This window comes from Neolamprologus brichardi, chromosome 3 (assembly GCF_056152115.1).
Source record: "Neolamprologus brichardi isolate AB-2024 chromosome 3, ASM5615211v1, whole genome shotgun sequence".
NCBI classification, from domain to species: Eukaryota; Metazoa; Chordata; class Actinopteri; order Cichliformes; family Cichlidae; genus Neolamprologus; species Neolamprologus brichardi.
In genome coordinates, this window is record NC_142106.1 from 8,383,954 (window position 1) to 8,452,432 (window position 68,479).

Sequence of the window (68,479 nt, forward strand, 5' to 3'; positions counted from 1 at the left end):
TTTAGAATATTTAACAGGAGCAAGTTTCATTTTTCCCTGGTTTTACTACCACACTGTTCACCAAAATGCAGAAGGGTCACCTCTTCACCCTCACATGGAAGATGTAATCTGATTGGCATGGTGGTATATTTGAAGCAGGTCCCTTGTGTAGCGCTGGAACCCAGTCACAATGTGTTTCATCCATTTCATAGGCTGGTTTGCTGCAATAATGCCAAATAATTAGCAACTCTATAAATAGAGATTGACAGACCACATGACTTTCACGCATTGCATGCCGGGAACCAGTGGCAAAAAATCCAAGTACTGCATCAAATGCAAGCATTTGCAGCACCGCAAAATGTTCATTCTCCCGTTCCAATACCTTCTTGGTTTTTCTTTGCCCCCCAAAAAAGTAATGTACAAAACGAAGGAGAACAATACCGGTCCGTACAAAGACAGACTCAACGAAAAGGCAAAGAAAAGATACGAGGAAACAATCAAAGGAGTGAAAGGGTTAGACCCACACAGAGCACACAGAGTGGCCAAAAAACATTAGCGTATTATTTATGACATTTAATGGAGTTCGAAGTTAGCAGAAAGGTAACTCGCTAGCTTCTATCTAAATACAATATAGCATGTCCTGACTGCGGGTTTTGGAAACAAATTAAAACATACAGCTCTGTTATCACTTCCAACATAAATGAAGACAAAAAACTAAACAGCAGTGACGTTTGTAGGTTACTGAAGTTTGGCTAGCTGGTATATAGTGGTGTGCTACGTGACCACTAGCGACACAGTTCTGTTAGCATAATATAAACAAGCTAACTTTTTTTCCACTCGATAAAAGTTAACGTGAGTGTTCTCGGTGGTCAGGAACAAATGTAATCGCATGGCAGGATGCTGTAAAAGGACTAAACTTCAGCCAGGAGAACAACTGAGATAATCCATCCACAATACAAGGTTAGTCATTCATATACTGCGGCATGGGCTAGGCTGTAGTTACATCGTAAGGTTTTAAAAACTGAGCTTAAATAAATGATTAGCGGTAATAAAAGCTGAGTGAGGTCAACAGTGATCACTGACTGTTTTGTGAGCTTTTTGAGATTAAATAGAAGAAAATACATAACATTAAACATGTTAACAACACAAAAACCATATTAAACGCAGACTACTTTAGGCCCGGAAGTAGGATTTGTCACGTCATCACTTAACGACCAGATAGAAGGTAGTTCTGCAAAATCCCTCAGTAGGATTTTTGTTCTAATTTGCTATGACCTCAGAGCGAATCGAAAATAAAACTAATAGGCTATAAGAGTGATATGAACATATTTAGAACTTACCGGAATGAAAATGTCTGTAGTACACCAACAGATATTTGGAGATGGAAGAGAACTGGTTATCAGCTCGTCTCACAGCTGCTATCCAGGCTAGACGCAGTAACATCCGATACACGAGCTGCCTCGTGTTGCTTCCAGGTTGGGAAAGAATGAAAAGATAAACCCTTTTCAAGCATATTCTCTTGCCGGTCGGACAATCAAGCATCGCAGCCGACCACACAGCAAGAACAAACCATAGCTGGTGTTATCCATGTGCTTTCGACCCTCTGTCGCTTGAGCTTTGCCCCGGAAAATGGCGCATCAGGCCAAAATCCTTTCCATGCCCACCCCCCCGTGACATCACACTCCCTTCTCAGCAAGCTTCCACTACTCTCACTAGTGATGGGTCGGTCGCGAACGAAATGGCTCTTAGAGCCGGGTCTTTGACATGAACGACGCGAGCCGGCTCCTTATCGCGAGCCATGTTTTTTTTTTCTCTCACCCTCTCTCTCGCACTTTTTTCCGCTTCACTCAGCATGCGAGCCTTGTGCTTTACGCTGGGAAGAGGGGGGAGGGGTGGTAGCAGTAGCACAGGAACAGAGCAGGAGGGAGAGAGAAAGAAAGAGAGCCAGGGACAACAACGTCACATTAGAAAGGTATAGTAATCATCCACAACTATTTTCAGTTGCAGATGATAAAGGATTCAGAATAGTTTATTCATGCAGGTCCATATGACAGAGAATATGCATGTTCTTTTTGTTTTCATATTATAATTTATATTTAATTGTGTTGTGGTTTGCAGTGTTTTGTGTTGTTTCACTTTAAATTTGTAAAAGGAAAAAGTTTAAATGTGAATAGTTGATTTTTGTATTATATGATTTATTTATTACATTTTATGTGGAGTGAATAAATAAAAGTATATTTATGGTGGCCCCTACAGACAAAGCACATACAAACCCTGAAGCATGTACAAACTCCGAAGCACGTACAAACTCCGAAGCACGTACAAACGCCGAAGCACGTTCAAACTCCAAAACACGTAAAGAAAACCTAAAAACTCCAAAACACGTACAAACTCCAAATCACGTAAAAACTCCAAAACACGTACAAAACACAACAGAAGTACTCCAGGATGCTAGGGGCAGTGTTGAACTTTTGTTACCTAGTGGCTACACAAGCCAGCAAGTACCGACAACCGGATTTGGTGTGTGGTAATAACAGGTAAATGAACTTTTTTTAAAAAATTATTTGACTATATATGAATACTTGTGTATAAATACACAAACAATACACATATGCTTTCATGCTTTCAATTGTGTAATTTAAGTGATCTAGGTAGCTCGGTTTTGGAAGTTCAGTCATGCTAGCTGTGTTTTGGAGTTTGTACGTGTTTTGTCTCTAGAGGCCACCGCATATATTTATATATAAACATATATAAATAAAACCACTTTTTTACATAAGTAATTCCTTTTGTGCATAATTTTATATTATTGTTAATAATAAATTAATTAAAGCAACAAAAAAACCTGAAGAGCCGGTTCTTAGCCAAAAGAACCGGCTCTTTTTAGTGAGCCGAACCAAAAGAGCCGGTTCTCTAAAAAGAGCCGGAAATCCCATCACTAACTCTCACCCTGGGGTTGCGCTCCCCCACGCTTGTACCTGGCTTCATGTCCTGGTGGTGGGGGTTGGTTGTTCTCCTGCCCTGCACCCCATCCTTTTGTTCATATTCCAAGACTACTTTTCTTTATGTATTCTTTCCCCCTAGCAACCGCCATATTATGATGTTGCAAGCAATCACAAACTCTACAGTCTGTCTAACTCCAATGTATACCAAGCAATCTATTATTCTCAACATAGCAAAACTCAGCATAAATTGAACCTGCATTAAAGTTAGCTCGATGCTTACCTTTAGACGAGCCCACAAACCGAGAGAAACTCCGTGATGAAGCTGGAAGTCTTTCCAAACACAGGAAACAGATCAGGGAGCAGAGACCCACGTGGTTCACGCTGATCTCAGCTACGATCCAGGAGACAAGGGTGTGCAGATCGATGCAGATATCGATCCAAACGTTGGTAGTGGTATATGTTCCTGTAAGTTTACTACTTTACTCCCGTTTCATGAAAAAGCAGCTCTCTCTGCTCGACTCCTCTCCTCCCCTGCACACACACTTTGCTCCTCCCCCTTTACCCGGCTCCGCGGTGATTTGTTGCTGTGCGGTCACGTGACTCAACAGCACAAGGTAACCCCGCGGAGTGTTATTTCAAAAGTAGCGCCAATCTCCTTTTGTTAAACTCTTTTCCTTGGCCTCGATGAAAACGTCATCGTGGGGAGGACAACTGCTGAGAAGTCAGGAAAACAGAGGAGCTGTGCTGACAATTGGAACAGCCTTACACTCGTCTCTCTGTAACAACGTGACACCGGATGTCCGCCTGTTGAAACTACATTGTGCTGAAGATGGACTACAAAACAAACATCTTATTTCGTCACAATGTGTTCTAACCCTGTTGTTTTATGGAGGTCATATAAACGAGAACAGTCTGTTAAAAATATTGCTTCATTATTAAGTTTGAATTTTAAAGAAGAAGGAACAGTTAGGGTCAGATTTACTAACATCTGCAGCAGCTCAAACACGTCTTTTGATGTTAAAGAGCTGCTAGATTTACTGAAGAGACTGTCCTAAAACTCTCCAGTCAGTCCTCAAGCTGTGTTTTGAGGTGAGCCCTGCTTATTTTTCCTCCATAATACAGTTTATATGAAGCTGAAATGAATTACGCTTCTTATTTTTTAAGAGTGCACACAGCTAACTCTCTCTGCTGAATATGTAAAAAATAAAAGTGTTACTGTGTTACATGCCTGACTGTTGCTCATGGTCTGATGGGAAATAATGTTTTCTGTTCTTTAGCACATCGAAGAGTCAGCTGTTCACAGCTGCTCTCAAGCAGATTTTTACTGAACTGGAGTGGCTTCTTCATAGAGAGATTAAAGCACACTGTTAGTAGATCATCCTGCAATTGTGACATCACAATAATTGGCCTCACTTTACAAATCTGTCACTTCTATAACATATGAAATTAAATACATAATACAATAAGTACTTTGTGAAGGACTTTGCTGACATCTTGGCTGAATACATGCCAAAATATGATTGTGTTCTTATCGTGTTAATATTCATGTGTGTTGTCCTGATATGCCCATGGCAAAGGGCTTTTAAAGCCTTATTGATTCTTTTAATGTGGTGCAATGTGTGACCTGTCCCACACATGAATGTGGACACACACTTGATCTTGTTTTATCTCATGTTTTGTTGTGTTTTTTGTTTTGTTTTTTAATGAAGAGATTTGTGATGCTGTGTTTTCTGACCACAGTCCTGTGATGTTTGAAGTTCCTCTTGCCTGTACCTCAGTTAAACCTCACGCTGCTGCTCGGCGCTGTCGAGTTTTTATCTCCTCCCTTGCTGAGCAGTTTTCAACAGTTTTAACCAGAACTGTAAAATCCCAGATTTTTAATGCAGCCAGACCACAGAACTGAGCTCATGGTTTTATTCCACCTGCCAGACTGCTTTGGACTGCTTTGCACATGGCTCCATTAAAATCCAGGCATTCTAAAACTAAATCTGAGCCCTGGCTGAACGACACGACCCGAGCTGTCAGACACGAGTGCCGTCGAGCTGAGCACACGTGGAAAAAGGACAATTTACAAGTGTCATTACAGATGCTAAAGGACTGTTAGCGTCAATATAAAAAAAATCCACTTACCTGAAATTATTCTGTGAAACTGTAACAACATGCATGTTTTATTTAAAACTATTAACTCTGTTCTCAGTGCACCACATACTGACTCTATCAAGCCCTTCTCTGCAGCCTGAGAAAGTTTTTTTCAATTCAATTCAATGATAAAAAGACTGAGGTGATGATTTTTGGTAGCCCCACTGAGACCCCAAATGTATATTTAGATTCGTTGGCTCGGTATGTTAAGCCAACTGTCACAAACCTGCTGGTCAAAGTGGACTGTGATCTGAAGCTTGACAGTTAGATTAAGGCAGTGGTAAAATCAAGCATCTTTCAGCTGAGGCAGCTGGCTAAAATGAAGCCAATTCTTTCACAGAGGCACTTTGAGACAGTTATCTAGCACTCGATTGGATTACTGTAATGCACTTTATATATGGGTCAGTGCTTCATACATCTACAGAAGATTCACCTGCTGCACATTTCTTTTAGGATTCCTTTTAAAATTCTTTTATTTGCGTTTAAAGCCCTCCATGGCCTCGTCCAATCTTATCTCTCTGAGCTGCTACTGCCGTATACACCCACCTGCTCTCTTAAGTCAGCTGATCAGCTTTTCCTGAATGTACCCAGGACTGAGCATAAACTTAGAGGAGATCGTGCTTTTGCTCAGCCCTAGGGAGTAGCCTAAGCCCGGCAGGAGTGGATATTGCTGTGGGTAATGAGAAAAGATGACATTATATGCCACGGTAAATGCACTGCCTAATTGTTACCTCTCCCCATTGCCTTCAGTGGCAGGCAGCAGGAAACAGATCAGGAGGCAGAGATGATCTTTAAGTTTAACATTACTCACAATATTGCCAAAGAGTGATAAGGAATTTAAGCACAAGCACGTTTCAGTAACTTATCTTTCTTGTAGATCTGTGCTCCAAATAAAGAACTTTGTCCTGACAAGATTATTGGTTAAAATAATCAATCAACATGTGAACATTAGCTGATGCTGCTGAAGCGAAGCAGAGCAAAGTTACAGGGGTTTTATTAGAGACACAGCTAAGCGTTTTGAAATTTCGCATAATTTTAAAAAGTTTGAATTTGTTCAGTAGCCTATTGAACAGCAAAAATGAGACTTTCTTTTCAGAATTAGGTAAAAGGAAAAGGACAGCGCTGTAAACAACAGTAGATTTGTGCGTAATAAACAAGTGAATAATGCAGAAAACAGATTTTTTTGACGGGAAACTGTGCGTGGGGGATGCATGGGGGAAGCTCTGTGCCAATTTTATCAACAACTACAGATTTTATCCTTTTCTGGATGCAATACCTTGGCCTCCAGTAACACTATATGGAATCTTAGAGTCATTTTGACCAGGATTTCTCCTTTAATGGAAATATTAAGCAAATATTTATGACTGCTTTCTTCCATTGCTGCAATATCTTTAAAATCAGAAATATCCTGTCCCAGAGTGATGCTGAAAAACTCGTTCATGCATTTATTTCTTCTTGTCGGGAATATTGTAATTCATTATTATCAGGATGTTCTTCTTTGCGTTGGGACACAGGCAGGATGGGATGGCTGCTGTTTTATCTATGTGTGGATGCACATGCCCAGCTCCCAAATTGTACCCAAATACTGTACGTCCCTCCATCCAACCACACACTTTTGGGACTGTGACCACCCACTGCACATGCTCCACCGAGGTATCACTGTGAATGACAACATCATCCAGGTAGCAAACAGCATATGCAGTGTGAGGACGCCGCTATCGCTACAGGAGGTGCTGAAAAATGCCCGAGGCTACAAACAAGCCTAACAGAAGTGTGACGAATGGTACGAACCATACAGAGTAGAGAAGGCTGGTTTTGTCTTTGGCCTCTGCAGACAAGGGAATCTGCCAGTAGGCGTTAGTTAAATCCAGCATCATAAAAACAAGCAGCGCTTATACAGTCAGGTCAACCTGGGGCATGGGATAAGCGTCAAACCATGAGACCTTCACTTTGTGACAATCATCACAGAACCGTATAAAACCCTGCGCTCACTTCTTAATTACCTGGAAGCACCTTAAAGACAACCGGCCCCTCTCAACAGCTGGGACAAATCATCTGGCAAACAGATAAGCATAGGAGACCAAACACTGAGGAACAAATCCTCATTTCATCCTGAGATAACAGCATTTTCACCATTTCAGCCAATTCCTTTTGCACAATTTGTCTCTTGTGCTTAGGCAACCTGTAGGGCCATGAACACACTTTCCAGGCTGCGTTTCAAATTGGTGCTGCATAAGAGTCTTGCAGATGGTCGGGGGGAGAACACATCTGCAAACTACTGTTGCAATGCAGGAACATCTGCTTTATTGGAATGTGTGAAATGCTAATCACAATGCATCTTAAACACACTCTGTGAAAACTTCATGCCCACATCTTGTTTTTAAGAAAAATCAAACATCTTTTCCTTAAGATCATTTCAGAGTTTTTAATGAGCTGCATGAACCGTGCCGAGAGCAGCCAAGTCTCCTCCTCTGATAAACCTCCACATGTACCACTAAAAACATTTAAATTAGTTTGAATCGGAAATCATGGGTCAAACTACTTGCTGTGAGACCATTTCTTTATTTTTCACACCAAACTGTTTAAAAAGATAAACTTTACACAGAGTTCATCAAATATAACTAACGCTTTAACATTATCAGGATTTCATAATACAGACTTCAAATCAAAAGGAAAACAGCTGCAGAACATGTGGATCAAAATGAATTCATTAAAAAATAATGTGTGGACTTCAAGGATACAGTAAATACACTGAAGTGAAAGGAGGAGCCAAAAATAGATGTTTAATAGGATTTGAATTAACTAAAATTAGTCACCTGTGATCTTTAAAATGGTTCTGATGTGTGTTGCTGTTTTTAACTTTCATCAGTTCTTTGCTGCCACTGTGAATATTGTGTTCTTTCCCTAATTAAATAAAGGTTACACAGCCTCACTGCTCCATCTTCTGGTAGAAAAAAAAAAAAAAAAAAAAAGGTATTACATGGAAGTGCAGCCCAAAACCAGTTCAGCTTGAGTTTCTTTTTTCTGGACATAAAGTCACAGCAGGTATTGTTTCAAAGCTGGTGGACAGATTTAGTTCATTTTGGAAGTTTTAAGAGCAACTGCTGTGTAATTATTTGCGGTTTTGGGAGAAAAGGATTTAAGAGAAGATTTTACCACAGCAAAAGTTTAAATATGAATGAAGGATTGAAATTTAACTGAGGTGAAACATGCAATGAATACATAAAAAATAAGTTAATTTTGGAAAAGCTAAAAAAGTTCAAATAAAACAAATGATTTACATATCCATATGTGATTTTTGATAGAATACCAGTTTGGTTAAAAAAAAAGAAAGAAAAGACATTCCTATAACTTTAATAGTACAACTACTAAACACTACTGTGTCCTAAGGGAACAAAGAATAAAATGTAACAGAGATAACATTTTAGAGAATTAAAATCCCTCAAAGGAAAAAACATAAACTTGATATACATATCTATACATGCAGCTTCCTAAATGTAACATTCAGGATTATTCACTGCAGGTCCAGATATCAGAGCTACCTCATCAGATCCAAGTGTGACATCAGCTGACACTCTTTACAGGAGATTCCATCTGAACTCTGTGGAGCCTGATCTCAAGGTTTTTAAGTCTGACCCTGAAACCAGAAGAGGATCTTTCTCTCTCTTCAGATTCATTGTGATCCAGTGATTTCAGTCCTGCATGATCAGGCTGATGTTTGCACAGAGCAGATAATGAAGTGAATGTTTTTGCACATTGGTAACAGTGAAACAGTTTATTTACAGCGTGGGATTGTTTGTGTTCGGAGTATGAACTGACATTCCTGAAGCTCGTGTCACACTGGTCACAGCTGAAGTTCACTTCCATGTGCGTACGTTCATATTTGTTACGATGACCTGATTGTGAGAAGCTTTTTTCACAGTGTCTGCACTTGTATGGTGTCTCTCCTGTGTGGATTTGCTTATGCTTTTTCTTTAAGCTCACGTGCAGTGGTGAAGGATGACCCACACTAGTCACAGATGTGCTTTTTCACCCCACTGTGGTAGAGTTCATGTATTTTTAATGTACTTGGTGTGTGGAAGCCTCTCCCACATTCTTTGCAGTAGTTCATTTCGTCTCCAGTGTGTCTACGTTGATGTGATTTTAGGTCCCGTTGATGATTGGAAGTTTTTCTACAAAGGTCACAGAGAAACTCTTTCCCACCACCACAGTGACGACAGGGTTGAGAAATGGATCTATCTGCGTCGCTCTGCTTTTTTATTTTTATCCTGAATGTCGCCTGAAACAAAGAGCATCTCTGCCAACGTCCAATTACGTTTTACTGTTTACATTATAACACTCAGCTTACTGGGCGAAAACGACAACAGTTCATTCAGTATAACTCCATAAGTTTACTGATGAGACTTGTTCCAAACAATCAGGTTAAAGGATAAAAGGATAAATACATACTTCACAGTAACTGCACTTGTAGAGATTTAAAAATCTTCTCATACAAATCACTTTTGTAAGGTCTCTCCTCACTGTGGCTAAACATGTGTTGTTGTAACTGTGCATCTGTTGTAAACAGTTTCCCACACTGATCACAGCAGTAAACACCATTTCCAGTGTGAATCCGTAGGTGAATATTTCGGTCGTGTTTTTCACTGAAACTTTTTCCACAAAAGTTGCAGCTGTATGCCTTAATTCCAGAGTGGGTAACTAGATGCCTCTGTAAGTTTCGACTTTGAGCAAAAGCTTTACCACACAAGTCACAGTAGTGTGCTTTAACTACACTGTGGATGAGTTGGTGTTTTTTTAAGCCCTCACGATACGTAAAAGACTTTCCACACAAGTCACAGCTGTAAGGTTTAACTCCACTGTGGATGAGTTGGTGTGTTTTTAAGTTTTCAGCCTGGGTAAAAGATTTCCCACAGTCATCACAACTGTAAGGTTTAACTCCACTGTGGATGCGTTGGTGTTTTTTTAAACCTCCAGACTCGGTAAAAGACTTTCCACACAAGTCACAGCTGTAAGGTTTAACTCCACTGTGGACGAGTTGGTGTTTTTTAAAGCCCTCACGATATGTAAAAGACTTTCCACACAAGTCACAGCTGTAAGGTTTAAATCCACTGTGGATGAGTTGGTGTTTTTTTAAGTGTCCAGCCTCGGTAAAATACTTTCCACACAAGTCACAGCTGTAAGGTTTAAATCCACTGTGGATGAGTTGGTGTCTTTTTAAGTGTCCAGCCTGGGTAAAAGACTTTCCACACAAGTCACAGCTGTAAGGTTTAAATCCACTGTGGATGAGTTGGTGTGTTTTTAAGCTTTGAGCATGGGTAAAAGACTTTCCACACAACTCACAGCTGTACGGTTTAACTCCACTGTGGATGACTTGGTGTTTTTTTAAACCTCCAGCCAGGGTAAAATACTTTCCACACAAGTCGCAGCTGTAAGGTTTAACTCCACTGTGGATGAGTTGGTGTGTTTTTAAGCTTCCAGCCTGGGTAAAAGAATTTCCACACAAATCACAGCTGTACGCTTTAACTCCACTGTGGACGAGTTGGTGTCTTTTCAAGCCTCCACCCCGGGTAAAATCCTTCCCACACTCATCACAGCTGTAGGTTTTCTCTCCCTTTCTTCTGTGAGGTTTATCGGCGTCCTGAGAGCGCTGACTTCTCGCTCCATGTTGGTCCTGCAGTGACAGAGATACAAACAGAAATAGTGAGTGAAATGCAGTCGTGGAACAAACTGTAACTCCCTCTATTAGTGGAATCAAACATGTCAACAAACACATTGTAGGTGTGTTTCCATCACCTTCTGGTCATAGTATCACATTTCAATGATGTGCTACAATGACAGTCGTAATGAAAAATACATATTGAAGAAATATTGATAAGTGGAGAAAATATTTTACTCATAAAAAATTGTGAGTTCAATTTTTGATATTGTTGTTTCAATGTGTGCCGATAAAAAATTATGTGTGTATCTTCTTGTAACATCTGAGTTTTTTGTTGTGAATGTAGATTCTGTGTATATGGAGGAGGGATGGAAAAGATAAAGCTGCTGTTAACATCTTTTTAAAAACCAACAAGCTGTGTACACAGTTTCAATAACAGTGTAACTCTGATGTTTTTCTCACCTTTTGTGTTGAAGTCATTTTTTCCTCAGTCCAAATGGCTGAAATTGTTCCTCTGTTGCTCCACCAGACTCTTCTCCTGTTACTCAGCTGGGACACAAAAAGTATATGTATTTTATCCCTGATAAAAAAAAAAGCAGAGCAAATAAACATGACTAAACTCCTCAGTGACAACAATACCTATGAAACTTCAATGTGGAAACCGAGAAGCAGCTACAACAAGAAAGTCATCAGCTATTCACAAGAACCTGAAAGGGAAAAAGCCACTGACCCCCCTGCATATCACTGCCTTTACCCAGTGGATGCTACACCCTGTATATATGGACCTCTATAGATCCACAAGTCCGGCTCACACTCAATGGTAGCAGTACCACCTGAAGCACCTCATTAGATTCCACCTACTCCACCCAGACAACCCATATGGAAAGGATATATATAAATCTTATAAAGTTTGTATCTGTCTTGTGTGAAACTTGTATGAAAAGCATACAAGAGTGAAAACAGATATAAGATCCCTTGAAAAATTATATAATGAATCAAATAATTTTTATAATTTTTTACTATTTCTTTTCCATATGGGAAGGTAAAGGGTGGTTGTATGTAGGGATGGGTATCGTTTAGGTTTTATCCGATACCAGTACCAAACTGGTACTTTTGAAACGGTGCCAGTGCTTAAACGGTGCTCAAACTGGTGCTTAAAGAATGGAGAACACAAAATTGGTCCAAAAACCTCTCATGTTCAGCTGTTTTTTTTGTAAAAAGATAACAATGTTAGCCTTTTCTGCAGCTATAGGGCATATATGGTATCACTCTTGGCTGGAAGCAGTGCTTAAACAATGGAAAAAACACAAACTTTGTCCAAAAAACTAAACTTTGTTTAGCCGTTTTCCATTTTTTCTTTGGTCATTTTAGCCTTTTTGGCCAGGGTGAAGGGAGTATCTGCCATCATACAAGGAGAAAGCCGCATGTGACGGTGTTTGCTAGTTCACCTTACATGCATTAATGTAATAACGTGGTTAGCCTACTCAACGTAAATTACACACGAACAACATTAAGCTACATATATTGTTACAAATATATGTAAGAATTGAGCCAAATTTAGTAATGCCAACAAAATGAAATAGCAATATTTGTATCTTATATATGATACATCTATATATACACTGTCAAAGATACTTGTCTTTGAGTGAAGATTTAAGGTGATAGGACATAAACAAATGCAACTTGAATCTTTACTGAAGCTCAGTGTTTGACACAGAGTTCAAGTTCAATGCTGTAATAACTAATAATGATTAATATAATAATAACTGTAATATTGGCAGTATAATATTTACATTACCAACATGAGATGACTTTAGTCTCATGAGCAACATTAGCTAATTGTTATTTACTAGCCAATCTTAAAATGACTGTTCAGTACAGAAATGAAGCCCAACAGTCATGTTTTTAGAGTCCCGCGGTCTCAGCCTCAGATACTCAACAAATCAAACAAAGCTCATATACAAATAAACAGATGAACAAAAACATTTTCTCTTTCATTTCAAACAATGCTGTATGAAATGTTTCCAGCGGTTAGTATCATGGTTGCTAGGCAACCTGAGCAGCGCCATGGAAGCCAGACCATCCCATTACACAAGCATCTCACTTCCGGTCTTCGAGAACGATTCCCGCGTGGCCCGCATCCTCCAAGGCTGCAGACCCTGAATTGGAATACAGCCTATAAAGGTGTGTGTATGAGAAGTACTCCTCAGAACCACTTGGTGTTTGCTGTGACTGCATGTAGTGGGATCAGTGGTAATAAAGCTTTGATGAAAAATACTTCAGCCTCATCTGACCCTTCTTCTCCAGCTAGGATATCAAAAGAATCGGTGAAGTCAAGAGAAAGTGAACCTCAACAGCGCCTAGCCACACGAGAAGTCCGATCACTTTCTCTCTAAGCTTCTTAGACTCAGAACAAAAGTTGTCCGGCTTTGTGTGTCTGGCAAAATGCTTTTTACAAATCCTGCTGGAATAGGTCTGGTTACAGCCGCAGTCAAAGCATGATGGAAATAATTGAACAAGCAAGCAAATGTAGCCCTTTGGCACCCTTCACAGTAGGCTTCCACTACTCTCTCTATAGGGCTTTGGAGTTGACGTCACGGAACGCTGGGAACGCTGCGCCATCTTCCGGGGAAATGAATCAAAACAAACACACTGTGTTGTAACGACGACTACAAGAAAGATGCTTAAAAGTAGCTCAAAAGAGAATAGACTGTATAGAGACTGATTGCGTTGAGAGGCGAAGCAGCAGCACTTGCAGAAAATAGCGTGCATTGGAAATATGGACCCGCATGAAATACAGCCATGACGTAGAATCCCTGAAGACCTACCGCTATTGACGTAGCGTGACATTTTTTCGTACCTTGTCAGTGGAGTCAGCGAGTACAAGTCGTTAGTGCTGGGCGATATGACGATATATATCGTGTGGACGATAGAAAAGTGTCTATCGTGCCATTTGTCTTCTATTGTTTCTAACCCAAATTTTATAAATTATTACATAAAATATATAATTAACCCTTTACAACTGGTCGGAGAAGGCACTCCGTTTTACCTAAGTATTTTTAAATCCCTGTAGAACTGGAACCAAAAATGATTATTTTTGCATGTGAAACCGGAGGAGTTGTACTTGCATCTTATGCCATTAGCTTGTCCTAGGTCACAGTTTCCTTCCACATATAGCTTTGCAAAAATTGCATAAGAAGCACTTGCAGCAACAAAAAGATAATATTCCAGAAACACGCTTTGCTGATGTTCATAACACTTCCTACGTTGGCATATACGTCAGCGCGAATTATTGCATGTCCGCCATTACCTGCCCGAAACCGGAAGTGACGTCATTTTTGTGGGCCTTATAAGCCTATGTTGATGTTTATAAAAGTCATGTTTAACTTTATGCTTTTCTGTATTGTTTCTGGGATGCTTAGAACTCAAATTACACTGTTGGAAATATTATAATGCATCAAAATAAACTATTTTCACTTTTTCTGTAGTATATAAAAATTAGCGTATCTCAAAAATAAAACTATGAAGACACAAAATAAATTTCTCGTGGTTGGAAACTTTTCTATTTACAGTTTGGAAGATACACCTCTTAATTTTTTTTAACTAAAATATATGTAAAAAACAAAACAAAAAGATTTTCAATTCTTTTGTAGTTTTTTGCATTACAAGTTTTCCAATTTATGTAGTTACTATGGACCTAATGGATACATATGCATACTTATTATTAAAATTTGGGCTATAACGGATGTATTAATATATGGAAACTTGAAATGCTCCCACAAATGGCACTACTACAGTTAAAGAAATTGCAATAATTTATTCATATTTATTATAAATAATTCTAATTACACATCTTGCTTCCATGTTTGTATCCTGTGTCACTAAAAATACATTTTATTTTAGTTTTATACATTGATTAATGACCTGTAGAATCTCCTTATCATATTAAGTGATTCATAATTGTCACTTCATTTAAAAGTGATGACATCCTTGCATTACATACTTTAGGATCATTTTTTGCAGGCGGGTTTCTGAGAGAGAGCATGCAGATTTAGAATATAACATCCAGCGTTCTATAGATGGGTGCATAAAAAAAAGAAAAATTACATGTATGTGCTACCTTTCTAAACACATTGTTACATTTATGATAAAGTAGATAAAACATATTTGTGTCAGCCTTGGTTCATTAGTTTTTGTCTTTAGATTAACTTTGTCTGTGTGTGTTTCAAGTCCTGCACTCTCAAAGACTGAATGAACCAGCATTGCAGCCATGGGTCACTGAGCAACACAGGGAAGATTGAAGCCACCCACTGCACCTGTAAGGCTGGAGTCGTGGAGACCTGCACCCAAGTCACTGCTCTTCTGTTTAATGTAGAATATGACCAAGATACAACCAGAGGTTGGCCATGAGATGGACTTCTCCTCTTCAGCTGCCCAAAAAAAGGCTCTTGATCAAAACATAAACAGACCATCCGTATTGAAAGGTAAAACTAGCCGTCCTCAAAAAAGAAAAATCCTACCTGCTACTGTGGAGGAGCTGTCACCGCTATAGGGCATTGGAGCGTGATGTCACGGGGGTGGGCGTGGAAAGGATCTTGGCCTGATGCGCCATTTTCCGGGTCCAAACAAAGTGCAAGCGAAAAAGGAGCGAAGGCACACACAACAGCCATGGTTCGTATTTGCTGTGTGGTGTCACCGCTATAGGGCATTGGAGCGTGATGTCACGGGGGTGGGCGTGGAAAGGATCTTGGCCTGATGCGCCATTTTCCGGGTCCAAACAAAGTGCAAGCGAAAAAGGAGCGAAGGCACACACAACAGCCATGGTTCGTATTTGCTGTGTGGTCGGCTGTGGAATAAGCTTAAAAAGGGTTTGTCTTTTTATTCTTTCCTAACCTGGAAGCATCATGAGGGAACTTATATGGCGGACCTTACAAAACGAAGGCGTCCAGCCTGGATAGCAGCCATGAGACGGCTTGATATCCAGTTTGCTTCCATCTCCAGATATCTGTTGGTGTGCTCCAGACATTTTCACCCCGGTAAGTTCTGTATGTTCATATCACTCTTTATAGCTTAATAATATTATCGTTGGGGCTCTTGGAGGTTATAGAAATATGCGAACAAACATAGAATTGAGTGACTGTGGAGACATATGTGCTATGTAACGATTTGCTAACTCTTTCGCACAACTGTAGGGAAGCCTGCCTATGAAATGAATCAAAAAAATCCAGACTGGTTACCAACGTTACCAACGAGGGTTGGGGTTAACAAGATACGTGAAGATATCGGGGTAGGACAGTGGCGGTAAGTTGTCTGGGTCTTTACTCCACTGCCGTATTTCATAGTCCACACCAGAGGCGGAGGCAGACATTTGAAACACCCGGGGCTTAGCGCTAAAGGGTAGTATGCATGTGGGATTTTTTTTTTTTATTTTTTTTTTTTTTTTTGGGGGGGGGGGGGGGGGGCGGGGTTAGAAATTACTGAAAGATTAATTGGAGCATAGCTGAGCCACTGTGTGAGAGCTGAGCAGCAAAAGGAAATTAAGTGATGGTAGAAATGACTGAAAGATTAATAGGCTTTGTTATGAATTTTGTTCAAAAAAGAATGACTTCATATAGGAAAGAAAATATATATCACATATGCAGGACACCTTAAACTAGTTTTTTAATTAAGCAGCAAGGCAGAACAAAGTCGGCAGAACAAAGTCGGCCTGTATCAAGACACGCGGACTAAACCCCAATTTAACCAAACCCAGAACTGATCTGCAATTAAAACAGGACTACAACAGTTCAAAATCAGGACTACTTAGGACATGGCTATTCAACTAAGAAGTTAGTTGGGCCAGATTTTCAAACCGAGGAATTTATCTGGGCCAGATATTTTTTTGCAGCCAGTAAGCAGCAGATCATGATAAATTTCAAACCCACACAACTGTATTGAAAAACAAGTAATTTTTTTTATTCCTTTTTCCCCTGTAAATCTGGTGACCTCTCACAAATGCACACCAAAAGGTCCATTTAAAAAAGGGGAACTATAACTAAACTATTTTTTTTTGCACATTTGAAATAATAATAATAAAAAACATTTTGAACCCATCTCCTGCTAAAGACATTACATCAGTTTTCCTCAGGTCATCTAACAGCATTTCAAACTCGTCTGACGCCAGAACTTCAACTCTACGAACTGTCTGACAGGGGTACGTTTTTAATAGCAGATGTCACACTTACTTTAATTTTTTCGTCACTTATCACCGCATCCACCACGGCCAGCATGCAGTATTTCACTGTTTCAGAATCTGTGGAAGGCCTTTTCTTCTTCGCCAAGAAGCAAACACGAAGGAAAGCTGCTGCAACTCTCTTTTGGACTGTACAGGACCCTCACCATGGTAGTACAACTCCGGTTGTAAGATTATTAAACTCGCAGTTAAACTGTACTTTTGCAGCCCTCTCCTGAGATTGCTCTGGAAAGTTTGTGTAGAAAGTCTGGTGTTTGTCATTGTGGTGCCTTCGCAAGTACAGCAACACACTCACTGCAAATTAAACACATTGGTTTGGCATTTGGATTTGGCGGTAAAATGAATAAGTATTTGTCAGTCCAGGCAGGGTTAAACCGAAGTTTTCATTGTCAATTTTGCGCTTTTGGACTGAGAAAGACGTGCTGTTGTCGCATCATATATTACGATGATTGTTTAATATGTTTACATCACGGAGCATTGTGGGTTAAATATTGCTAGGCTACTAGGAGTGTTGCATTCACAGTCTACACTACGCTGTAGGAATTTTTAATTTTTTTAAATTAATTAATGAATTAATTTTTTGCGTTTTCTCTGTGTTTCTGCTAGGACCAGAGGCAGGGCCACTCACAGGTTGCTTCTAGGCCGCATTTGGCCCGCGGGCCGCCATTTGAATAGGCTTGACTTAGGATTTAACCAAGACAGAACCAGAATCAGAACTAGATGATATTAGCAAAAAAAATCATCATAGACCTGCACTACACTTATTTTTTTAATGCTAACAAAAGTACAATATTTAGATTGAGAAAAGTTTATATAATTATTTAGCCTTGTTGTGCAAACAAGCCTGCATAACTTAATAAATATATAACTCAAATATACAGTTGAAACCTGATATTTACATACTCTTCAGATAAAAACACTTTTTAATTGTAACATCAAATCAGACTAAATATTTATTTTTTTTAGATTGATAAATATAAAAAACATATTCTTTTCCTGGTGTTTTGGTTGACATCTCTTGATTTTCCAATTTCAAAGAAAAAGGCTCTGTGTTTTGCCTTACATACATCCACAGCTGTGCCACCAATTTACTCACATGGATTCTACTAACCTATCAGAAGCTTCTTAAGATCAGAATGGAAACGTCTGCAGTTTTCTTATTAATTAACAATAAACTTAGTGTATATGTACTACTAAATTTGATGAAAGTGATAAAAAGTAGAAGCTCTGTCTCTCTTTATTCTGACATTTAACTCATTCACAAGATATTTCAGTATTTATTTATCCAAAACAAAACAAGTTTACTCTAAATTGATGTTGTACAGTAAAAAAATGTTCTTGTATTTTCCATAAAGTGTATGTAAATATCTGGTTTCAACTGTGAATATACTGCTGTGTATTGAAGTTCCTCTTGTTTTGCATAGATATACTGAACCACATACAAAGCATAATATATAAAATAACATCTACCTGAGTTTTTTCTTTGAAAGAAGCTCCTTATGTCCACTCTTGTATATCAGTGCATTACTGAAACCGATTTATTTAGCCGTGGAGGGTAACAACTGAAAATAATAATAAATAAACACACATGTAAGCTAAGACTCTCTAAAAAAACAGCATTGTTGTTGATCGGCTTTTAATTTCGCCATTTGTTGATTCACTTGAAGAGCAAGTAACGTAATATGGGTCAAGTGATCAGTTTGACATCAATCTTTCGTGATACATCGTCATATTTAAATTTTTTGCACAGTACGAATGATTTGCTTTGGTACCTGGATGAACTTCAGTTCTCCTCTGTCTGCCTGGCTCCGTTTCTCCAACAGCGCACTGGCAGGCAGTAGCTGCCCCGCCCCGCTTAGTGCCTGACCTCGGATCATACCAATATTAGGGGGATTTACGCACAGTCGTAAATTCCCACAGTGTGCACTACGTGCTTCGGATATTGTGTGTAGCTTTTTGTTTTATACAGTTGTAAGCCAGGCATCTAACTATGAAAAAATTTACACTCCAAAAGACCCCGGGCTTCTGGCTCAGTAAGCCACGCCCCCCCACGCCCCCCCCGCCACTGGTCCAGACAAATTCTTTTTACACATACAGATCCTGATTTACAAGTACAAAATATTTATGACCACGTTTTGAGCCCATACTTGAGCTTTGCCCCGGAAAATGGCGAATCAGGCCAAAATCCTTTCCACGCCCACCCCTGTGACATCACGCTCCAAAGCCCTTTGGCCCCCTTCTCAGCAAGCTTCCACTACTCTCACCCTGGGGTTGCGCTCCCCCAGGCTTGTACCTGTGGCTCCATGTCCTGGGGGTGGGGGTTGGTTGTTCTCCTGCCCTGCACCCCATCCTTTTGTTCATATTCCAAGACTATTTTTCTTTATGTATTCTTTCCCCCCAGCAACCGCCATATTATGATGTTGCAAGCAATCACAAACTCTACAGTCTGTCTAACTCCAATGTCTACCAAGCAATCTATTATTCCGAACAGAGCTAAACTCAGCATAAACTGAACCCACATTAAAGTTAGCTCGATGCTTACCTTTAGACGAGCCCACAAACCGAGAGAAACTCCGTGATGAAGCTGGAAGTCTTAAGAAACAGATCAGGGAGCAGAGACCCACGTGGTTCACGCTGATCTCAGCTACAATCCAGGAGACAAGGGTGTGCAGATCGATGCAGATATCGATCCAAACGTTGGTAGTGGTATATGTTCCTGTAAGTTTACTACTTTACTCCCGTTTCATGAAAAAGCAGCTCTCTCTGCTCGACACCTCTCCTCCCCTGCACACACACTTTGCTCCTCCCCCTTTACCCGGCTCCGTTGTGATTTGTTGCTGTGCGGTCACGTGACTCACCTGCACAACGTAACCCAGTGGAGTGTTATTTCAAAAGTAGCGCCAATCTCCTTTTGTTAAACTCTTTTCCTTGGCTTCGATGAAAACGTCATCGTGGGGAGGACAACTGCTGAGAAGTCAGGAAAACAGAGGAGCTGTGCTGACAATTGGAACAGCCTTACACTCGTCTCTCTGTAACAACGTGACACCGGATGTCCGCCTGTTGAAACTACATTGTGCTGAAGATGGACTACAAAACAAACATCTTATTTCGTCACAATGTGTTCTAACCCTGTTGTTTTATGGAGGTCATATAAACGAGAACAGTCTGTTAAAAATATTGCTTCATTATTAAGTTTGAATTTTAAAGAAGAAGGAACAGTTAGGGTCAGATTTACTAACATCTGCAGCAGCTCAAACACGTCTTTTGATGTTAAAGAGCTGCTAGATTTACTGAAGAGACTGTCCTAAAACTCTCCAGTCAGTCCTCAAGCTGTGTTTTGAGGTGAGCCCCACTTATTTTTCCTCCATAATACAGTTTATATGAAGCTGAAATGAATTACGCTTCTTATTTTTTAATAGTGCACACAGCTAACTCTCTCTGCTGAATATGTAAAAAATAAAAGTGTTACTGTGTTACATGCCTGACTGTTGCTCATGGTCTGATGGGAAATAATGTTTTCTGTTCTTTAGCACATCGAAGAGTCAGCTGTTCACAGCTGCTCTCAAGCAGATTTTTACTGAACTGAAGTGGCTTCTTCATAGAGAGATTAAAGCACACTGTTAGTAGATCATCCTGCAATTGTGACATCACAATAATTTGCCTCGCTTTATAAATCTGTCACTTCTATAACATATGAAATTAAATACATAATACAATAAGTACTTTGTGAAGGACTTTGCTGACATCTTGGCTGAATACATGCCAAAATATGATTGTGTTCTTATCGTGTTAATATTCATGTGTGTTGTCCTGATATGCCCATGGCAAAGGGCTTTTAAAGCCTTATTGATTCTTTTAATGTGGTGCAATGTGTGACCTGTCCCACACATGAATGTGGACACACACTTGATCTTGTTTTATCTCATGTTTTGTTATGTTTTTTGTTTTGTTTTTTAATGAAGAGATTTGTGATGCTGTGTTTTCTGACCACAATCCTGTGATGTTTGAAGTTCCTCTTGCCTGTACCTCAGTTAAACCTCACGCTGCTGCTCGGCGCTGTCGAGTTTTTAACTCCTCCCTTCCTGAGCAGTTTTCAACAGTTTTAACCAGAACTGTAAAATCCCAGATTTTTAATGCAGCCAGACCACAGAACTGAGCTCATGGTTTTAATCCACCTGCCAGACATCTTTGGACTGCTTTGCACATGGCTCCATTAAAATCCAGGCATTCTAAAACTAAATCTGAGCCCTGGCTGAACGACACGACCGAGCTGTCAGACACGAGTGCCGTCGAGCTGAGCACACGTGGAAAAAGGACAATTTACAAGTGACATTACAGATGCTGACACGACCCGAGCTGAGCACACGTGGAAAAAGGACAATTTACAAGTGACATTACAGATGCTAAATGTTAAATGACTGTTAGCTGCTAAATACTAAATGACTGTTAGCGTCAATATAAAAAAAAAATCCACTTATCTGACATTATTCTGTGAAACTGTAACAACTTGCATGTTTTATTTAAAACTATTAACTCTGTTCTCAGTGCACCACATACTGACTCTATCAAGCCCTTCTCTGCAGCCTGAGAAAGTTTTTTTCACTTTAAAAATTTACAAATTACAAATGATGCTGTCTCTCTTGAACTCTCATAAGAGGTGTTACCTACAGTTGGACCTTTGGTTCTCAAGCTGGTAAACTATAGTTTGATGTCAGATGTAGCCCCCCAAATTTTTTACATACTGTAGTCAAGCAGGTTTAAAAAAACCTGTTCTTGATCCTACGATTCCTACGAAATTACAGGCCTTTCTTCTAACTACCGTTTCTTTCCAAAATTCTTGAAAAGACAGTTGACAGTCAATGAATGACCTTCCTGAAATAGCAAAATATTTTACACGTTTTCCAATCTGGTTTTAAACTCTCTCATAGCACTGAATCAGCCCGTTTAAAAGTTTTTAATGACATATTTTTAGCTACTGATGCTGGGAACTGTGTTGTTCTTGTGCTTTTAGATTTGACAGTTGCATTTGATACCGTGGATCATGCATTTTACTCTGTCATTTGGAGCACTGGGTGGGCACAGCACTTGAGTGGTTCAGGTCCTACTTGGCGGGGCAAACATTTTGTGTCAGTCTCTGTGACCATGTGTTGTCCTCCACTCCTCTCTTGTGTGGTGTTCCACAGAGCTCAGTTCTAGGCCCCCTCCTCTTTTCTTTGTATCTGCTCTCTCTTGGATCTATACTGAGAAAACACAGCATTGCTTGACAGTTAGCTTAAGGCAGTGGTAAAATCAAGCATCTTTCAGCTGAGGCAGCTGGCTAAAATGAAGCCAATTCTTTCACAGAGGCACTTTTAGAAGGTTATCTAGCACTCGATTGGATTACTGTAATGCACTTTATATATGGGTCAGTGCTTCATACATCTACAGAAGATTCAAAATGCTGCACCTCCAAAGTTTGAGCACATTTCCCCTATTTTAGTTTCACTTCACCTGCTGCACATTTCTTTTTGGATTCCTTTTAAAATTCTTTTTTAGACATAAGTTGTAAGAGCCGCCATTTTCTTTGTGAGTATTTATTACACGGCGTGCTGCGGGAAAAAGCCTGTTCTAACGTTTGAGTCTAAGGTTTATTTTTTAGCACCTGGCGGCTCTTTTTTAATTCTCATCCAATTTGCTCTTTCACGTGATTCCGTTTATTTTGAAAAGTCTCAACAGGATCTTGAGCTTTATTCTGAAAGGTTTAAGTGAAACAAACGGACACACGCTGCTGTTACCGTCGTTGTTGCTACACACAATGCATAAAAAGAGGCGCTTGTCCGTCCGTAGTGTGGTTATATAAAATATAAGAGAAAGAGATAACTTTAAGAAATTAATATAGCCACTACAGTGACCATCAAAACGATTAAAAAATATTGCCGTTAACAGTTTATTTTGCGCCACCACGAAACAAACGATAGCGTAAAATGAAACGATAGATGTTTTTATATCGTCATCCGATATATATCGTTATATTGAACAGCCCTAGCCTAGGCTGTACCCCACCTCTTGCCCTATGACACCTGGGATAAGCTCCAACACCCCCCGCGACCCTGGGAAGGATAAGTGGAGGCTCCTCTCTGTTATGGATCTCTGTGACTATAATAAAATTCCCTCCATGCATTACTGAACTGCACTGAAGTAAAACTTCATCCTAAGGACTGCAATACACCAAAGGACATGACTAATAAACACTGATTACACTCTGTTCTTCTTGCAGCAATAATTTTTTTCTGCAGGTAACAATTTCCCATGTTAACTACAGTTGCAATTGAGCAGTAAGACTGTATTTGTCTCTATTCAAATGATGATTCAGTGAATTTGAATTGTCCTGCATCCAGAGGATCTGTGCCTAGTTCTCCAAAATGTTTGGAACAACTTACCAGCAGACTTCCTTCAAAAACTGTGTGCAAGTGCACCTAGAAGAATTCATACTGATTCGAAGGGTGTTCACACCAAGTATTTATTTGATTTCTCTTTTGTTCATTCACTGCATTTTGTTAATTGATGAAAATATGGTGACTTTTAGATAGCAGGGCTCAAATTAGAACACCAACCAGTCAAGTTTTTAGGTTATTGTTACACCCCAGTCTAGGGAGTGTCGGGTGAGAAGGGGGTGTTTTATTTTTATTTTAGCATCAGCATCAATATTATATCAGAATCATTTAACAAGCATTGCATTAAACATTGATTGAAGCTATTGACATTACATTAACATTTGTATTACAGTGATTGCTATAACCTGGTGTTAATCTTCTACTTACAGGTGTCAGAATAATCATATTATCTCTCATTGCAGGTGTAAACATGATCACCTTATACACATTGCAGTTTGTTGCTCATTATAGAGTTGTGCCCGAGTTAATAAAGGTCAAAAACTTCAGTCGGCGTTATGACTGGCTGATCCATGGTGTGGGATGACTTTGGGCCCAGGAGGTTGCACGCGCTTACATAACACTGATATCATGTGATTCTTTGTGATTTTTTATCTAGTTATATCTTTTCATTAAGTTTTTAAGTAGTGGTAGTTAATTAAACCAACATTCATTTAATATTGCATGCCTGATTCAGCGTATTATACACAGGTCAACTTGATAATTTGCAAAAACCTTGCAGCTGTAATGTTGTGTCTCCATAAGGGACAGTTGGCTCTAAGGAGATGAGTGGGAGCCAGTGTCTGTCCTCGAGACGAAGAGAATGTTCCTTTGCTGTGTCTAAAGTTGTCAATATTGACTGTATTGTACCACCTGTACGCATGAGGGGGCGTTCTAATACCCTGATTTTCATAAAACAATGGTTGTGTGGTGTCTGAAGCGAGATTTGATGCTGTCTGCTGTATGGTGTCCATCTCCCACGCATGTGTTCATTAAATCATCGTTTGACTTGACCCGGCCGGACCAGTGTGGTTATTTTTGGTTTTCCTCCTGTATCCATCCTCAATATTTGAATCCGTAACAGTTTTGGGGGCTCGTCCTGTGGTATTGGGGAGGAAGTTTTGGAGGTTTGGACGGTCCGAGGTGGTCGAACGGGCAGGCACGAGCCAGCGGTCTGACGTGAGTGGGCAAGTCGGCACATCTAAAGGTAAGGCACAACCTGTTGAATGTCAATCCAAACTGTGCCAAATTGGACTGTATAAATTAAAAGTCTACTCACTGAAATTACTGGTGAAGGCCTGTTTTGATTTTGATGAAAATGATGAAAGCTTATAAGTTATAATACTGGGTTCGAGTCCCAAGATAAAGGAAAATAATACTGGGTTCGAGTCCGAAGAGAAAGGAAAATAATACTGGGTTCGAGTCCCAGGTAGTTTGATAGGGAATTGGTCATTTTGTGAGTTAGAGTCTCCATTGGTCTAAGGATTGCATCTGTGTTGGTCATTTTGCGAGTTAGAGTCTCCAGTGTCCATAACGTTGCATCTGCCTCAGTCATACTCTTGTTTTTGGGTGTTGTCTGTTGTTTAAAAGTATTATAAATTTTGTGAGAACGGCGATCATATATCGCTAAGAAGCGCAGTGCTCAGAGGTAACGCTTGCCAAGGCCGGGGACGCCTAGGCCTTGTCCTCTTTGAGGTATAGTCAGTTGGTCACTGTGGAACTTGGGGCACTCCAGAATAACTAGTGGTTGCACCACTTACCGTGTTGAACGGTATCTGCGCTTTTTTGGACACTCTAAATTGAGTTAGGGATTTTAGAGATGAGGCCAGATACAGTTAGAGTTTGATACTGGTTAATTGAGTACAAAAAAGTTGGACTTTCTTCGGTTGGACCTGTTATCTTAAATTTGTCAAAATTGTTAGGCGCTAAAACTTTCAGGCCTGAGAGTGATTGTAAATATAAGACATCCTTGTAAAATAAGATAGAGAGTTGAGTGTGAAACGAGGCTGTGTGTGACGACAGCGCGCTGCAGTGCTGCAAACTATTTTTAGACTGTGTGTGAACATGCAAATGAGGTGGCTGCTGTGAAGCGCACAGAGGATGTTCATTTCTTGTTTAGCGTGTGATTGAGTGTTATAATTATGATTTGCAAGTATTGTTAAAGCCCTGTAAATAACATGCTGGTTTAGTTTATCATGATAATATAAATGAGTTTTGAATTATTGCTGTGAATATATGATTAATGACTGTGGTTGGCATATTTCTCTTGGGCTGCACGGCTGAAAATTGGAAAGTTCAAAATGCTTTTGATTCAAGCAAGTTATATATGATTTTATAAGAGTGTGAGCGTCTTTTTCTTTCAGCCTGAAACCACAGACAAATATGCTTGATGAACCCAGTTGCTTTTTTGGTGATAATATAAGGTATAGTGAATTTAAGTCTGAGTTATTGTAGAGTATGCTGAGGGTAGGTGAGTGTTTACAATTCGGATCAAATTGTTGCGAACTAATCTGAGACAAAATCTAAGTGTATTTAGAAAACCAGACACTTATTCCCTAGGAGAATTTTAATCAATAATACCTTCAGGTAAAATTGTTAAAAGGTTATGAGCTGTCTTGATACAGAGAAAGTGGAGTTTGTCACCCTAAAAAGGATGGAATGATGCTCTACCTCTGTGTTCAAGTCCAGACATAAGTTTTAAGCACATATGAGCCACTAATAAGCGTGACATAATCAATAAGGAACAAATAAATAAACAAATAAAAAATACATTTGCTGAATAACTTTAACAGAAGTAAATCTATGAGCACGCAATAAAGTGGACTTCTGAAAAGTGAGAAATTGATTTACATTTACATACACACTTTAAAGAAAAATCCCACTTAATATTGATACATTCCCGTTCATATACAGTTACATAAAAACCTAATAATGTTGCGATCAGCGTCTTGTCACATTGAAATTACAGAGATAGAGGGGCTTCTGGTGGTGAACTGTGACTGTTACGCACAGACAGAGGAGGGAGATGCCCCTTATGAGGTGTCAGTAAGTTCAGAAATAAAGCTGGACGACTTAGATGAATATATCAATCGTTGTTTATTTTTATTTCAAGGGGTGATTGAGCTAGCCTCACAGGCGGACGACCCCGAGTATGAAGTCACAGAGGCGGCTGTGTTTGTTCTCTGCATGGTAGAAGCGGTAGAAACCGGTACTGACTTTAGTATGCTTTCTTAAAACTTGTGGAGTTATTTGTGGAGACGTCCCGAAGTAATAAATGACTGTGTGCTTGAAATGGTTAACGGTGTCTGGAATAAATGAGACTAAGCAGAGTTTGATTGTTCAGTGTTGAAGCAAAATAAGTGAAATGGTGAACTCTTGAGGAGTTTGGGTTAGACTGGTTCATCACTCTCCCACCTGTTAAAATAGCATGGTGTTTATTTATCATTATCTGATGTTGATAGCGCCTTGACGCAGGTTTTGTGGCGACTTGGTGCGGTGTGAATGTGTTAAACTGTGTGGCTGTAGCGTGCACAAAGTACAGCACGCAATGCGTTTGGTTTTATTAAATTAAATGGGAGAGTGAAACATTATGATTGAGTGTGAACATTAATAAAACCACGGTCAAATCTCTGACGCACTGGGTTAACTGTGTGTGTCACCGAGCAGGTCAGGAGGAGACTGTGACCGTTGGAGTGGTGAGACTAATTCTGAGAACTCTCAAGGAGACGTAGCGGGGTGACCCAGGAGGAGGAGTCGAGTAACGTCACTGAGAGGGAGGTAAGCCTGTGTTTCAGGAAAATGGCCAACAGCTCCAGTGCGACATCTAGTGGGTCTAGGGGATTTAGGCCTCTGAAGGAGCAGCTGCAACAGCTAAAAAAAGCCATTCGCTTGGCTTTCCCTGGATTATCAAAAATAGCGGAGAAAGAATGCGAAACGATGGATGAGGAGGTAAGGAAAATTATTGCCTCCCAACAGAAAGGGCTGGAGGAGAAGATAGCCCTAAACATTGTGTTCAAAACGGAAGGAGAGAGATGTGAGCAGAAATTGGAACAACTGGAAAAGGAAGCAGAGGGACATTCAGTTAACTGGAAAGCCAAAAAAGAAATCAAGAATCTAAAGGAAACCCATGCAAAGTGCTGTAAATGGCTGTTCTTGTGGAATGGAGCATCATCCTGGATGATGGAGGATGTCATGGAGGAAACAGGAGACATGGGAAATGTAATGGAGTCATTGAAACAGCTGAAGGAGGAAAATAAAAAGATAAAGAGCCAAATGAAGGATTTAATGTCAAAGCCAGAAGATGCTAACAGATATCACACACCAAAATTATATCCTTGGGCCGCAGTAACACCTAGTGCCCCACCACAATCATACATCATGCCTGTGATGACTCTTGGTGGGGGACAAGTTCATGGCCCAGATGGACAAACTGGAGTGGTCCTTGGAGGAATAGCGGACGTTAAATAAACCAGCCCACCTATAGTTCGCCCCAAAGAAGGGTCAATGACAGTTAAATGTCAGCCCCAAAGTGGGGGAGGGAGAATGATAGCCTCAGCTGCAGATGAAGGCTCAACCTCGCCTCCCCGCTCACTTTGCAAAGAAAAAATGTCAGGCCCAGAAGTATTAATGGAGGAACAGCCAAGTCACAGTGGACAGACAGAACAGACCCCTAAAATGGAGGATACAATGTCACCTGAGGATGGAAGTGAACGGTCAACCTTTCAGGAGTTGCCAACACCAGCAAGAGAAGGGCAGGCCCAAACCAGTAGGTCAGAGAGACCTGACACAACGGCCAAGGACGGAAGCTGGAGAGGAGAAGTCTATGGTCGGATGCATGAAAACCCAAATGCACTAATGGAAGTAATAAAAACGCTAAATGACGTTAAGAAAAAACTGAGCAAAGCTATGTCAGAGGAGGAGAATGAAGATGGTGCGACTTCATCAGAAGAAGAGAATGATGAGGAGGAAAAAGACAGAGTAGTTGAGTCAGAGCCAAATGTAGGCAGAAATTTGAGATCGAGACGTGGAAGAATAGAAATAAGAAGGCCCATGTTTCAAAGCTCAAAAGGAAAGGGATATCTGACCCGCTATAAAAAAGTGGCCTTAGAGCCAGGAGCTGCTGGCCCTAGTTATAATCTCCCTTTAATAGCAGGCCCAAAAAACGAACCACTGTATCGCCCATATAAAATAAGAGATTTGGAAGCATTGGTTAAACAACTTCCACCTATAACTGAGGGAGGAGCTAGTTGGTTAAGAACATTAAGTAGATTGACCGAAGGCCAGGAACTTGCCATTGGCGATTTCCGCACTATTGCCGGCCACTGTATGCTCGGTGGTGGGCTAGCCGATGTAGAGGCTATAGCCCACACAACCCAGTATGCAAATGATCTGCCATACCATGAAGTGCAATGTGCCTTATCTGACGCAGTTCGTGAGAAGTACCCAACCCCTAATATTGGAGCTATACCTAAAATAATTTGGGACCCCCAACATACACCTAGGGAGTTTTTAGCAAAAGCCAAAGAGCAGTGGTTGTCAGAAACAGGTATCCATCCAGGTAACGAAGGCGAGCATCGGGCATGGTTCCGTTCTGCGGTGCTGGCAGGGCTGCCCAATCAAGTAAAAGCAGACTTAGAGAAAAATCCAGATTTTGCCGTAGCAGACTCTGTGCAGTGGGAAAGACATGTAACCCACCAGTTGCAGCAGGAACAGGATACGGCGAACAAACAGAAAAAAGAGTTGGAAGAAGCGCAAGCGTGGTTGCTAAAATTGCAGGTGGCAGAAGCAAAAAACAAAGCTGGAGAGAAAAAGGAGGAGGAAAAGGAGAACGCAAAGAAAATAATGATAGCTGGGCCGCAGCCTGGTCCCATGCCTGAATGGCCAGAGGGAGACCCGGGTCTGTGCCCTGATGACAGGTGGCCCGTCAATGCACCAAGGCAGCGTCAACCCATAGGGAATTGGGGGACCGGTGGTCCGCAAAGAGGGCGTGGTGAATCAGTGAGGGGAGTGCAAAGAGCTCGTGGAACAGGGAATCCCAGCAACATGCCTTGGAATGCCTGTTGGAGATGTGGAGCAGAGGGACACTGGAGTAGAGAGTGTCCAGAATTTATTCAAAGTTATCCAAGGCGAGGCTACCGACCCCAGGCACGTGGAGCTCCAAGAGGGAGAAATGGGTACAGGGGAGCACACCAAGCCCCAAACCCAAGTGCAGCGCCAGTCGCTCAGTACCCAGTGGCTGACTGGGGCTAGGAGCAGGAGCAGTACTGAGGGAGCCCGGAGAGACCAAACACCATGGGGATGGCAGACCCTATGCTGTCAATGACCGTGGAAGGGACAGAATTGCCCTTTCTAGTGGACACTGGAGCAACATATTCCACATTGAGTGCAACACCAGACTGTGCCACACCTATCACACAGTTAATGTGGTGGGTTTTTCCGGGGTCCCAATGACTCTGCCATTGACCGATCCAGCCGTGACAAAGCTGGGAAAGCAAACTGTGAAACACCAATATGTGGTGTCACCTCAAGTGCCAGTGAATCTCATGGGCAGGGACCTGCTCGTGAAGCTGGGAGCTACTATCATGTGCTCTGCAGATGGACTGTCTGTTACTCTGCCAGGAGGACAGCATTTCTCGTGCCTGGGAACACACTCAAAGACTCAGTATCTGCTTCAGAACTGTGAACAAGCCAAAGCCGACATTTACTGGGGGAGGCTGCTGGAGGAAGGCATTCTAAGTCAATTCCAGCTGGGGAGACCCTGAATAATGAGCTTGGCAGTCTACTCCCCACCACAAAATCCGTACCACGTCACTCTTTTTTATGACAGGGAAAATGATGACACCTATCGTGAATTATTCCAGTCTGATCTTGAGGGTCAGATCTGGAATGTGCAAACAAATAACATTTACATTGGGCCAGAAGGTGTAGCCGCGGCTGTAAAATTAACTGATGAGCAACTGCCTTGGTATAATGTGGGAGAAAATTCGGCCCCTCACATTACATTGGCGGTCCACGAAGGTCATGGAGCATGTGATCTGGGACCAATGGTCAGGCGGGCGCTGGACAACGCATGGTGGCAAAGCACCCAAATTCCAAATCTATGCAAGACCTATCGGATAACTTGTATGTCTAATGATGCAGTGAGCCTTGAACATCAAGAAATCTCAGAAACACATGGAAGAGAGAGAGCAGACCATCCTGATGCAGTTGCTGAACTGTCAAAACTGCCTGACAGTCTGTGGTCCAAAGGGCCCACAGACGTTGGCCTGGCCACCTGTTCGCCTGTCCTGTTCCAGCTGAAATCACACACACCAGTTAACAGACCGCAGTATAAACATAAACCTGATGCAGAAGAGGGAATCGCAGAAACAATTGAAGGCCTGTTAAATGTCGGAGTGTTAGAGCCATCTCACTCACATTGGAACACACCAATTCTACCGGTGGAGAAACCTGGGACAGGAAAGTATCGTATGGCACATGATTTGCGAGCCATTAATGCCATACTGCATACTAATACTGTGCCTGTTCCAAACCCCTACACTGCACTATCAGCTATCACGTGTGACCAAAAGTGGTTCACCTGTATTGATCTTGCAAATGCATTCTTTTGTCTTCCACTGCATGAGTCACTCAGAGACATTTTCTCATTCACATACAGAGGTAAAAAATTCAGATACACACGTTTACCACAAGGTTTTGCACTTTCTCCTGGCATTTTCAATCAGGTGCTCAAAGAGGCCCTGTCAACATGTAATTTGCCTGATGGATGTACATTGATTCAATATGTCGATGATCTTCTCATTGCAGCCCCGTCAGCAGCGGATTGTGCGGCAGCCTCGCTCGTCGTGTTGAATAGATTGGCAGACTGTGGCTTCAAAGTGAGTAAAGAAAAGTTGCAATTGGTTCGACCTGAGGTACCATTTTTGGGCCAGGTAATTGCACACAAATCAGTGGGTTTAATGAACACACACAGAGACCAAATTCTGACACACCCAAAACTGCAAACAGTGAGAGAGATGCTTTCTTTCCTTGGTTTGACAGGTTACAGCAGAAAGTTCATTCCTGACTATGTAGGTAAAACTGCCCCTTTAAGGGGCCTAATGAAGCAAGTTGGCGTTCGAAATCTTAAGGCTGAATTGCCTTGGACGTCTGACACTGAAACCACGTTTATTACATTAAAACAGGATTTGTCAAGAGCCTCTGATTTGGTTACACCTAATTATGATGAGCCATTCTATTTGGATATTTCTGAAACAAACTCCGTTGTAAACGGGGTGTTGTTTCAGAAAAAAGGGGGGAGCAGGGATGTTCTCATGTATGTCAGCATAAAACTACATCCAACAGAAGCAAGGCATCCCACATGCACACAACACGCCGCAGGGGTCGCCAAAGTCATTCAGAAAACAGCACATGTAGTGAGAGGGCATCCACTAAAAATACTCACTACACACAGCATAGTGGCGTACGTGAACTCACAAGCATTTAGTATGACACCACGGGCGGAACAGAAATTGAGCAAAGTTTTGGAGGCCCCAAATTTGACATTCACACATGAAGGAACTAACATGGCAGATTTAATGGGAGCAGGGGAACCACATGACTGCGTCAAAAGAGCACAGGTTGAAGAAAAAATTAGAGAGGACCTGAAGGCAGAACCTATACCTGGAGCTGAGGATTGGTTCACAGATGGATGTTGCCACAGAGATGAGGAAGGACTAAAAACAGGGTATGCGGTGGTCTGCAGAGTAGGAAGTGAGTATCAGGTCAAAGAAGCAAGAAGGATTGAGGGACAGCAGTCGGCCCAAAGAGCTGAAGTGATAGCCCTAGCTCGAGCTTTGAGGTTAGCTAAGGATATGAGAGTGAACATCTATACTGACTCAGCGTATGCATTTGGAGCAGCTCATGTGGCGCTGCCTCAGTGGAAAAGAGCAGGATTCAGAACAGCAACCAACGCACCTATTTGCCACAAGAAGGAAATGGAGGAACTGGAGGAGGCCTTGGGTGATCCAAGGGAGGTGAGTATCATAAAATGCAAAGGGCACTCACAAGGAACCAGCATGGTGGCAAAAGGAAACCAGAAAGCGGATGAAGCCGCAAAGGAGGCAGCAGGCTACAAAGGACAGAGACAAATGATACAGGTAATTACAGAAGAGGAAGGGCCAATTAACCTAACGGAGGAGGTCAAACAGGCCCAGGAGGAGGCATCCCCAGAGGAAAAGGGGGTGTGGAAAAACAAGGGAGCCTGGCAGGACAGAAGCTTCTGGAGGGGGCCAGACGGGCGTCCCGTGTTAACAGCAAAAATGGCGAAACAGAAGGTGAGCGAGGCCCACGGGCTTGGACACGTGGGGATAGCACAGATGGAGAGAAATCTGTGTCATTGGTGGCACCCTAAGCTCAGAGAAATGATAAGGGAGAAGGCCAGAATGTGTTTAATCTGCGGAGCACACAATCCCAAGCCAGTAATCAAACCAGAATTGGGTAAGTTCCGGATGCCTGAGAGGCCGGGAGAGGAGATTGTCATTGATTTCACTGATATGATTGATTCAGGCCCTGGTGGTCTTCGATATTTGTTGGTGTGTGTAGATGTACTGACCGGCTGGCCAGAGGCATGGGTGACTAAAAAGGAAGATGCGAGGACCGTGATCAAATGTTTAATCAATCATTACATTCCTCGACATGGGTTCCCCAAAAGAATTAGATCAGATAATGGAACCTATTTTAAAAATCAAGATTTGGCAAAGGTGGAAAAAATGTTGGGAGTTCAGCACAAATTTGGGACAGTGTATCATCCTCAATCCCAAGGGAAAGTTGAAAGGATGAATCTAAATTTGAAAAATAAATTAGCTAAAACCTGCGCGCAAACAGGGCTCAATCGGGTCGCGGCCCTGCCAATTGCTTTGATGACCATAAGATGTTCTGTTAATCAGTCCACAGGTTTTACGCCCTACGAGCTGCAAACTGGGAGACAGTTTCCGGCACCTTGGACGGTGGACCCAGTGGAACAGGGCAGGAGAGGGAACAGGTCTCACACAGACTATTGGAACGAGTTAAAGGCGCTTGTGTCCAGCTTCACAAAACAGGTGGCTTCTCCAGGAGAAGGAGAGGTCCCAGACGCGAGAGTGGTGTGGCTGAAGGTCATCAAACGCAAGTGGAAGGAACCTCGTTGGACTGGCCCGTATGAGGTGTCTGCCCGGACGGCTAAAGCGGTTCAACTGAAAGGGAAAGGCGACAACTAAAGAAATATAGTAAAAAACAAAAATATGTAGCGTGCCCATGGATCACAAAAGGATTACAAAATGCATGTAAAAAGAAAAATACCTTATATAGAGAATTTATAACAAACAGAACCATCTCCGTTTCAACCTAAGATGCAGACAAACCAGAGTTGTTCCTAAGAGCCTGCGCCTTGGATCCACTGTCAGGGGATACAGAGCAGACTTGATTCTACAGAGAGCGCAAAATCACCTTTTAAGTGAAAGGATAAGACAGGTCCATTTCACTATAGATGCCCTCCAGATCAAGATCAGCCAGACTCTGCAGGAACTGGAAACCCTTCTACCCTCTCCAATCTTAGAAGAGGTTTACAAGTTTGTGGACAAGGCTCAGCGGGCCCAACACTCGAAAGGAAAAGAAAGACAACGCAGGAAATTTCACACCTTGCTTTCAAAAACACACACTCCTCATTCTGAATCTGAACCTACACAACCCATAGAAGAAAACACACCTGAAGACAGTCAGGAGAAATGGGTTAAGAACTTTTCAGACAGGAATCTCACTGAACCTGAAAAGAGAGTATTAGCCAAAGGTCTCAATTTTGCCATTTCTCCACAACAGTTGCCCATAGTGGACTTCATCACAGCCACAGAATCTGCCATACGGATTAATAAATTATCACAGACAGAAGCAGAGCAAATCAGGATGAAAGTCTCAGCCACCCTCTCCAGTGCCAAAGTCCCTCCGTCCAACCTCACAATACAGGAAAAGAAAGCCGTCGCTTCCCTGAGCAAAGACCACAACATCACTGTTTTACCAGCTGATAAGGGAAGATGCACTGTGGTCCTAAACACTACAGATTACCATACAAAGATCACTACTCTCCTCAGTGACAACAATACCTACGAAGCCTTAAAGCGAGACCCCACAAGCAGCTACAAAAAGAAAGTTATAGCTTGCCTTCAAGACTTGGAAATGGACAAAATCATTGACCGCCTTACTTATCACCGCCTTTACCCAGGGGATGCAATACCCTGCATTTACGGACTTCCAAAAATCCACAAGGAAGCTGTCCCACTCAGACCCATAGTCAGTAGCATAAACTCAGCCACTTATAACATTGCAAAACACCTTGCTACCATCCTTGCTCCTCTCGTGGGGAACACCCCACACCACATCAAGAACTCCACCGACTTCACTGACAAGGTCCAGAAACTTACCCTGGATCCAGATGAAACCATGGTGTCCTTTGATGTAGTCTCTCTCTTCATGTGCATACCCACCACGGAGGCAGTGGAGACTGTCAGAAAACGACTACAAGAAGACAACTCCTTGGAGGACAGGACCAACTTCACACCCGATCAGATTTGCACACTGTTAGACCTCTGCCTCACCACTACATATTTCAAATACAACGAAGGCTATTACAGACAAAAACATGGCTGTGCCATGGGCTCCCCCGTGTCACCTATTGTAGCCAACCTTTACATGGAGGAAGTGGAAAGGAAGGCTCTTGGCTCTTTCAAAGGAAGAGTACCCAGCCACTGGTACAGATATGTAGACGACACCTGGGTCAAAATCAAGACACAAGAAGTGGAATCCTTCACTGCGCACATCAACGCTGTGGATAAAAACATCAAGTTCACCAGGGAAGACACAAAGGACGACTGTTTGCCTTTCCTGGACTGCGCTGTGCACATTGAAGAGAATGGCAACCTCAACATCGAAGTTTACCGGAAGCCCACACACACGGACCAGTACCTCCTGTTTGACTCCCATCACCCTCTGGAACACAAACTTGGAGTAATTAGGACCCTACACCACCGGGCAGAACATGTTCCCTCTAAGCCTGAAGGGAAAAAGAAGGAACACATACATGTAAAGGAAGCACTCAAAACGTGCGGCTATCCTAAATGGGCATTCTTAAAGTCAGCAAAGAGGCACAGAAAAGAAGATCAGACACCAGCGAGGGAGGATAAGAAGGACAGACGCAACAACATTGTCATCCCCTATGTAGCCGGTGTATCAGAGAAACTCAGGAGGGTTTTCTCCAAGCATGACATCCCGGTGTACTTCAGACCCAGCAACACACTCAGACAAAAACTGGTTCACCCGAAAGACAAAACGCCAAAACACAGACTTAACAATGTGGTGTATGCTGTACAGTGCAGCGAGGAATGCCCAGACCTCTACATTGGAGAGACCAAACAGCCACTTCACAAGCGCATGGCACAACACAGAAGAGCCACCTCCACAGGACAAGACTCAGCTGTCCATCTGCATCTTAAGGATAAAGGACACTCTTTTGAGGATGCCAATGTTCACATTTTGGACAGAGAGGACAGATGGTTCGAAAGAGGAGTGAAAGAAGCCATCTATGTCCACTGTGAGCGACCATCTTTGAACAGAGGCGGTGGTTTACGACACCAACTCTCTGCCATCTATAATCCAGTTTTGAGATCCCTTCCCAGACGCCTTAACGCCCACTCACACCCTGGGCCATCTGACCTCAGGAATTTGCATGATAAGGTGGGGCCAGGTTTCACAATGAGCTCACCTGAAACTCTGGCTGATTGGGACCCACACCCAGTTCCACACCTTAGCTCAGGCGATTAGAGGATCATCAGGGGGTCCTTTTGTCCCTCTGTGGGGGGACACTCCCACTAGGTTTATATCTGGGACTCTCCACCATTTGACCTTAGAACTGAAGAAGCTTCTCGGATGAGAGGTGAAACGTCTTCAAGTAACTTAAAGAAGTCCAGACGCTTTTCTTTGCAAGCTCCTTTGACATAACAAACAGAAGTACAGAAGCTGAAAATAAATACAAGAAATATAAAAATAAATTAACTAGTATTTTGAGGTCATGTAAAAAGGAATATTATGAGAAATTATTAAATATGAATAAAAATAATATTAAAGGGATTTGGAAAACATTAAATACCATCATTAAAAATGGTTCTAGGCAGTCAAATTATCCTTCGTATTTCGTTAACAATGATAGAAATATTAGTAACATGAGTGATGTGGTTAATGAGTTCAATAAATTCTTTCTAAGTGTTGGGCCAGATTTGGCTGATACAATTCCTGATATAACAGATTCTGCAGAGAAAGAAACTAAACTCATTGACTGTAATCCTCATTCAATGTTTTTAACGTTGGTAGAAGAAAAGGAAATCATTGATATTGTTGGGAAATCACAAACAAAAAATTCTACAGACTCTGATGACATTGACATGGAAATCTTTAAGAAAGTGATCAATGGCATCTCCAAACCCTTAACACACATTTGCAATTTGTCTCTACAAACTGGTGCATTCCCAGCACAAATGAAAACAGCTAAAGTAATACCACTGTTTAAAAATGGAGATAGACACCAATTCACAAATTACAGGCCTATTTCTCTACTTTCACAATTTTCAAAAATACTGGAAAAAGTTTTCATTAATAGACTTGACAAATTTATAGATAAACACAAAATAATAATGGACAGTCAGTATGGTTTCAGACCAAATAGATCAACATCTATGGCATTAATGGAACTAATTGAAAATATCACCAACAATATAGATCAAAGACAATGCACAGTTAGTGTTTTCATTGATCTAAAAAAAGCTTTTGACACAATTAACCATGAAATATTACTTCATAAACTGGAGTACTATGGTATTAGAGGAGTGGTGCTAGAGTGGGTCAGAAGTTATTTGAGAGACAGGCAACAATATGTGAAGATTGGTGAATATCAATCAGAGTGCCTGGACATTGTTTGCGGAGTTCCACAGGGGTCAGTATTGGGACCAAAGCTGTTTATCCTCTATATCAATGATATATGTAAAACATCTGATATATTGCAGTTTATTTTATTTGCAGATGATACAAATATTTTTTGTGCTGGAGAGAATTCACAGCAGCTTTTGGAAATTGTCACACAAGAAATGTTTAAACTAAAAACATGGTTTGATAGAAACAAGTTATCACTAAATTTGAAAAAAAAAAACTACATTTATGTTATTTGGAAATTGTAAAAAAAGATGCCGGAGCAAAATTGTTAAACAATGTTGAAGTAGAGCAAGTTTCTGAAACAAAATTTCTGGGTGTGATAATAGATAACAAAATCTGCTGGAAACCTCACATAAAGCATATACAAGCTAAACTGTCAAGAAGCATCTCTGTACTGAGTAAAGTTAAACATTTTTTGCCTTCCAAATCACTCCGGGTACTTTACTGTTCACTTATATTGCCATATTTAGAATACTGTGTGGAAATCTGGGGAAATACATACAAAACTTCACTTCAACCACTATGTAAAACTCAGAAAAAAGCAATCAGGATTATTACTAAAGCAGGATTTAGAGACCACACTAACATCATGTTCTTGAAATTAAAAATTCTGAAGTTTATGGATCTTATAAAATATAAAACTGCAAAAATTATGTACAAAGCCAGATACAATATGTTACCAGGAAATGTACAGAGGATGTTTTTTGACAGAGAAGGGGACTATGCATTGAGGGGAAAATTAAATCTGAAGACTCTTAAAGCACAGACACAGGTTAAAACCTTTTGTGTTACTATTTGTGGGGTAAAACTGTGGAACAGTTTTACTGTGGACCTACAGCAATGTTCAAGCATTAGTCAGTTTATAAAGATGTTTCGAAAACTGATTTTGGAAGAATATGAAACTGATAAAGTTGATCACCCATTGTATATATAACTATGCTAAATTGTATCTAAATTATATCTATCACTGTAGCTATGTTTATACATGTTCTCCTTGTTTATTGTGTGGGGTAAGTTATGATGGGAATTAGGTGAATAGTGGGATTCAATAGAATGTTGAGCATGGGGTAGGGATTAATAAGTATGTTATACTTCTTCCTACTCCATTTCAGACCTAATAATTGTCATTTCATGTAATTTAGACTCTGTTTTATTTTTTTATTTTTTTTATTTTCTTTGTTTTATCTGAGCACATACGTGTGTGTATTTACACAGAGTAAATTCAAGTATGTGTACTTGTGTATATATTGTTTTTTTTGTATATGTCTGAAATAAATAAAGATACAATACAATACAATACAACTGGTATCACTGGTCGCAGTGTGCACCGGCACACAACAGCTGGGTGGAAAAAATTGCATCTCCACCCATCACAGGTGAAAAACAGAGGCAGAATAAACCCTCACACCTGTGCAACGGGCCGACCGCTAGTCTACCTGGGAGGCCGAAGAAAGAAGAGAAATGTAAGGAGAAAAACCTCAGGAAAGCAAAGAATCACGGGCCCAGAGTTAATTCTTATTAATTCTTATTATTATATACTGTCTTATCTTACATAACACTCATGGGTGGAGTACAAGTTAAGAGAAAAACAACTTCTTATCTGGTGATTGCATACGAGGCTGCACAGGATGCAGCCTTGCAAGACAAAGAGGAACAAGTTGATTAACGATCTTGTGATGGGTTGAAACAGTACATGTGGGTGTAGTCGAAATTTGAGCAACTTCCTCATGTGGTTACTTTGTTCCAGTTAAAGGATTGCAGGCACGCTATGTACAGGCATTACTGTGCAATTTAAATAAGCTAAACATAAAGGTAATAAGGTAAAATCTTTTCACAAGCAGCCTAGGAGGAAGTCACCGCGCCAGCAGAAAGGAGCGGTATCAAATTGAATATTTGCCACAAAGGCTTTAACAAGAAGAGCTTTGAACTTGTATGTAAAAAAAAAAAAAAAGAAAGAAAAAAATAATAATTCACATAACACAATGCCATCACAACAATCAGAAACCTGTGATGAGAGAGAAGTTTCAAAAACTATTAAAATGTTACTTAGTTTGATGTTGACTATGTTATTAATCACCGCTATATGTTTTTTGGTTTATTTGTTGCAGACCGGCCCACGCAGACTGTCTGAGCACGGAGGCCATCCCAGCCCAGCGCCTTTCGATATACCACTCAGTGAAATCAAGCCGCGGGTGAGAATGAAGCGCGAAATCTCTGGTAAAACGGATGAGTGTCTCAGCACTTATGGTGGATTAGAATTAGATTATGTTAACGGCTCCACAACCTCTTTTACGTTTGATCTGTGTGATGTTTTTAACTGTAAGGGCGCAAGCAGTACCTGGAGGGGATATAATGTGTGGATCTGCTGGGACTACTCAGTGAGTACACACTGCGAAAGGGGAAATCGGCCTTATGACGGGTGGTGTAGGAATTGGAATCAGGTAAAGGGTTACACTGGGGAAAATTGGGAACCGTCAGAACTAGGACCAGGAAATGAGCTTAAACTTCAAAGGGATTACAGTCCATCTAAAAATCTGTTGACTTTGTCATTGGGGAATTGGCAGCGGGAAAAACCTGTATATTTAGTTGTGGGTGTGGAAATTACAGGAGTTGATCCAAAAAGGTTAATTAAAGTTAATTTCTTAGAAAAACATAACCCCGTACAGTCAGTTAGAGAAGAAACGGCAACACACGTGACTTCCAGTTTTTGGGATAATTTGGGAGAAATTGATCCAAGTTGGTGTTCTGTTACACACCTGGGGAGGACCACAAATAATGTAAGTGATGCAACTACACTAATTGGAACCTGGGCCAGGAGCGGCCACAAGACTCTTTTGGTTCGTGTTCCTCTGGGAAGCGTGGGGACGTGCGCGATGGTGAGACTAGGAGCGCCACTTATGCTAATTGGAAATCAGGTAAAAGCGATCCCACAGCGCAACACACGCACATTGGCAGCCAGACGCAAGAGACACATTTTGGTAAAAAGACAAATTGATGGAACACATGTTTATGACCCTAGAATGAATTCACCAACCTGGATCGACTCCATTGGAGTGCCCAGGGGGGTTCCAAATGAATATAAACTTGCTGATCAAATAGCAGCCGGCTTTGAAAATCTTCCAATAATCTCTGCTTTCTTTCCAGTAACCCCAAACAAGAACGTAGACAGGATAAATTATGTTCATTATAATGTGCTGAGACTCTCTAACCTGACCAGAGATGGGATGGAGGGGTTAGCAGAGCAGGTGGGTCCGACCTCATTAATGGGTGTGCAAAAAAGGATGGCCCTTGATATGTTATTAGCAGAAAAAGGGGGCGTCTGTGCCATGTTTGGAGATCAGTGCTGCACCTTCAGGATTATTCACTGCAGGTCCAGAAATCAGAGCTACCTCATCAGATCCAAGTGTGACATCAGCTGACACTCTTTACAGGAGATTCCATTTGAACTCGGTGGAGCCTGATCTCAAGGTTTTTAAGTCTGACCCTGAAACCAGAAGAGGATCTTTCTCTCTCTTCAGATTCACTGTGATCCAGTGATTTCAGTCCTGCATGATCAGGCTGATGTTTGCACAGAGCAGATAATGAAGTGAATGTTTTTGCACATTGGTAACAGTGAAACAGTTTATTTACAGCGTGGGATTGTTTGTGTTCGGAGTATGAACTGACATTCCTGAAGCTCGTGTCACACTGGTCACAGCTGAAGTTCACTTCCATGTGCGTACGTTCATATTTGTTACGATGACCTGATTGTGAGAAGCTTTTTTCACAGTGTCTGCACTTGTATGGTGTCTCTCCTGTGTGGATTTGCTTATGCTTTTTCTTTAAGCTCACGTGCAGTGGTGAAGGATGACCCACACTAGTCACAGATGTGCTTTTTCACCCCACTGTGGTAGAGTTCATGTATTTTTAATGTACTTGGTGTGTGGAAGCCTCTCCCACATTCTTTGCAGTAGTTCATTTCGTCTCCATTGTGTCTACGTTGATGTGGTTTTAGGTCCTGTTGATGATTGGAAGTTTTTCTACAAAGGTCACAGAGAAACTCTTTCCCACCACCACAGTGACGACAGGGTTGAGAAATGGATCTATCTGCGTCGCTCTGCTTTTTTATTTTTATCCTGAATGTCGCCTGAAACAAAGAGCATCTCTGCCAACGTCCAATTACGTTTTACTGTTTACATTATAACACTCAGCTTACTGGGCGAAAACGACAAAAGTTCATTCAGTATAACTCCATAAGTTTACTGATGAGACTTGTTCCAAACAATCAGGTTAAAGGATAAAAGGATAAATACATACTTCACAGTAACTGCACTTGTAGAGATTTAAAAATCTTCTCAGACAAATCACTTTTGTAAGGTCTCTCCTCAGTGTAGCTAAACATGTGTTGTTGTAACTGTGCATCTGTTGTAAACAGTTTCCCACACTGATCACAGCAGTAAACACCATTTCCAGTGTGAATCCGTAGGTGAATATTTCGGTCGTGTTTTTCACTGAAACTTTTTCCACAAAACTTGCAGCTGTACGCCTTAATTCCAGAGTGGGTAACTAGATGCTTCTGTAAGTTTCGACTTTGAGCAAAAGCTTTACCACACAAGTCACAGTAGTGTGCTTTAACTACACTGTGGATGAGTTGGTGTTTTTTTAAGCCCTCACGATACGTAAAAGACTTTCCACACAAGTCACAGCTGTAAGGTTTAACTCCACTGTGGATGAGTTGGTGTTTTTTTAAACCTCCAGACTCGGTGAAAGACGTTCCACACAACTCACAGCTGTAAGGTTTAACTCCACTGTGGATGAGTTGGTGTTTTTTTAAACCTCCAGACTTGGTAAAAGACTTTCCACACAACTCACAGCTGTACGGTTTAACTCCACTGTGGATGCGTTGGTGTTTTTTTAAACCTCCAGACTCGGTAAAAGACTTTCCACACAAGTCACAGCTGTAAGGTTTAACTCCACTGTGGATGAGTTGGTGTATTTTTAAGCTTTGAGCATGAGTAAAAGACTTTCCACACAAGTCACAGCTGTACGGTTTAACTCCACTGTGGATACGTTGGTGTTTTTTTAAACCTCCAGACTCGGTAAAAGACTTTCCACACAAGTCACAGCTGTAAGGTTTAACTCCACTGTGGATGCGTTGGTGTTTTTTTAAACCTCCAGACCCGGTAAAAGACTTTCCACACAAGTCACAGCTGTAAGGTTTAACTCCACTGTGGATGAGTTGGTGTATTTTTAAGCTTTGAGCATAGGTAAAAGACTTTCCACACAACTCACAGCTGTACGGTTTAACTCCACTGTGGATGCGTTGGTGTCTTTTTAAGCCTCCAACCTGAGTAAAAGACTTTCCACATAAATCACAGCTGTAAGGTTTAACTCCACTGTGGATTAATTGGTGTTTTTTTAAGTCTCCACCCCGGGTAAAATTCTTCCCACACTCATCACAGCTGTAAGGTTTAAATCCACTGTGCATGATTTGGTGTATTTTTAAGTTTTCAGCCTGGGTAAAAGACTTTCCACACTCATCACAGCTGTAAGGTTTAAATCCACTGTGGATGCGTTGGTGTTTTTTTAAGTGTCCCGATTCTGTAAAATCCTTCCCACACTCATCACAGCTGTAAGGTTTAAATCCACTGTGGACGAGTTGGTGTCTTTTTAAGTGTCCAGACTGGGTAAAAGACTTCCCACACTCATCACAGCTGTACGCTTTAACTCCACTGTGGATGAGTTGGTGTCTTTTTAAGCTTCCAAACTGGGAAAAATCCTTCCCACACTCATCACAGCTGTACGCTTTAACTCCACTGTGGATGAGTTGGTGTAATTTTAAGCTTCCAGACTGGGTAAAATCCTTCCCACACTCATCACAGCTGTAGGTTTTCTCTCCCTTTCTTCTGTGAGGTTTATCGGCCTCCTGAGAGCGCTGACTTCTTGCTCCATGTTGGTCCTGCAGTGACAGAGATACAAACAGAAATAGTGAGTGAAATGCAGTCGTGGAACAAACTGTAACTCCCTCTATTAGTGGAATCAAACATGTCAACAAACACATTGTAGGTGTGTTACCATCACCTTCTGGTCATGGTATCACATTTCAATGATGTGCTACAATGACAGTCGTAATGAAAAATACATATTGAAGAAATATTGATAAGTGGAGAAAATATTTTACTCATAAAAAATTGTGAGTTCAACTTTTGATATTGTTGTTTCAATGTGTGCCGATAAAAAATTGTGTTTGTATCTTCTTGTAACATCTGAGTTTTTTGTTGTGAATGTAGATTCTGTGTATATGGAGGAGGCCGGGATGGAAAAGATAAAGCTGCTGTTAACACGTTTTTAAAAACCAACAAGCTGTGCACACAGTTTCAATAACAGTGTAACTGTGATATTTTTCTCACCTTTTGTGTTGAAGTCATTTTTTCCTCAGTCCAAATGGCTGAAATTGTTCCTCTGTTGCTCCACCAGACTCTTCTCCTGTTACTCAGCTGGGACACAAAAAGTATATGTATTTTATCCCTGATAAAAAAAAAGCAGAGCAAATAAACATGAATAAACTCCTCAGTGACAACAATACCTATGAAACTTCAATGTGGAAACCGAGAAGCAGCTACAACAAGAAAGTCATCAGCTGCCCACAAGAACCTGAAAGGGAAAAAGCCACTGACCCCCCTGCATATCACTGCCTTTACCCAGTGGATGCTACACCCTGTATATATGGACCTCTATAGATCCACAAGTCCGGCTCACACTCAATGGTAGCAGTATCACCTTAAGCACCTCATTAGATTCCACCTACTCCACCCAGACAACCCATATGGAAAGGATATATATAAATCTTATAAAGTTTGTATCTGTCTTGTGTGAAACTTGTATGAAAAGCATACAAGAGTGAAAACAGATATAAGATCCCTTGAAAAATTATATAATGAATCAAATAATTTTTATAATTTTTTACTATTTCTTTTCCATATGGGAAGGTAAAGGGTGGTTGTATGTAGGGATGGGTATCGTTTAGGTTTTATCCGATACCAGTACCAAACTGGTACTTTTGAAACGGTGCCAGTGCTTAAACGGTGCTCAAACTGGTGCTTAAAGAATGGAGAACACAAAATTGGTCCAAAAACCTCTCATGTTCAGCTGTTTTTTTTGTAAAAAGATAACAATGTTAGCCTTTTCTGCAGCTATAGGGCATATATGGTATCACTCTTGGCTGGAAGCAGTGCTTAAACAATGGAAAAAACACAAACTTTGTACAAAAACCTCTCGTGTTTAGCCGTTTTCCAATTTTTCTTTGGTCATTTTAGCCTTTTTGGCCAGGGTGAAGGGAGTATCTGCCATCATACAAGAAGACAGCCGCATGTAACGGTGTTTGCTAGTTCACCTTACATGCATTAATGTAATAACGTGGTTAGCCTACTCAACGTAAATTACACACGAACAACATTAAGCTACATATATTGTTACAAATATATGTAAGAACTGAGCCAAATTTAGTAATGCCAACAAAATGAAATAACAATATTTGTATCTTATATATGATACATCTATATATACACTGTCAAAGATACTTGTCTTTGAGTGAAGATTTAAGGTGAGGACATAAATAAATGCAACTTGAATCTTTACTGAAGCTCAGTATTTGACACTGAGTTCAAGTTCAATGTTGTAATAACTAATAATGATTAATATAATAATAACTGTAATATTGGCAGTATAATATTTACATTACCAACATGAGATGACTTTAGTCTCATGAGCAACATTAGCTAATTGTTATTTACTAGCTAATCTTAAAATGACTGTTCAGTACAGAAATGAAGCCCAACAATCATGTTTTCAGAGTCCCGCGGTCTCAGCCTCAGATACTCAACAAATCAAACAAAGCTCATATAAAAACGGATGAACAAAAACATTTTCTCTTTCATTTCAAACAATGCTGTATGAAATGTTTCCAGCGGTTAGTATCATGGTTGCTAGGCAACCTGAGCAGCGCCATGGAGGCCAGACCGTCCCATTACACAAGCATCTCACTTCCGGTCTTCGAGAACGATTCCCGCGTGGCCCGCATCCTCCAAGGCTGCAGACCCTGAATTGGAATACAGCCTATAAAGGTGTGTGTATGAGAAGTACTCCTCAGAACCACTTGGTGTTTGCTGTGACTGCATGTAGTGGGATCAGTGGTAATAAAGCTTTGATGAAAAATACTTCAGCCTCATCTGACCCTTCTTCTCCAGCTAGGATATCAAAAGAATCGGTGAAGTCAAGAGAAAGTGAACCTCAACAGCGCCTAGCCACACGAGAAGTCCGATCACTTTCTCTCTAAGCTTCTTAGACTCAGAACAAAAGTTGTCCGGCTTTGTGTGTCTGGCAAAATGCTTTTTACAAATCCTGCTGGAATAGGTCTGGTTACAGCCGCAGTCAAAGCATGATGGAAATAATTGAAGCAAGCAAATGTAGCCCTTTGGCACCCTTCGCAGTAGGCTTCCACTACTCTCTCTATAGGGCTTTGGAGTTGACGTTACGGAACGCTGGGAACGCTGGGAACGCCGCGCCATCTTCTGGGGAAATGAATCAAAACAAACACACTGTGTTGTAACGACGACTACAAGAAAGATGCTTAAAAGTAGCTCAAAAGAGAATAGACTGTATAGAGACTGATTGCGTTGAGAGGCGAAGCAGCAGCACTTGCAGAAAATAGCGTGCATTGGAAATATGGACCCGCATGAAATACAGCCGTGACGTAGAATCCCTGAAGACCTACCGCTATTGACGTAGCGTGACATTTTTTCGTACCTTGTCAGTGGAGTCAGCGAGTACAAGTCGTTAGTGCTGGGCGATATGACGATATATATCATGTGGATGATAGAAAAGTGTCTATCGTGCCATTTGTCTTCTATTGTTTCTAACCCAACTTTTATAAATTATTACATAGAATATATAATTAACCCTTTACAACCGGTCGGAGAAGGCACTCCGTTTTACCTAAGGATTTTTAAATCCCTGTAGAACTGGAACCAAAAATGATTATTTTTGCATGTGAAACCGGAGGAGTTGTACTTGCATCTTATGCCATTAGCTTGTCCTAGGTCACAGTTTCCTTCCACATATAGCTTTGCAAAAATTGCATAAGAAGCACTTGCAGCAACAAAAACATTATATTCCAGAAACACGCTTTGCTGATGTTCATAACACTTCCTACGTTGGCATATACGTCAGCGCGAATTATCGCATGTCCGCCATTACCTGCCCGAAACCGGAAGTGACGTCATTTTTGTGGGCCTTATAAGCCTATGTTGATGTTTATAAAAGTCATGTTTAACTTTATGCTTTTCTGTATTGTTTCTGGGATGCTTAGAACTCAAATTACACTGTTGGAAATATTATAATGCATCAAAATAAACTATTTTCATTTTTCCTGTTGTATATAAAAATTAGTGTATCTGAAAAATAAAACTATGAAGACACTCAAAATAAATTTCTCGTGGTTGGAAACTTTTCTATTTACAGTTTTGAGAGATAAACCTCTTAATTTTTTTTTAACTAAAATATATGTAAAAAACAAAACAAAAAGATTTTCAATTCTTTTGTAGTTTATTGCACTACAAGTTTTCCAATTTATGTAGTTACTATGGACCTAATGGATACATATGCATACTTATTATTAAAATTTGGGCTATAACGGATGTATTAATATATGGAAACTTGAAATGCTCCCACAAATGGCACTACTACAGTTAAAGAAATTGCAATAATTTATTCATATTTATTATAAATAATTCTAATTACACATCTTGCTTCCATGTTTGTATCCTGTGTCACTAAAAATACATTTTATTTTAGTTTTATACATTGATTAATGACCTGTAGAATCTCCTTATCATATTAAGTGATTCATAATTGTCACTTCATTTAAAAGTGATGACATCCTTGCATTACATACTTTAGGATCATTTTTTGCAGGCGGGTTTCTGAGAGAGAACAGGCAGATTTACACTATAACATGCAGCGTTCTATAGATGGGTGCATAAAAAAAAGAAAAATTACATGTATGTGCTACCTTTCTAAACACTTTGTTACATTTATGATAAAGTAGATAAAACATATTTGTGTCAGCCTTGGTTCATTAGTTTTTGTCTTTAAATTAACTTTGTCTGTGTGTGTTTCAAGTCCTGCACTCTCAAAGACTGAATGAACCAGCATTGCAGCCATGGGTCACTGTGAGCAACACAGGGAAGATTGAAGCCGCCCACTGCACCTGTATGGCCGGAGTCGTGGAGACCTGCAGCCAAGTCGCTGCTCTTCTGTTTAATGTAGAAGCAACAGTGCAGATCCGTGGCACAAGGACTTTTACAGATGAACCTGCATACTGGGTTTTGCTGGGTAATATGACCAAGATACAGCCAGAGGTTGACCATGAGATGGACTTCTCCTCTTCAGCTGCCCAAAAAAAGTCTCTTGATCAAAACATAAACAGACCATCCGTATTGAAAGGTAAAACTAGCCGTCCTCAAAAAAGAAAAATCCTACCTGCTACTGTGGAGGAGCTGTCACCGCTATAGGGCATTGGAGTGTGATGTTACGGGGGTGGGCGTGGAAAGGATCTTGGCCTGATGCGCCATTTTCCGGGTACAAACAAAGTGCAAGCGAAAAAGGAGCGAAGGCACACACAACAGCCATGGTTCGTATTTGCTGTGTGGTCGGCTGTGGAATAAGCTTAAAAAGGGTTTGTCTTTTTATTCTTTCCTAACCTGGAAGCATCATGAGGGAACTTATATGGCGGACCTTACAAAACGAAGGCGTCCAGCCTGGATAGCAGCCATGAGACGGCTTGATATCCAGTTCGCTTCCATCTCCAGATATCTGTTGGTGTGCTCCAGACATTTTCACCCCGGTAAGTTCTGTATGTTCATATCACTCTTTATAGCTTAATAATATTATCGTTGGGGCTCTTGGAGGTTATAGAAATATGCGAACAAACATAGAATTGAGTGACTGTGGAGACATACGTGCTATGTAACGATTTGCTAACTCTTTCGCACAACTGTAGGGAAGCCTGCCCATGAAATGAATCAAAAAAATCCAGACTGGTTACCAACGTTACACATAGGGCACTCTGAAATCCGAACGTGAGGGTTGGGGTTAACAAGATACTTGAAGATATCGGGGTAGGACAGTGGCGGTAAGTCGTCTGGGTCTTTACTCCACTGCCGTATTTCATAGTCCACACCAGAGGCGGAGGCAGACATTTGAAACACCCGGGGCTTAGCACTAAAGGGTAGTATGCATGTGGGATTTATTTTTTTTATTTTTTTGGGGGGGGGGGTTAGAAATTACCGAAAGATTAATTGGAGCATAGCTGAGCCACTGTGTGAGAGCTGAGCAGCAAAAGGAAATTAAGTGATGGTAGAAATGACTGAAAGATTAATAGGCTTTGTTATGAATTTTGTTCAAAAAAGAATGACTTCATATAGGAAAGAAAATATATATCACATATGCAGGACACCTTAAACTAGTTTTTTAATTAAGCAGCAAGGCAGAACAAAGTCGGCCTGTATCAAGACACGCGGACTAAACCCCAATTCAACCAAACCCAGAACTGATCTGCAATTAAAACAGGACTACAACAGTTCAAAATCAGGACTACTTAGGACATGGCTATTCAACTAAGAAGTTAGTTGGGCCAGATTTTCAAACCGAGGAATTTATCCGGGCCAGATACAGTGGGGCAAAAAAGTATTTAGTCAGCCACCGATTGTGCAAGTTCCCCCACTTAAAATGATGACAGAGGTCAGTAATTTGCACCAGAGGTACACTTCAACTGTGAGAGACAGAATGGGAAAAAAAAAGTCCATGAATTCACATGGTAGGATTTGTAAAGAATTTATTCGTAAATCAGGGTGGAAAATAAGTATTTGGTCACCTCAAACAAGGAAAATCCCTGGCTCTCACAGACCTGTAACGTCTTCTGTAAGAAGCTTTTCTGTCCCCCACTCGTTACCTGTATGAATGGCACCTGTTTGACCTCATCATCTGTATAAAAGACACCTGTCCATAGCCTCAACCAGTCAGACTCCAAACTCCGCCATGGCCAAGACCAAAGAGCTTTCGAAGGACACCAGGAAAAGAATTGTAGACCTGCACCAGACTGGGAAGAGTGAATCTACAATAGGCAAGCAGCTTGGTGTGAAAAAATCAACTGTGGGAGCAATCATCAGAAAATGGAAGACATACAAGACCACTGATAATCTCCCTCGATCTGGGGCTCCACGCAAGATCTCATCCCGTGGGGTCAAAATGATCATGAGAACGGTGAGCAAAGATCCCAGAACCACACGGGGGGACCTGGTGAATGACCTGCAGAGAGCTGGGACCAAAGTAACAAAGGTCACCATCAGTAACACACTATAACGGCAGGGAATCAAATCCTGCAGTGCCAGACGTGTTCCGCTGCTGAAGCCAGTGCATGTCCAGGCCCGTCTGAAGTTTGCCAGAGAGCACATGGATGATACAGCAGAGGATTGGGAGAATGTCATGTGGTCAGATGAAACCAAAGTAGAACTTTTTGGTATAAACTCAACTCGTCGTGTTTGGAGGAAGAAGAATACTGAGTTGCATCCCAAGAACACCATACCTACAGTGAAGCATGGGGGTGGAAACATCATGCTATGGGGCTGTTTTTCTGCCAAGTGGACAGGACGACTGATCCGTGTTAAAGACAGAATGAATGGGGCCAAGTATCGTGAGATTTTGAGCCAAAACCTCCTTCCATCAGTGAGAACTTTGAAGATGAAACGAGGCTGGGTCTTCCAACATGACAATGATCCAAAACACACCGCCCGGGCAACAAAGGAGTGGCTCCGTAAGAAGCATTTGAAAGTCCTGGAGTGGCCTAGCCAGTCTCCAGACCTCAACCCCATAGAAAATCTGTGGCAGGAGTTGAAAGTCCGTGTTGCTCGGCGACAGCCCCAAAACATCACTGCTCTTGAGAAGATCTGCATGGAGGAATGGGCCAAAATACCAGCTACTGTGTGTGCAAACCTGGTAAAGACCTATAGTAAACGTTTAACCTCTGTTATTGCCAACAAAGGTTATGTTACAAACTATTGACTTGTATTTTTGTTATTGACCAAATACTTATTTTCCACCCTGATTTACGAATAAATTCTTTACAAATCCTACCATGTGAATTCATGGATTTTTTTTTCCCATTCTGTCTCTCACAGTTGAAGTGTACCTCTGGTGCAAATTACTGACCTCTGTCATCATTTTAAGTGGGGGAACTTGCACAATCGGTGGCTGACTAAATACTTTTTTGCCCCACTGTATTTTTTTGCAGCCAGTAAGCAGCAGATCATGATAAATTTCTAACCCACACAACTGTATTGAAAAACAAGTAATTTTTTTTATTCCTTTTTCCCCTGTAAATCTGGTGACCTCTCACAAATGCACACCAAAAGGTCCATTTAAAAAAGGGGAACTATAACTAAACTATTTTTTTTGCACATTTGAAATAATAATAATAAAAAACATTTTGAACCCATCTCCTGCTATAGACATTACATCAGTTTTCCTCAGGTCATCTAACAGCATTTCAAACTCGTCTGACGCCAGAACTTCAACTCTACGAACTGTCTGACAGGGGTACGTTTTTAATAGCAGATGTCACACTTACTTTAATTTTTTCGTCACTTATCACCGCATCCACCACGGCCAGCATGCAGTATTTCACTGTTTCAGAATCTGTGGAAGGCCTTTTCTTCTTCGCCAAGAAGCAAACACGAAGGAAAACTGCTGCAACTCTCTCTTGGACTGTACAGGACCCTCACCATGGTAGTACAACTCCGGTTGTAAGATTATTAAACTCGCAGTTAAACTGTACTTTTGCAGCCCTCTCCTGAGATTGCTCTGGAAAGTTTGTGTAGAAAGTCTGGTGTTTGTCATTGTGGTGCCTTCGTAAGTACAGCAACACACTCACTGCAAATTAAACACATTGCCGAAAACCGAAGTTTTCATTGTCAATTTTGCGCTTTTGGACTGAGAAAGACGTGCTGTTGTCGCATCATATATTACGATGATTGTTTAATATGTTTACATCACGGTGCATTGTGGGTTAAATATTGCTAGGCTACTAGGAGTGTTGCATTCACAGTCTACACTACGCTGTAGGAATTTTTAATTGTTTTAAATTAATTAATGAATTAATTTTTTGCGTTTTCTCTGTGTTTCTGCTAGGACCAGAGGCAGGGCCACTCACAGGTTGCTTCTGGGCCGCATTTGGCCCACGCGCCGCCATTTGAATAGGCTTGACTTAGGATTTAACCAAGACAGAACCAGAATCAGAACTAGATGATATTAGCACTAAAAATCATCATAGACCGGCACTACACTTATTTTTTTAATGCTACCAAAAGTACAATATTTAGATTGAGAAAAGTTTATATAATTATTTAGCCTTGTTGTGCAAACAAGCCTGCATAACTTAATAAATATATAACTCAAATATACAGTTGAAACCTGATATTTACATACTCTTCAGATAAAAACACTTTTTTAATTGTAACATCAAATCAGACTAAATATTTATTTTTTTTAGATTGATAAATATAAAAAACATATTTGTTAACTTTAAGAGTAAAGAGAGAAACTATCTGTATTTCTTAATTGTAAATGGACCCAAATTGTATTCAAACTTGAGCCACACTTATGGAGCTCCACAATTCTTTTCCTGGTGTTTTGGTTGACATCTCTTGATTTTCCAAATTTAAAGAAACAGGCTCTGTGTTTTGCCTTATATGCATCCACAGGTGTGCCACCAATTTACTCACATGGATTCTACTAACCTATCAGAAGCTTCTTCAGCTCAGAATGGAAACGTCTGCAGTTTTCTTATTAATTAACAATAAACTTAGTGTATATGTACTCCTAAATTTGATGAAAGTGATAAAAAATAGAAGCTCTGTCTCTCTTTATTCTGACATTTAACTCATTCACAAGATATTTCAGTATTTATTTATCCAAAACAAAACAAGTTTACTCTAAATTGATGTTGTACAGTAAAAATGTTCTTGTATTTTCCATAAAGTGTATGTAAATATCTGGTTTCAACTGTGAATATACTGCTGTGTATTGAAGTTCCTCTTGTTTTGCATAGATATACTGAACACCATACAAAGCATAATATATAAAATAACATCTACCTGAGTTTTTTCTTTGAAAGAAGCCCCTTATGTCCATTCTTGTATATCAGTGCATTACTGAAACCGATTTATTTAGCCGTGGAGGGTAACAACTGAAAATATGAAATAAACACACATGTAAGCTAAGACTCTCCAAAGAAACAGCATTGTTGTTGTTCGGCTTTTCATTTCGCCATTTGTTGATTCACTTGAAGAGCAAGTAACGTAATATGGGTCAAGTGATCAGTTTGACATCAATCTTTCGTGATACATCGTCATATTTAAATTTTTTGCACAGTACGAATGATTTGCTTTGGTACCTGGATGAACTTCAGTTCTCCTCTGTCTGCCTGGCTCCGTTTCTCCAACAGCGCACTCACAGGCAGTAGCTGCCCCGCCCCGCTTAGTGCCTGACCCCGGGCTTCTGGCTCAGTAAGCCACGCCCCCCCCCCCCGCCACTGATCCAGACAAATTCTTTTTACACATACAGATCCTGATTTACAAGTACAAAATATTTATGACCACGTTTTGAGCCCATACTTGAGCTTTGCCCCGGAAAATGGCGCATCAGGCCAAAATCCTTTCCACGCCCACCCCTGTGACATCACGCTCCAATGCCCTTTGGCCCCCTTCTCAGCAAGCTTCCACTACTCTCACCCTGGGGTTGCGCTCCCCCACGCTTGTACCTGGCTTCATGTCCTGGGGGTGGGGGTTGGTTGTTCTCCTGCCCTGCACCCCATCCTTTTGTTCATATTCCAAGACTATTTTTCTTTATGTATTCTTTCCCCCCAGCAACCGCCATATTATGATGTTGCAAGCAATCACAAACTCTACAGTCTGTCTAACTCCAATGTCTACCAAGCAATCTATTATTCCGAACAGAGCTAAACTCAACATTAACTGAACCCACATTAAAGTTAGCTCGATGCTTACCTTTAGACGAGCCCACAAACCGAGAGAAACTCCGTGATGAAGCTGGAAGTCTTAAGAAACAGATCAGGGAGCAGAGACCCACGTGGTTCACGCTGATCTCAGCTACGATCCAGGAGACAAGGGTGTGCAGATCGATGCAGATATCGATCCAAACGTTGGTAGTGGTATATGTTCCTGTAAGTTTACTACTTTACTCCAGTTTCATGAAAAAGCAGCTCTCTCTGCTCGACACCTCTCCTCCCCTGCACACACACTTTGCTCCTCCCCCTTTACCCGGCTCCGCTGTGATTTGTTGCTGTGCGGTCACGTGACTCAGCTGCACAACGTAACCCCGTGGAGTGTTATTTCAAAAGTAGCGCCAATCTCCTTTTGTTAAACTCTTTTCCTTGGCTTCGATGAAAACGTCATCATGGGGAGGACAACTGCTGAGAAGTCAGGAAAACAGAGGAGCTGTGCTGACAATTGGAACAGCCTTACACTCGTCTCTCTGTAACAACGTGACACCGGATGTCCGCCTGTTGAAACTACATTGTGCTGAAGATGGACTACAAAACAAACATCTTATTTCGTCACAATGTGTTCTAACCCTGTTGTTTTATGGAGGTCATAAACGAGAACAGCCTGTTAAAAATATTGCTTCATTATTAAGTTTGAATTTTAAAGAAGAAGGAACAGTTAGGGTCAGATTTACTAACATCTGCAGCAGCTCAAACACGTCTTTTGATGTTAAAGAGCTGCTAGATTTACTGAAGAGACTGTCCTAAAACTCTCCAGTCAGTCCTCAAGCTGTGTTTTGAGGTGAGCCCCACTTATTTTTCCTCCATAATACAGTTTATATGAAGCTGAAATGAATTACGCTTCTTATTTTTTAATAGTGCACACAGCTAACTCTCTCTGCTGAATATGTAAAAAATAAAAGTGTTACTGTGTTACATGCCTGACTGTTGCTCATGGTCTGATGGGAAATAATGTTTTCTGTTCTTTAGCACATCGAAGAGTCAGCTGTTCACAGCTGCTCTCAAGCAGATTTTTACTGAACTGGAGTGGCTTCTTCATAGAGAGATTAAAGCACACTGTTAGTAGATCATCCTGCAATTGTGACATCACAATAATTGGCCTCGCTTTATAAATCTGTCACTTCTATAACATATGAAATTAAATATATAATACAATAAGTACTTTGTGAAGGACTTTGCTGACATCTTGGCTGAATACATGCCAAAATATGATTGTGTTCTTATCGTGTTAATATTCATGTGTGTTGTCCTGATATGCCCATGGCAAAGGGCTTTTAAAGCCTTATTGATTCTTTTAATGTGGTGCAATGTGTGACCTGTCCCACACATGAATGTGGACACACACTTGATCTTGTTTTATCTCATGTTTTGTTTTGGGTTGGTTTTTTTTTTTTTTTTTAAATGTAGAGATTTGTGATGCTGTTGTAACGTTGGACCCAAGAAACATATGCTGGAGCGAATATGTTGACAGCAGAACTTTTATTTGATACTGTGGTTTTATTGACTGGGACACAGACACTCCCGCTCTTTCTCTGCTGTCACATCCGCTCCCCCTCCGACTGTCACTGCCAACATATAAAGAGACACAATCACTGTCAGATCCCAGCACACCTGTTCACCCGTCCCTGCGCCGCTCCCGGAGCTCACTGCCTCACCCCTCCTCTACAGCTGGCCAGAGACCACACCCACGCCACACCTGTGTTTTCTGACCACAGTCCTGTGATGTTTGAAGTTCCTCTTGCCTGTACCTCAGTTAAACCTCACGCTGCTGCTCGGCGCTGTCGAGTTTTTAACTCCTCCCTTGCTGAGCAGTTTTCAACAGTTTTAACCAGAACTGTAAAATCCCAGATTTTTAATGCAGCCAGACCACAGAACTGAGCTCATGGTTTTATTCCACCTGCCAGACATCTTTGGACTGCTTTGCACATGGCTCCATTAAAATCCAGGCATTCTAAAACTAAATCTGAGCCCTGGCTGAACGAGCCAAAAATAGATGTTTCATAGGATTTGAATTAACTAAAATTAGTCACCTGTGATCTTTAAAATGGTTCTGATGTGTGTTGCCTTTTTTTTTAACTTTTAACAATTCTTTGCTGCCACTGTGAATATTGTGGTCTTTCCCTAATTAAATAAAGGTTACACAGCCTCACTGCTCCATCTTCTGGTAAAAAAAAAGAAAGAAGAAGGTATTACATGGAAGTACAGCCCAAAACCAGTTCAGCTTGAGTTTCTTTTTTCTGGACATAAAGTCACAGCAGGTGTTGTTTCAAAGTTGGTGGACAGATTTAGTTCATTTTGGAAGTTTTAAGAGCAACTGCTCTGTAATTATTTGCTGTTTTGGGAGAAAAGGATTTAAGAGAAGATTTTACCACAGCAAAAGTTTAAATATGAATGAAGGATTGAAATTTAACTGAGGTGAAACATGCAATGAATACATAAAAAATAAGTTAATTTTGGAAAAGCTAAAAAAGTTCAAATAAAACAAATGATTTACATATCCATATGTGATTTTTGATAGAATACCAGTTTGGTTAAAAAACAGAAAGAAAAGACATTCCTATAACTTTAATAGTACAACTACTAAACACTACTTTGTCGTAAGGGAACAAAGATTAAAATGTAACAGGGATAACATTTTAGAGAATTAAAATCCCTCAAAGAAAAAACCATAAACTTGATTTACATATCTATACATGCAGCTTCCTAGATGTAACATTCAGGATTATTCACTGCAGGTCCAGAAATCAGAGCTGCCTCATCAGATCCAAGTGTGACATCAGCTGACACTCTTTACAGGAGATTCCATCTGAACTCTGTGGAGCCTGATCTCAAGGTTTTTAAGTCTGACCCTGAAACCAGAAGAGGATCTTTCTCTCTCTTCAGATTCATTGTGATCCAGTGATTTCAGTCCTGCATGATCAGGCTGATGTTTGCACAGAGCAGATAATGAAGTGAAGGTTTTTGCACATTGGTAACAGTGAAACAGTTTATTTACAGTGTGGGATTGTTTGTGTTCGGAGTATGAACTGAGATTCCTGAAGCTCTTGTCACACTGGTCACAGCTGAAGTTCACTTCCATGTGCGTACGTTCATGTTTGTTACGATGACCTGATTGTGAGAAGCTTTTGTCACAGTGTCTGCACTTGTATGGTGTCTCTCCTGTGTGGATTTGCTTATGGTTTTTCATTGAGCTCATGTCCAGTGGTGAAGGATGACCCACACTAGTCACAGATGTGCTTTTTCACCCCACTGTGAAAGAGTTCATGTATTTTTAATGTACTTGGTGTGTGGAAGCCTCTCCCACATTCTTTGTAGTCGTTAATTTTGTCTCCAGTGTGTCTACGTTGATGTGGTTTTAGGTCCCGTTGATGATTGGAGGTTTTTCCACAAAGGTCACAGAGAAACTCTTTCCCACCACCACAGTGACAACAGGGTTGAGAACTGGATCCATCTGCGTCGCTCTGCTTTTTTATTTTTATCCTGAATGTCGCCTGAAACAAAGAGCATCTCTGCCAACGTCCAATTACATTTTACTGTTTACATTATAACACTCAGCTTACTGGGCGAAAACGACAACAGTTCATTCAGTATAACTCCATAAGTTTACTGATGAGACTTGTTCCAAACAATCAGGTTAAAGGATAAAAGGATAAATACATACTTCACAGTAACTGCACTTGTATGATTTAAAAGTCTTCTCACACAGGTCACATTTGTAAGGTCTCTCCTCAGTGTGGCTAAACATGTGTTGTTGCAACTGTGCATCTGTTGTAGACAGTTTCCCACACTGATCACAGCAGTAAACACCATTTCCAGTGTTAATCCGTAGGTGAATATTTCGGTCGTGTTTGTTGCTGAAACTTTTTCCACATAAGTTGCAGCTGTAGGCCTTAATTCCAGAGTGGGTAACTAGATGCTTTTGTAAGTTTCTATAATTTTCGACTTTGAGCAAAAGCTTTACCACACAAGTCACAGTAGTGTACTTTAACTCCACTGTGGATTTTTTAAGGTTTGAGTCTGGGTAAAAGACTTTCCACAGATTCACAGCTGTAAGGTTTAACTCCCCTGTGGATGAGTTGGTGTCTTTTTAAGCCTCCAGCCTCGGTAAAAGACTTTCCATACAAGTCACAGCTGTACGGTTTAAATCCACTGTGAATGAGTCAATGTGCGTTTAAGCCTCCAGCCCGAGTAAAAGACTTTCCACACAAGTCACAGCTGTAAGGTTGAACTCTCCTGTGGATGAGTTGGTGTCTTTTTAAGTCTTCAGCCCGGGTAAAAGACTTCCCACACAAGTCACAGCTGTAAGATTTAATTCCACTGTGGATGAGTTGGTGTGTTTTTAAGTTTCCAGCCTCGGTAAAATACTTTCCACACAAGTCACAGCTGTAAGGTTTAATTCCACTGTGGATGAGTTGGTGTTTTTTTAAGTTTCCAGCCTCTGTAAAATACTTTCCACACAAGTCACAGCTGTAAGGTTTAAATCCACTGTGGATGAGTCGATGTGCTTTTAAGCCTCCAGCTTCGGTAAAAGACTTTCCACACAAGTCACAGCTGTACGGTTTAAATCCACTGTGGATGAGTCGATGTGCTTTTAAGCCTCCAGCCAGGGTAAAAGACTTTCCACACAAGTCACAGTTGTAAGGTTTAAATCCACTGTGGATGAGTCGATGTGCTTTTAAGTTTCCAGCCTGGGTAAAACACTTCCCGCACTCATCACAGCTGTAAGGTTTAAATCCACTGTGGATGAGTTGGTGTGTTTTTAAGTTTTCAGCCCGGGTAAAAGACTTCCCGCACTCATCACAGCTGTAAGGTTTAATTCCACTGTGGATGAGTTGGTGTCTTTTTAAGTCTCCCCCCCGGGTAAAATCCTTCCCACACTCATCACAGCTGTATGTTTTCTCTCCCTTTCTTCTGTGAGGTTTATCGGCCTCCTGAGAGCCCTGACTTCTCGCTCCATGTTGATCCTGCAGTGACAGAGATACAAACAGAAATAGTGAGTGAAATGCAGTCATGGACCAAACTGTAACTCCCTCTATTAGTGGAATCAAACATGTCAACAAACACATTGTAGGTGTAAGTGTCACAGAAATGGCTTATGTATAAAGAAGTTTAATAGATGGTTCCAGCAGTTAAAATGTTCTTGCTACTACATTTCTGTGGTCAATATTGTAAGGGTGTGTTTATCTTGTCACAAAGAACAAGTTTTGTTATACCGCTATTATCGCGAGGTTTGGGCGTGATAGCATAGGTTGTGAGCCCACGTTTAATAATCACGCTAAGGAGTTCAGCGAGCTATCTGCAAAGGCCTGGTTAGTCTACCAGCTGTACAAGGTATTTGTCATTTGTCATAACTGTATTGTAATATTGTTAAAATTTGTAATGTATGGTGTTCTAATTATTTTATGTTTTAATTTAGAATGAACAAGACTGTAAAGGTATTCTTCTAGGACCTCCGAAGTGGCAGGCGGCCACGAGGTAATTTTTTGTTGAATTTTTTGGATAGACTGAAGCGCTCAAAGCCTTTGTGTTTTATGTTTGTAGTTTTCACGGCGTTCAATAAATGCAGCGAAGCGCCCGTCTTGAAGAAGCCGTGCGTGTGTTGTCATTTCGGAGTTACAGTTAAAACGCGCCCTAGCCAGTGCCGGTGAGAAGCTAATTACAAAGACAGCTGGCAGCTGCAGAGAGTGACGGCATAAGCTCACCGTTCTCAATCAGCCAAGCACAGCGGCAACAACGTTGTACAACTGGAGTAAGGTGGAAATTAATAAAGGACAGTGTTAAAGGTAGAACAATAGTGGTTTAAGTCAAGTTTGAAGAGCCACAATAAGTTTCTATAACACATTTGTCAAAGTTTATTTAATTTCTACTGTACTTCAAGGTGATGCTTTGTAGTTTGGTGAATAGTTCTTTGTGCTTACTCAAGGTCAAAGTTTGAGTGAAGTTTACAAGGTCCTTTAAGAAAAGGTGCACTTAAAGTATACAGTATTTGATATCTAAACACAGTGCGCTCAATGACATTTAACTAGACTCCCGAGATGGTTGACAAAGATCTCGAAGAGCACCACGCTGTACCACTTACCGAAGTGGAAGACAATGATGATGAACAAATTACAGAACTACAGACTGTTTGTAAAAGTGAAAGAGTAAGAACACTAACAGAAAAGGATAAAGAGCTTCAAGAGAAGAAACTCCAAGGCCTCCAACACAGATATGCCGTTGTTTTTGAAAAATGGAGATATGAAGCAAGATTGAGCAAAGTAATATTAAGAAATGAAGTTTCCGAGAGTGAATTGAATGAGCTCATCAACAATGTAAATGTTGCCTGCAAAGATGTACAAACCATTTATGAACAAATATGGCAAATACAAACTCCTGATGCAGATGAAAGACGCAAAGTGGATGCATGTACATCACTTTCCTCGTTCATTGTCAGAAGAGCTGAAAAAACACTTACAAGGAGACCTTGCAGATGGTGATGAAGAGCCATGGCCAGATGTTGGATCATGCTTAGGATCTGAAAGTACTAAATTAAGGTCAAAATCATGAAGGTCTAAAAGTGGTTCAAGCCAGTCATACTCACAAACAATCAAAAGAATAGAAGCAGAGGCTGAGGCAGCTGCGTGTCAGGAAATATTAGCAGTAATGGAGGATCAAGAAAGGGAAGCAGTTGAACTAAAAAAGTTGGAACTTGAAAACTTGGAAAGGCAACAAACAATGGAGGAGCAGCGCAGAAAGATTGAACGCTTGGAAGAGGTTAAAAAATTTAATGCTGCAAGAGCTAAAGTAAAGGTTTATGCAGAAGCTGAAAGTATTTCAGAAAGTCGTAGTTTAGTGCGCAGTATCAAAACTGAGAGCGAAACCTCAGCAATCCCTGCTCCACCACAAGTTCCCTCTCAAGCCCCAAATACAACCCAAGCCCATAATGCCAAAAGCCCTGCATTTGTTCCACATACTCCCACAGTCATAAACCAAGCCCAACAAAATCCGGGTGTGCAACCTAAGGGCACCACAGGCCAAGCAGTTAACGCATCAAGTCCGCCATTTATCCCTAAAGCAACACAAGCTGCCCCTTCAGCAACTCATCCACAGCCAAACTTGGATCTAGTCGGCATACTAGCAGACGCAATAAGTGCTAATCATCTTCCAACTCCAGAACCTGTACTATTCACTGGTGACCCTTTAAAGTTTAAGGACTGGCAGTTGTCATTTGAGACCTTGATTGAAAGAAAAAACATTCCAAAGAACGAAAGACTATTATCTCAGGAAGTACCTTGGTGCACCCGCAATTCAATTCAATTCAATTTTATTTATATAGCGCCAAATCACAACAAAAGTTGCCTCAAGGCGCTTCATAGATACAGAGAAAAACCCAACAATCATATGACCCCCTATGAGCAAGCACTTTGGCGACAGTGGGAAGGAAAAACTCCCTTTTAACAGGAAGAAACCTCCGGCAGAACCAGGCTCAGGGAGGGGCGGGGCCATCTGCTGCGACCGGTTGGGGTGAGAGAAGGAAGACAGGATAAAAGACATGCTGTGGAAGAGAGACAGAGGTTAATAACAGATATGAGTCAATGCAGAGAAGTCTATTAATACATAGTGAGTGAGAAAGGTGACTGGAAAGGAAAAACTCAATGCATCATGGGAATCCCCGGCAGCCTACATCTATTGCAGCATAACTAAGGGAGGATTCAGGGTCACCTGGTCCAGCCCTAACTATATGCTTTAGCAAAAAGGAAAGTTTTAAGCCTAATCTTGAAAGTAGAGATAGTGTCTGTCTCCCGAATCCAAACTGGAAGCTGGTTCCACAGAAGAGGGGCCTAAAAACTGAAGGCTCTCCCTCCCATTCTACTTTTAAATACTCTAGGAACAACAAGTAGGCCTGCAGAGCGAGAGCGAAGTGCTCTAATAGGGTGATATGGTACTACAAGGTCATTAAGATAAGATGGGGCCTGATTATTTAAGACCTTGTATGTGAGGAGCAGGATTTTGAATTCAATTCTGGATTTATCAGGAAGCCAATGAAGGGAAGCCAAAACAGGAGAAATATGCTCTCTCTTTCTAGTCCCTGTCAGTACTCTTGCTGCAGCATTTTGGATTAGCTGAAGGCTTTTCAGTGAGTTTTTAGGACATTCTGAAAATAATGAATTGCAGTAGTCCAGCCTGGAAGTAATAAATGCATGAACTAGTTTTCAGCGTCACTCTGAGACAGGATATTTCTAATTTTAGAGATGTTGCACAAATGGAAGAACGCAGTCTTACATATTTGTTTAATATGTGCGTTGAAGGACATGTCCTGGTCAAAAATGACTCCAAGGTTCCTAACAGTGTTACTGGAGGCCAAGGTAATGCCATCCAGAGTAAGAATCTGCTTAGATACCATATTTCTAAGCTTATCAGCGCCGAGTACAATAACCTCAGTTTTATCTGAATTAAGAAGCAGAAAGTTAGCGGCCATCCAGGTCTTTATGTCTTTAAGACATTCCTGCAGTTTAACTAATTGGTGTGTGTTATCTGGCTTCATGGATAGATAGAGCTGCGTGTCATCTGCATAGCAGTGAAAATGTATGCTATGTCTTCTAATGATGCTGCCTAAAGGAAGCATGTATAATGTAAACAGAATTGGTCCTAGCACTGAACCCTGTGGAACTCCACAATTAACCTCTGTGTGTGAAGAGGACTCTCCATTTACATGCACAAATTGGAGTCTATTAGATGGATAAGATACAAACCACTGCAGTGCAGTACCTGTAATACCTACAGCATGTTCTAATCGCTCTAACAGGATATTATGGTCAACAGTATCGAATGCTGCACGAAGGTCTAGCAGGACAAGCACAGAGATGAGTCCACTGTCAGAGGCCATAAGAAGATCATTTGTAACCTTCACTAAAGCTGTTTCTGTGCTGTGATGAACTCTGAAACCTGACTGAAACTCTTCAAATAAACCATAGCTGTTAGCTGTTTGACAACTACTCTTTCAAGGATTTTTGATATGAAAGGAAGGTTGGAGATTGGCCTATAATTAGCTAAGACTGCTGGGTCTAGAGATGGCTTTTTGAGTAAAGGTTTAACTACAGCCAGCTTGAAGGCCTGTGGTACATAGCCGATTATTAGAGACAGGTTGATCATATTTAAGATCGAAGAATTTATTAATGGCAGGACTTCTTTGAGCAGTTTTGTAGGAATGGGGTCTAAAAGACACGTTGATGGTTTGGAGGAAGTAATTATTGAAGTTAACTCAGAAAGATCAATTGGAGAAAAAGAGTCTATCTTAACATCAATGGTACTAAGAGTAGCTGTAGATAATATTACATCTGTGGGATGATTATTGGTAATTTTTTCTCTAATGATAAAAATTTTATTTGTGAAGAAGTTCATGAAGTCATTACTAGTTAACGTTAAAGGGATGAGAGTGGTTGAAGGATTTCTCCTAGTGGGCACAGATGAAGCGTATGATGCAGCTTGGGAAGTGCTGGAAAGGCACTTTGGAGATCTGTTCACTATAGGAAAATGCTTCAGAGACAAACTTCACAGTTGGCCTAAAATAAGCTCCAAGGATGGAAGTTAGTTGAGAGAGTTTGCTGACTTCCTTAGAAGTTGTGAAGCTGCGATGCCACACATAAAGACATTAGAGGTTCTCAATGACTGTATGGAAATTCAGAAACTCTTGCTCAGTGATGAAAATAAGAAAAATCCTTAATGGAGAGTATCCATCATTTCACATGTTTACAGATTTTGTATCCACTGAAGCGGACTTAGCATGTGACCCCATAGCTTCAATGCAAGCCCCTCAAGGGTTTGGAAATCAGTAAACCCAAACACTCACGCAACCAAGTCGTTCAAGCTAAAACAATAACGATAACTTCAAGTCACTTAACCAACTCAAGTCACGTAAATCCTATGACCTGCCTTTACTGCAAAAGAAATGGTCACACTCTGGATAAATGCTTCAAATTTAAGGAAAAATCAGTCCAGGATCATATCAAGTTTGTACAAACAGAAAGGCTGTGTTTTGGATGTTTAAAGGGGGGACATCATTCTAAGAAGTGTGATAAAAGGAATACGTGTGAGAAATGCCAGAAGAAGCATCCCACGTGTCTGCATGATGACAAGTTTGTAGAGCGTAAAAGGATAATGCCTGCAATGAACAATAACTCTCAAGACAAGGACGAAGGAGATGAACCAGCAACCGCAATCTCTAATAGAGTAACTCAAGTAACTTCGAGCACACTGACATCCTCCATTCTACCTGTCTGGGTTTCATCAAAAAAAAAAATCACCCAGACAGAGAAGTTCTAGTATTCTCGGTTCTCAGAGCAATACATCCTTTATCTTGGATGAAGTAGCCCAGGATTTTGACACAGATAAGAGTAAGGCTCATCTAAGACTATCGACCATGTCCGCCAAGTCAACAGTCATACCATGTGAGAAACTGGTAAATCTTCAAGTTAGAGGCTACAAGCAGGAAAAGAGAATTACATTGCCACCGGTCTATACAAGAGAGTTCATCCCTGTGAACAGATCACACATCCCAACGTCTGAAACTGCTTTGAATTGGCCTCACCTCGAAAGGCTGGCAGATAGGTTACCTCCAATGCTTGAATGCGAAGTTGGTCTGCTTCTCGGCTATAACTGTCAGCAAGCCCTTCTTCCACGGGAAGTCATTGCAGGTGAGGAGAATCGGCCTTACGCACAGCTAACTGATCTCGGCTGGAGCATAGTTGGGTGTACGTTTCAAGTTCAAAATCACAATGATGATATTGGCATAAGCCACAGAATCACTGTTCGAGAAGTTACTCCTGCAGTACAACAAGCAGTTGAACTCAGGCAAGAAGTGCATTTTGTATGCAGAACTCAAGTGAAGGAAGTGGGTCCAGCTGATGTGATAAAGGCTTTGGGATCTGATTTCTCTGAGCATGCAACAGATGACAATCCAGTCTCTCAGGAAGACATTTTCTTCATGTCAAAGGTGACCAAAGGCATAAGGCAAAAGGAAAACGGTCACTATGAACTCCCATTGCCATTCAAAACCGACAACCCGAATCTTCCAAACAATAAACAATGCGCTGAGCATAGACTGTCTTCGTTGGAACGTCGGCTCAGAAGAGATAAGAAATACTATGAAGATTACGTCAAGTTCATGGACAACGTCATAGCCCGTGGAGACGCAGAGAAGGTCCCAGAGCAAGAACTGGATAATGAGGCAGCATGGTATATACCACACCATGGGGTCTACCACCCTCACAAACCTGAGAAGATACGTGTGTTTTTTTATTGTTCGGCCCGTTTCCAGGGGACATCTCTTAATGATCACCTTTTGACTGGACCAGATCTTACCAACGCACTGATTGGAGTGTTATGTCGATTCAGAAAGGGCCCCATCGCCATCATGTTTGACGTGCAGAGGATGTTCCACCAATTCCACGTCATCAAGGAGCATCAAGATTATTTGAGATTTCTTTGGTGGGACAAAGGCGATTTAAACTCTGATCCTTCAGTGTACAGGATGAGAGTGCATCTTTTCGGAGCAGCTTCATCTCCCGGATGCTGCAATTTCGGACTCAAACATATTGCTTCTCAAGGTAGAAACAGATTCAATGAAGAGACTATTGAGTTCATCCAAAGAGGTTTTTACGTTGATGGCGGACTCGCTAGTGTGACATCAACAGTCGAAGCCATACAGTTGGTAAACGAGTCAAGGGCACTTTGTAAAACGGGCAACCTACATCTGCATAAGTTTGTGTCAAACGATAAAGAAGTGCTTGCAGCTATTCCCCAAGAGGAACGAGCTAAAGCCAAAGACCAGGACATGGCTCTTGGAGAACTCCACATTGAACGTGCACTTTGAGTACAATGGTGCATAGAGGCAGACGAATTCCAATTCAGAGTCCAAGTTAAAGACAACCCATTGACAAGGAGAGGGGTGCTCTCGATTGTTGCTTCAGTCTTTGACCCCCTTGGGTTTGTTGCCCCATTCATATTAATTGGAAAGCAAATACTCCAAACGTTGTGCAAGGACAAAGTTAATTGGGACGAGGATCTCCCAGATCACATTCTACCACAATGGGAAGCATGGTTGAGAGACCTGCCCAAGTTGGCAGCTCTGAAGATCCCATGAAGCTACTCACAAGATTCTGACATTGTGCAGTACGAATTGCACAGTTTCTCGGATGCGAGCCTCAGTGGTTATGGCGTATGTTCATACCTCAGAGCAAAAGGTAGAGAAGGACAGGTCAGTTGTGCACTCGTCATGGGCAAGGCAAGAGTTACGGCCATTAAGCAAACAACCATCCCAAGGCTTGAACTGTCATCGGCCGTGACTTCAGTTCGCATCGCAGATGTGATCAAACGAGAACTAGACATCCAAAATCTACAGGAATATTATTGGACAGATTCACAAGTCGTATTAGCATACATAAATAATGATGCTAAAAGATTTCACACATTTGTCGCCAATCGAATTCAACGAATGAGACAAAGCACAAGTCCTGGAAAATGGCAGCATGTCAGCTCAGAGGAAAATCCAGCTGATCAGGCCTCCAGAGGTTTAAATGCTACTCAGCTGAAAGAGTCAAACTGGTTGAAAGGTCCAGATTTTCTTTGGAAACAAGATCTTCCAGTCAAAGAGGAAATGGTGGGAGAGGTTGAAGAAATGGATCCTGAAGTTCGTAAAGGCTATACGCACACTGTACATTCGAAGGAAGCAAACCCAGTGCTAGAGCGTTTAAAGAAGTTCTCTAGTTGGTCGAGAGCTATCAAGGCCAAGGATTCACCAAAGAGTACAAGGGTGTTCAACAAAGAACGAACAAAGTGACAGATCTTGAAGAAAGAAAAGACACAGAATTATTCATCATCAAGCTAGTGCAAAGAGACGTCTTTACTGAGGACATACAGAAGATCAGATCTCAAGGAGAAAATTCTCTGCACAAGCGCAGCAGACTAAAGCAGTGTTGTGGGATTTCTCTTTAATGTATTGTCCTTTAATGTATTGTCTTGCTTTCATGTTACTTAGTTTAGTATGGGTTGTGGGATTTCTCTTTAATGTATTGTCTTGATGAAATGCTTTCATGTCACTTAGTTTAGTATGTCTGGTTCACACCTTATTCATGCTGGGAAACAGACGGTGAGAAACTGGTGAATGTCTCCCAGGATGCGGAAGCTCACACAGGAAGGCTTGACCCCAGAGTGGGGGAGATTCACACAGATGATAGAGAGTCTGTCTGTTTAGAGCCAAGGTGTGACCTGCAACTGTAAAAGCCTTTTGTTCTGTGACTGTGTATAAAAAGGACCTGAACTGTTCATTGTCAGAGACGACTTTCAGTGCCCCCTGACTGACGTCCCTCCTTATGCATGAGATAGCTGAAATAAAGGTGTTGTTACAACTCATCGTGTCTGCAGGATTTGGTAATTGAAATTTCCACAACAGCAGTTAAATGCCTTTTTGGACAAGTCGGATGTTCTCAGGGTGGGAGGAAGATTATCTCAATCAGCTTTACACTATGATGTAAAACACCCTACAATTCTCCCCAAGGAGACCCATGTGTCAGCCCTACTCGTCAAACACTACCATGAACGTGTACATCACCAGGGAAGAGGGATGACAATAAATGAATTGCAGGAAAATGGCATATGGATTTTAGGATGTGGGAGTGTTGTTTCTTCACACATTTACCATTGTGTTAAGTGCAGAAGATACAGAAAGGCTACAAATGTCCAACAGATGTCAGATTTGCCAGAAGTGAGAACAGAAACGGCACCTCCTTTCACGTATTATGGCGTCGACTGTTTCGGGCCATTCCTGGTAAAGGAAGGAAGAAAGGAAGTCAAAAGGTATGGACTATTGTTCACGTGTTTATGTTCACGAGCTGTGCACATTGAAACACTAGATGACTTATCGACAGATGCCTTCATGAACGCTCTTCGAGTTCTGATAGCCATAAGAGGTCCTGTCCGGCAATTAAGATGCGACCAAGGGACAAACTTTATGGGTGCCAAAAGAGAAATTTTGGAGCTAATGAAGGATATGGATCAAGAACCACAAAGAGCTATTGGTTGTGAATTTGTGGTGAACGTTCCGGCAGCTAGCCACATGGGGGGCGTCTGGGAACGTCAAATTCGTACAGTACAAAGTGTACTGACAGCAATGCTGGACAAGTTCTCAAACAGACTCGATACAGCTAGTCTAAGAACACTGCTTTACGAGACAATGGCCATCATTAACAGCAGACCTTTAAGTGCTGAGTATCTCAACGATCCCTTGGGACCAGAGCCACTAACTCCCAATCACATATTAACGATGAAATCTTCGGTTATTCTTCCACCTCCAGGAGAGTTTTGCAGAGAGGATTTGTACTTGAACAAAAGATGGAAAAGAGTACAATTTCTAGCAAATGAGTTTTGGCAAAGGTGGAGGTGAGAGTATCTGTTAAATCTCCAGCGGCGACAGAAGTGGCAGAACGTCTCACGAAACCTGCGAGTAAATGACATTGTGATACTGCAGGATGATAATGCTCCAAGATGTAAATAGAAACTTGCTCTAATAGTAGAGGCTATAGAGAGCCCAGATGGCAAGGTTCGAAAGGTGAAGCTCAAGACCAGTGGAACTACCTTTGACAGGGGGAAACCACGGACAAGGCTGATATATCTGGAAAGACCTATTCACAAGGTAGTGACTTTACTGGACACTGACATGCAAAGTGAACCAGACTCTAATGTTGACACTCATTAGAAAATCACATTGCAAACAATGAGTGATTTTGGTGGGAGTGTAAGTGTCACAGAAATGGCTTATGTATAAAGAAGTTTAATAGATGGTTCCAGCAGTTAAAATGTTCTTGCTTGTAGATTTCTGTGGTCAATATTGTAAGGGTGTGTTTATCTTGTCACAAAGAACAAGTTTTGTTACACTGCTATTATCGCGAGGTTTGGGCGTGATAGCATAGGCTGTGAGCCCACGTTTAATAATCACGCTAAGGAGTTCAGTGAGCTATCTGCAAAGGCCTGGTTAGTCTA

The 68,479-nt window shown here is 41.1% G+C and overlaps 2 protein-coding genes and 1 pseudogene across 3 annotated transcripts; 2 read left to right on the top strand and 1 right to left on the bottom strand.

Moving 5' to 3' along the window:
• Positions 1-9,497: 9,497 nt before the first annotated feature.
• On the bottom strand, positions 9,498-53,637 carry LOC148103365 (uncharacterized). Of its 2 annotated transcripts, XM_087832246.1 has the most exons (3): positions 53,448-53,637; positions 43,737-43,823; positions 41,636-43,285 (listed from the first exon to the last, which is right to left on the bottom strand). In XM_087832246.1, exons 2-3 carry the CDS (start codon positions 43,752-43,754, stop codon positions 41,645-41,647), a joined length of 1,659 nt encoding a protein of 552 aa, XP_087688372.1. In that variant the 5' UTR covers positions 43,755-43,823; positions 53,448-53,637; the 3' UTR covers positions 41,636-41,644. The 2 variants fall into 2 exon arrangements, with proteins under 2 accessions (XP_087688377.1, XP_087688372.1); XM_087832251.1 differs by lacking the exons at positions 41,636-43,285; positions 43,737-43,823; positions 53,448-53,637 and adding exons at positions 9,498-10,731; positions 11,179-11,328.
• On the top strand, positions 27,157-29,625 carry LOC148103366 (uncharacterized; annotated as a pseudogene).
• Positions 32,334-39,236, top strand: LOC148103367 (uncharacterized). The gene is made up of 4 exons (XM_087832335.1): positions 32,334-32,835; positions 33,292-33,585; positions 38,646-38,804; positions 39,184-39,236. The coding sequence occupies exons 1-4, from the start codon at positions 32,334-32,336 to the stop codon at positions 39,234-39,236; spliced, it is 1,008 nt and encodes a 335-aa protein (XP_087688461.1).
• Positions 53,638-68,479: the final 14,842 nt, after the last annotated feature.

Bases quoted from the DNA above. Each gene is read 5' to 3' on its own strand.
- LOC148103367 (XM_087832335.1), top strand. From the start codon at position 32,334: ATGGAGGAACTGGAGGAGGCCTTGGGTGATCCAAGGGAGGTGAGTATC. The intron at 32,836-33,291 runs GTAAGTTCCGGA...ATCAGTCCACAG, and splicing joins AGTAATCAAACCAGAATTGG to GTTTTACGCCCTACGAGCTG. The intron at 33,586-38,645 runs ACAACTAAAGAA...ATACAATACAAT, and splicing joins TCAACTGAAAGGGAAAGGCG to ACAACTGGTATCACTGGTCG.